The following is a 66,307-nucleotide window of genomic DNA, read 5'->3' as shown; positions in this document are numbered from 1 at the left end:
ATCCTTCATCGAAACCGCTTGTCAACACCTTCTGCTCCTCGTTGGGATCGACATTCTTACTTATCGAAAATACTACGATACACCCCCTATACTTGTGGGTCATCACTCCTCGATGGTGACGTTGATGTTCGCCAGCGTGAGGTCGTCAAAGAAGTCCTCCGCGTCGACGGGCTCCTCCTCTGCTGCGGGATCCGCCTCCTCCTCCGCGGCCTCATACCAGCCGTCCGCGACCACCTCCACCAGCTATGCGTCCTCTTCCTTCTTCGCCACCCCCTCGGCAGCGATGCGGAGCACCTCGTCGTCAGCGACCCAACTCGCGTCCGCCCGCTCCTCCTCCTCCGTCCGCGGGAACCTGGCCCGGGCGGCGACGGAGAGCTTGGCCCACGTGGCCTGCAGGGTGCGCGGCATGGCGATGGAGGTGTAGAGAGCGCCGGAGAAGGAAGAGGGGAAGAGGACGGCAGAGCGGCGGTGAGGTCTGCGAGGCCGGCGACGTCTATTATAGCCGGCGGCCTTGGCGGGGAACTTGGGCGCGAGCGTGCGCCCACGGCCATTTCACGCGCGGGGGAACCCTGCTACGTGCGGGAACTTTCCTGCGCATTCTCCCGCCCGCCATTGTTGTCCCGTCGAGGCCTGCCATGGCGCAGCGCCGTCCAGGGAAGACGAACCACGTGGCGGCTTTTTAGGTCGCCGCATTGGGCGCAGTGTGTGACCCAAACGGACACGCGGATGTGGACCGCTGTCCAGGTGTCCGCACGGCCACCCAAACGGCACAAAACGAACGGCCCAGCCCGTCCGTTTGGGTCGCAGCGTTGGAGATGCCCTTAAAACACAAAAGGCAGCATCTACTGTAATCGCGCGTGAATGGAGACAGAGAGGGAGACCGAGATAGGAGGTGGATGAGGCAGGGGAGCGATCGACGCGGAAGTTCAATGGTGACTGCGAACTCGAGGGTAGCATGGCGACCACACAATGGCCGTCCTTCCTCTTCATGTGATGCAGCGACTGAGTGAACGAACCCTTTCTGCTTGTGCCGCTGTGTTGTCGATGTGTGATGCAGCGATCGATCCTGTCTGGAATTCTTTGACTTGCAGGTCGGCACAGTACCATAGTTTCTAGTTTGGTAGGCAGCAATGGTGCGGCTCGGCTCTTCAGCTCCGCGCGGTGCGGGTGGTGGCAGCGGAACTCGCGGTCTCCTTGGTCTGGTTGTGGTGGCGGTGGTGGATTGTGTGCGGCGGTGGCGCCGCTTCTGCGCATGAGGTGTGTCTGCGGAGTGCGGGCTGGCAGCGGTTTCGGTCTTCGTCTTGCTGTCCGCCACGTGAGGGCGTGGTGGCTCGTCTGCTCCGGGCGAAAGCCTGACCGCACGGCGTCTGCGGATGTCGCCGTCGTGGAGCTTTACGACCTTCGCTGCCCCGGGTTCACATCTTCGGGCGAAAGCCTAGATCCCGCGTGATCGGACGACGGCGTCGATTCTTCGGCGTGTCCCCTCTTGAGGGCGTCGTCCCGAAGTTGATGATCCCCTTCGCGCCCTCCTGCGGCCTCGACACACAGGGCATCTGGGTTGGCAGGAGGTCAATTGGAGATGCGGGTGTTCCGGGTGGATACTTGAGAGGCAACGACGATGGTGGTGACCAAGGTCTGGTTGCGGCAAGGTCATGTTAGTCGGCTCCATTCCGGCGTGTTCGAATGTCTTTGCGGTGGTCTCTTCTTGCTGTGAAGTCGAAGCCACCCTCGGGCGGTGTACGATGACCTTCGAGGGGTGGTCCGGTGAAGGTCATATTCGATGCTTGTCTTGCGCATCTCCTCTCCGAGGCTCGTCGCCAGAAGCGGAGCTGCCGGTCTCTCTTCGAAGAGTCATCTGTTTGGCATAGGCTGGCTTGAGCTTCTTAGTTTTTGTGGGTAGCCAGGGTGGCTGGGTGTGCCCTTGTGGCGGGGTGTGTGGTCTTGGTGTGCTCTGGCACTGTTGTTGTTGATTTTGCCCCGATTTTCTCCTAAAAATCGGGCACCCTCTGCTTAATGAATAAATGAGGCAAAACTTTTGCCGTTTCAAAAAAAAAAAAGTTCCTAGTTTGCCATGAGTGTTGTATTCAAGTCTGTCATTCATGTACAGTTTCCGGTTCAGTGATGTTGTTCAACTTGTGTTTTGTGCTACTACGGATTCGTGGATATTGAGAAGACACTCGTCGATTCCAGGTCGAGCGTTCTCCCCGTTACTAGTTAGACGGGCTCGAACCATAGGCCAAGTTGGCATGGTGCGGTCAGCGTGGTGTCATCTCTGACACGGGCACGAAACAAAGCCACGACCCGGATGAACTGACCATGCATCTCTTCGTGGACACCCAGCCTGTGCTGGGGATCAGCAAGTAGCTAGCGACAGTAGTTCAAGGCAGTCAAAAGCGATCGAGCCGACCGACGGGGATGCGCCAGAGCGCAACCGCACAACGTCGCCGTCGCGCCGCGCGTACGTGTCCGTCCGGGCAACCGCCCACGGCCGCCCCGGCGAGCGCGCCGTGATCAGCGAAGCGGTCGTCGCGCAGTGTCGCCGTTGATTGCGTCGCGGTCGGGCCAGCAGCGGCGCCGGACAGAGCCAAAAGATAGCTTTTCCCAAACAAGCCACGATCCTCGACCAGCAGCCCACATGGGCTCCCCTTGGATCGCATTTACAGCCTCATTTCCCGATCGAGACGATGACGAGACGGACGAGACGAGGCGGCGAAGGCACCACCGGCCGGCGGCACCGCAACAGCTGTCAGGTGCTCGCCCATCCTACCGCTGAGGTCCGTCAAAACCGAAGAAAACCATGGCGCTGATGGAGGCCGATGCCCGTCGATAGTAGTCAGGGCGTGCCACGTGGTCGTGACACTGGCTCGATCGGCCGTCCCGCCGATCATCTAAGTAAGTCGGAGTAGAAGTTTTTCGGGATGGTCGGGGTCGATTAATTTGCTTCCTTTTTGCAAGAGCAAATTTTCATGGAACAAAATATTCCCTCCAGTCACCACCCTCAAATCGTACGAAAAGAGAATTTCCTCCAGTCACCCCCCCTGCGCGCTCCAAAAGTTGCTTCGGTCCAGACGTGCCCTAAATATGTCCCATCCCCTATGTATTGAGGCTCTATCAGGAACGCCAAACATGACTTTTACACTTGGTTTTTGTTTGGTGGTCACGTTTGGAGGACGCGGCTAGAAACAAGAGCCCCCCAAACGTGGCACCACACCGTGGTGTCCCCCGCCGCGGCGTCCCCAAACGACCAATCCAGCGCTTTCGTCGGACATCGTTTGGGGGATGCCACTGGAGATGCTCTTATATTAGAGAACCACATCTTTTAGCTAGGCTTTTTTCATAAAACCATGATGTTTGTGTTGATGATCACACAAGACCAACTCTCACCTTCTGCTCCAAATAAGCTGAAACTTTTAGGATAAGTAATTTTATTTCCAAAGACCTAGTATTCAATGAAATTTGACTTGAGATTATTTTTTCCCAAAAGAAATAAGTTAATATAATCTTAAAAACTATAAAATTATATATGACAGTTCGAGAAAATGTAGATGAGAAAAGTATTTGTTCCAACGTTCAGTGAATCTGATATAAATAAAATACAAATAAATAATAAAATGTGAAAAAAACTAAAAAAGGAACATAAAATCAAGGAGTGATTGCTTCAAAACATTTAGCAAATTTGGTTGAAATTTCTGACAAAACTAGTTGATTCCCCGCGCGTTGCTGCGGGCATTAGAGAAAGTTCCCATGTATGAAAAAGTTGAACTATCTACGGAAATAATGCACATTCGTGAATTAAATTACGAATTCCAAGCATATTGATATTTGCTTGTCTTTGGTTGCTATGTTTATCAAGTGTTCATTGTCAACCGGGCGGGGTAACTCATTTTTATCACATTATTGGATGAGATTTTTAAAAAAATAACTACATAGGGTTTATTTTTAGCTGATAGTTTTAAAATACTTAGATTTCTTGGTATGGAGATTCTATGCAGTCTAAATTTGTGCAGCAACATCGTATCTTCATCTTATACTTTGTTCCCAGTTCGCTCTTAGTGCCGAAAAACAACAAACAGAAAAATAAAACTAATTTGACCAAGGAATGCTGCTATATACTACGACAAAAGCAGGGAGATGGTAGCTTTATCATGACTATGTTTCCATGGCTAGATTGGCAAATCATGTAGTGTGAACAAATAACAGGAAGAGATAGTATTGCCGCTGGTATGATTGCTACGATCTAGAACAGAAAAACTAACGAAGTAGTTCAACCTAATAGATTCAAGTGGTAGACTAAATAGAGCACCTTTGAAGCCGAGCATTATGTCTGATAAATGGTTGTCATGGTCTCGTCCTACTCCAGTCTTAGTTGTTCTCACTGGGAATAATATCCGAGCAATTCAAGATAAAATAATCAACAACACCTGATATACAACCAAAGTATTGTTTCAGTGATCATATATGGTGGACAGAGATCGACCAATAGTACAGCAATGTTTAGTAGAGGAAATGTAACCCACTGAAATCCTGCAAAGAAATAAGGGAATCCCATAATAAATTATCACCAAATTAAAATATATCCAAGGTACAAAATGCATTCCGTGGAGGAGGACATGGTTCAGCTTGCAAAGTTCTCTCATGTACTGCATGTTGAGGGTGAGACCTCGGCAGAACCGGCGTGTGATTCTCATGGCGGATGATATGGTTCAACTTGTGTAGCGTAGGATAAAAAAAGATACTGTCAAAGCTGATGCAACCCTGCAAAAAATTTCTCCAGAAACTTCCTGTGATTAGTAAGTCGCTGAAATCCTGCAGATAAATGAGGGAATTGCATAATAAATTATCACTAAATTAAAATATATTAAAGGTACAAAATGCATTCCTTGGAGGTGGACATGGTTCAGCTTGCAAACTTCTCTCATGTACTGCATGTTGAGGGTGGGACCTCCGCAGAACCTGGCGTGTGATTCTTATGGAGGAGGATATAGTTCAAGCTGTGTACTATAGGATAAGAAGACATTGACAAAGTTGATGCAACCCTGTAAAAATTTTCTTCAAAAACTTCCCGTAGTGAGTGTCATGAATATATTATCAAACCTGGGGTGGATCACAGTAGTGTCCATGGCTGCCGAGATGCTTGCAGACGGGCTGTCATCACATGTATAGTTCATTGCTATCGAGCTGGCCGTTGATTCAGAAGGCGTGAACATAGTTCGTGTGAGAGTCAATGGCTCATGAGCTTCCAGTGGCAAGATCTACTCCATGTTGTGTTATATAGAAGTTAGAACGTGGAACTCAATGGGTAAACATAATTCTGAGCTGAGACTTGTCATTCGTGTTTCTCTATGAAAGCTATTTACAAATTCAATACTGAATTCTGTTGTCATTTGTAGTTCCTGTGGCAGCCAAACAAGTGTCCATTTCTGGAATTACAATGTAAATAAAATGAATACATATATTTATTTCAAAATGCTACAAATAAAAGGAAAGTCTGGCTTCCAAACGATTTATGTGAGAATTCAGTTTGTTGGGTTGCTTTTATTTAGATATTGAAGAAAGTCCACTTTTAGTCCCCCAACTTTGCTGAAAGTTCACATTTAGTCCTAAAAGTTTTATCTGGTTCAAATTAGACCTTGAACTTTCATGTTTGTTCAATAGGATGGTTTTTCGAGTATTTTTATCTAAAAACCGAAGATTGATCCAATTGGACTGAACCGGGCTAAATCCGTCTGGACAGATCTAAAACCCGCAAATTTGAAGTCAAAATAACCCTCTCCATCTCGAGCAGCTTTGGCGCTCAACTGCAATGGATCCTTGGTGTTCTCTTGTGCTATTTACCGCCCTGCTCGTGTGCGTAACTCTTGTGCTCCTCCAGTCCAACGGCGCGGCGGTCCTCCTTGTCGACTTGGCGTCGTTCCCCTCAACCTGACCGTGGGTATGTGGCTCGTCCCATTATCCGTTACCAGCCAGACGACGCGACAGCCCTCCTCTTCAATGCCGCCATCACGATGGCAACCAACTTAGCATCCCATCTTCTTGACCATTAAGCTTGTCATCCACCAAACTGATGGCGACGGCCATGCCATTCGCGTATCGTTGGCCACCATCTGTCCATCCCGCCATCCAAGCGGCAGTCCTCCTCGCGGGCCATCCCGTGGCCAGTAGCTAGAGTGTAGAAACAGGACAGAAACTGCTCTTCTTCTCTTTTGCTGCGTGGCATGGAGTTCGGCGGCGTGCGGCGCTGCAAGGGGCGTGGGAGGGAGACGAGAGGAGACCACGACTTCATGTCGAGATCGATCAGATGTGGATCCTTCTTTTTTTCGTGTGGACCGTTTAACACTTGAACCGGTTCGTTGGTTTTTAGCAACCGAGGTCATGTTGACACAATATCACCAAACTTCTTGAACTGATCAATTTAACAAGTTTAAGGTCTATTTTAGACCAAAAAATAGTTTTAGGACTAAAAGTGAACTCTTAGTAAAGTTGAAGGACGAAAAGTGGACTTTCTTTCAATAGTCCAAAATACACACGGTTAATTTTAGGCAAATAAGGGGAAACCACATACTAGAAGAAGTCCTTTTGTATACTAGACTAGAATTGGAGCAGACATGCATCACACTAGACGAGTGGCGTATCTAGTACTATAAACTGTGATGAGCAGAAGTCTACGCCTAGTCGAACGACAGCGAGCCGCCGTCACCATTGATGTCGTTGTAGGTGATCGTCCTGCCCGCCTGCAGCAGGCTCCCTAGCACGGACCCGCCATTGGAGGGCAATATGGTGAAGCACGTCTGCCCGCCATCGACGGGGAGGAAGTAGTTTTTGGTGTACAGATTCATGGTCGCGTCCGCGCCGTCGAACACAAGCGCGAGCCTTGGAACCTTGATGTTCTTGTAGGACCTCGTCATGTAGCACAGGGGGTCATCGTCGACGCTCACCGGAGCCACGCCCTGCGACTGGATCCTTGTTACGAGCTCCTGCCGCAGGACGCTGTACGCCGCCTCCTCTAGATAGGTGACCGGCACGGTGGTGCTCAGGTATACCCCGCCTGAGCCGTCCTTCACCCGGACGTCGAAGGTTCCCGCTGGGATGGCCGTCAGGAGCTGGCCATCTACCTTCACGCCGATGAGGTTGACGTAGTATAGGTAAGGGTTCTGGTTGGCTGTGGGCTGGAGCAGTGGAGTGTAGCGGGTGTGCTTTCCCGGCTGCTGGTGCACGGATACGGCGCAGGCGGGATCGGCCCAAAAACTGAAGAAGCTCTTGCTGCTGTCCTTATGGGAAATGAAGTAGGAAAAACCGGAGATGTTGAGCTGCGATGTGAGGGAAAATGGGCCCCTGTTGAAGCCGAGGAAACCAGTTGCTCCGGCGGCGAGGCCAAGTACCGTGATGTTGGCGCTGCAGCCGAACACAACACCGGCGGTGGTCGTGGCCCCGAAAGTGAAGCTCTCCGTGGCGAGGAAGCCAGAGGTGTACTGGTCGCCGCCGAAGAATAGCTCCTGATACATGCAGGCGGACTTGGGTCTGGCATCGCAATTGGGCTGGTGGCCGTTGACCACACGCTCACAGAGCTTATGTTGAATAAGTTTCAGTTAGTAGCTGTTAGGATTCAGTTTCGACAGTTTCGTCAGGGTTTCTGTTAGAGATAAGTTAGGAGGACTGCGTCGTGTTTAGTACGAGCACCTCCATGTTTGTAGGATCGTCGTGGAGCTCGTTCCGAGTCGTGGGATGGCACGATTCAGTCGGGAACGTGGCGGAAGTCACGGCTTTGCTTTGTAATCGCTCAATAAGAGGATGAAGTAAACAGAAACGCGGCAAGTTGTACGCTGCACCAAAAACCACCAAGTGTTCATCGTCTACCTCCAGCTCCCTCTCTCTCTCTGCCTCGATTCGATCCGATCGTGAGTGAGGGTTAGAGCTGACAAGTGGTATCAGAGCCTAGGCTCGTGTCGCGGAGAGAAGGATGACGAAGGGCGGCGATGACGCGTCCAAGAAGGCCGCCGCAGACGCGGACAAGGACGGGAAGAACTCGGGCGCCGCTTCATCACCACACTCCTCGGCACAAAAGGCGCTGGCCGTCCCGCGCTCCACGCGCGACATGGGCGGCAGCTCCAGCATGGCGTGGCCCGTGCTGACGAGGACGAACTACAACACCTGGTCGTTGCTCATGAAGGTGATCCTGCAGGTTCGTCACCTGTGGGAAGTCATCGACACGGGCGTGGGCGAGTACGACGACGATCGTGCGGCGTTGGAGGCCATCCTCCGCGCCGTACCTCCGGAGATGATTCCGATGCTCGCCGTCAAGGACACGGCGAAGGAGGCGTGGGATGCGATCAAGACGATCCGCGTCGGGGCAGATCGAGTCAGGGACTCGAAAGCCCAAAACTTCCGCAAGCAGTACGAGGATCTTCGGTTCAAACCCGGTGAGTCTGTCGATGATTTTGGGTTGAGGCTGCAGGAGCTGGTCCACCAGTTGGACATCCATGGAGACCCCGTCGACGACAAGAAAGTGATCCTCAAGTACCTGCGGGTCGTGCCAAGGAAGTACAAGCAGATGGCACGGTCGATCGAGGGCCTCCTCGATCTGAAAACCATGTCCATCGAAGAGTTGATGGGGCGTCTCAAGGTCTGCGAAGAAGACGACGACGACGAGCCCACAGGCACGGCCGGCGGCGGCCAACTGCTGCTCACAGAGGAGCAGTGGCGCGCCCGCATGAAGCACCGCGATGGCGATGGCTCGTCAGGTAGCGGTGGCAGCGGTGGAAACCACCGCGGCAAGGGGCGCGGGAACGACGCCGCGCGCGACAAGCCGCAAGGGGCAAACGGCGGCGGCGCCGCACGCGACGACAAATGCCGCTACTGCGGCAAGTTCGGGCACTGGGCCCGTGACTGTCGCAAGAAGAAAAGGGAGGAGGCTCACCTGGTCAAGGACGGCGACGACGACGAGCCGGTCGCGCTCCTCATGGCGCAGCTGTGCCCAGTCGCCGACGAACCCGAACGCGTGGGAGGACACGTGTTCCTCAACGAGGAGCGAGCCAAGGTGCGGCTTGGCGACGAGCATGAGCCGGTCGACATACCCTGGTACCTCGACAGCGGCGCGTCCAACCACATGACCGGCAGTCGAGCCGTCTTCGCCGAGCTGGACACCAAGGTGACTGGCACGGTGCGATTCGGCGACAACTCCATCGTCGACATCGTCGGGCGTGGGACCGTGGTCATCGCGGTGCGTGGCGACGAGCACCGCGCCTTAACGGACGTCTACCTCATCCCCAAGGTCAAGACGAGCATAGTAAGCCTCGGCCAGCTCGACGAGAACGGCTGCCCTTCGGCGATCCGCAACGGCTTCATGTCTCTTTGGGATCGCAGCAATCGCCTGCTCGCCAAGGTACCTCGCTCCCCGAATCGTCTCTACAAGGTGAACCTGCAGGTGGTGCAGCCTGTGTGCCTGTCGCTGCGTTCTGGCGACAGCAGCTGGACCTGGCACGAGAGGCTCGGCCACCGAGAACTTCGGGCGCTCCGCGCCATGTCTCGCAACGACATGGTTCGCGGGCTACCGAGAGATCGGCCACACGGACCAGCTCGCGACGCCCGCTTGGCGGGGAAGCGAGGCGGGCCCCGTTCCCGCAGGTGGCAAAGTTCCGCGCCACGGAACGCCTCGAGCTGATCCACGCCGACCTCTGCGGACCGATCACGCCGGTGACGCCAGGAGGGAAGCGCTACTTCCTCCTGATGGTGGACGACTTGAGCCGCTACATGTGGCTGGTGCTGCTCTCCACCAAGGATGAAGCTGAAGCTGCGATCCGTCGCATCAAGGCGGCCGCCGAAGTGCAGAGCGGTTGTACTCTGCGCACCCTTCGCACCGATCGAGGGGGAGAGTTCACCTCCCGCTCCTTCGAGGAGTTCTGCGCCGACAGTGGCGTCCAACGCCACCTTTCCGCGCCCTACACACCGCAGCACAATGGCGTGGTGGAACGCCGCAATCAGACGGTAGTGGCCACCGCACGCAGCATGCTCAAAGGGCGAGGTGTGCCCAACACGTTTTGGGGGGAGGCAGTGACGACGGCGGTGTTTCTTCTGAACCGCTCCTTCACGCGCGCCGTGGATGGCAAGATGCCGTACGAGCTTTGGCACGGCAAGACGCCAAATCTGCACTTCCTGCGGGTCTTTGGCTGCGTCGTTCATGTCAAAACGGCTCGGCCACACCTCAAGAAGCTCGAGGACCGCAGCAGGAAGATGGTCCTGCTGGGCTACGAGCCAGGCTCCAAGGCGTACAAGGTCTTCGACCCCCTGACACAGACGGTGCACGTCACACGCGACGCTGTCTTCGACGAGGCTGCGTCATGGAGCTGGGAAAACGGCGGCCTGGAGGCGGTGAACAGCGACTTCGACGTGGAGTACACGCTTCCCCAAGCTGCTGCTCCGCGTGGGTGTGCCGCCGACCCTCCCACGCCAGAGCGCGCACCGGACGCGCACGGCGCGACACCTCCAGCGCCAGAGCGCGCACAGAGCGCGCACGGCACGGCGTCACCACAGACACCGGCGACCCCTCAATTCCACGATGCAGGGGACCTCCAGGAGCCCTCCGTGGAGTTCGCGACGCCCTCCAGCGCTAACACTCCGTCTGTGGAGGACCGAGACACTCCTGTGCGCAGGTACAGGACCGTCGCCAACATTGATGCCGAACTTGAACGAGGGCTCCTCCTTGCCGAAGGAGAAGAGCCTGCGTCATTCACTGAGGCTCAAGCAGAAGCTGGATGGCGCACTGCCATGGCTGAGGAGATGGCCGCGATCGAGGAGAACGACACTTGGGAGCTCACCAACCTGCCTGCTGGGCACCGTCCCATCGGGTTGAAATGGGTGTTCAAGCTGAAGAAAAATCCTGCAGGCGAAGTGGTGCGGCACAAGGCGAGGCTGGTGGCAAAGGGATATGCGCAGCGAGCTGGCATAGACTTTGAGGAAGTCTTTGCGCCAGTTGCACGCCTGGACTCGGTGCGCGTCCTCCTCGTCATAGCTGCACACCACAACTGGGAGGTGCATCACCTCGACGTCAAGAGCGCATTCCTGAATGGCGACCTTGAGGAGGAAGTGTATGTCTCCCAGCCCCCTGGCTTCATCGTCGACGGCATGGAGGGAAAGGTGCTGCGCCTGAAGAAGGCGCTCTACGGGCTGCGTCAAGCACCGCGAGCTTGGAACGCCAAGCTTGACAGCACGCTCCTCTCTCTGGGCTTCACCAGGAGCCCATCGGAGCACGCCGTGTACACACGCGGCAAGGAAGATTCACGCTTGCTGCTGGGCGTCTACGTCGACGATCTGATCGTCACTGGCGGCGGCAAGCAGGAGATCGCCAGGTTCAAGCGCGAGATGATGACCAGGTTCAAGATGAGTGACCTGGGTCTTCTTGCCTACTACCTTGGCATGGAAGTGTCCCAGGGCGGCGGCGAGATCACGCTCTGCCAGTCCGCTTACGCCGGCAAGCTCCTAGAGAAGGCTGGCATGGCGAACTGCACTCCGACCCAGATGCCAATGGAGCCACGCCTGAAGATGAGCAAGATCAGCTCAAATCCACCGGTGGATGGCACGATGTATCGTTCCATCGTCGGTGGCCTCCGGTACCTGGTGCATAGCAGGCCTGACATTGCATTTGCAGTGGGATTCGTCAGTCGCTTCATGGAGATGCCAACGACGGAACACCTGAGCGCGGTCAAGCATCTTCTTCGGTACATCGCAGGTACTAAGAGCTACGGGTGCACACTCCGTGGCGGCAGCGAGCAGCTCGAGCTCGTGGGCTACAGTGATGCGGACCTGGCCGGCGACCTGGATGATCGCAAGAGCACGACGGGCAGCATCTTCTTCATCAACGGCTGCCCAGTGTCTTGGCAGTCTGTCAGCGGAAGACGGTGGCACTTTCGTCGTGTGAGTCTGAGTACATGGCTGCCACAGCGACGGCGTGCCAGGCAGCCTGGCTCCGACGTCTCCTCGGCGAACTGCTCAACGAGGAGGAGAAGACGGTGAAGCTCTTCATCGACAATCAAAGCACCATACAGCTGATCAAGAACCCAGTGTTCCATGATCGCAGCAAGCACATCGACACTCGCCACCACTTCATCAGGGAATACGTCGCCGACGGCAAGGTCTCCGTCGAACACATCGGCACCACCAACCAGCTCGCCGATATTCTCACCAAGTCCCTTGGACGTGTTCGGTTCCAAGACTTGCGCTCGAGGATCGGCGTCACCAACATCATCCGCGACTAAAACTTAGGGGGAGATTTGTTGAATAAGTTTCAGTTAGTAGCTGTTAGGATTCAGTTTCGACAGTTTCGTCAGGGTTTCTGTTAGAGATAAGTTAGGAGGACTGCGTCGTGTTTAGTACGAGCACCTCCATGTTTGTAGGATCGTCGTGGAGCTCGTTCCGAGTCGTGGGATGGCACGATTCAGTCGGGAACGTGGCGGAAGTCACGGCTTTGCTTTGTAATCGCTCAATAAGAGGATGAAGTAAACAGAAACGCGGCAAGTTGTACGCTGCACCAAAAACCACCAAGTGTTCATCGTCTACCTCCAGCTCCCTCTCTCTCTCTGCCTCGATTCGATCCGATCGTGAGTGAGGGTTAGAGCTGACAGCTTACTACCGCAGCCAACCCTCGCGAAGGAGGGGGAGACATCGGGCAGGAAGGTGTGTGTCCCTCGAGGAGTGAGCCTCAAGCATGTGCGGCAGTGGCCGCACTGCACCCATACCAGCTCGCTGGTGATATCCAGGACGCCCCGAAGAATCCCACCCCCACTCCCGACGGTGATTTGGAGTACGAGGGCGCCCTGCTGTGGGCTGCCCTTCATGTAATGGGTGGCGGACTTCCTGATGATTGTATGGGCCGATCGGACAATGGGATTTGTGCACACGTATGGACTCGGAGTCGGAGGGGCATAGCGATTTGGTGGAGCTGGGTTATCACCACTCGGAGGCATACCCGCAGAGGGGTTAGAATTTGGAGGTGGGTTGCTGTGATTCGGAGCAGGGTTAGACTTTGGAGCTGGGTTATTGGGACTCGGAGTCGGAGGTGTGGTGTCGTGTTTCGATGGGATGTCATGGTCCCCACTTTTTGGAGGCTTGTTGGAGTTCGGACGATTCGGAGGGGTATTTGGTCTCAATGGGATGTCATGGTCCCCACTTTTCGGAGGCTTGTTGGAATTCGGGCGATTCGGAGGGGTATTTGGTCTCAATGGGATGTCATGGTCCCCACTTTTCGGAGGCTTGTTGGAGTTCGGACGATTCGGAGGGGTATTTGGTCTCAATGGGATGTCATGGTCCCCACTTTTCGGAGGCTTGTTCGAATTCGGGCGATTCGGAGGGGTATTTGGTCTAGACCCATCATGGTCCGTGCTTTTTGGAGGCTTGTTGGAATTCGGGTGATTCGGAGCAGCATTTGGTCTAGACCGGGCATCATGGTCCGTGCTTTTCGGTGGCTTGTTGAAATTCGGACGATTCGAAGCAGTATTTGGTGTTGACGAGGCATAATGATTCATTGGGGTATGGTGAACTGGCGGGAAAAGAGAGGGGATTTGGGATCTAGGCGGATAAATTGAAGGATTGGGACGTGTATAGGGAATTCCGGGGACAAATGGTCTTGTTGGGATATGGTAATTAGGGGGATTAAGGGAAGGAATGGGGTGGGTGGGAGTGGGACTCGGCCGCCTGTTGGGAAATGGTCGCAAAACCAGCGCCGCGGAGACAGATGTGGCGAGAGGGAATAGAATGAGGAGGAGGCGGAGGGATGCAGCCATGCCTACCGAAAGGTAGGAGACACAAATATTATCTGTTTCTGTATCTGTTTTTATCAACGCGTGCAAAGTACATGTGTTTATCTAGGCGTGCAACCAGAGCTCTTGTGTTAGGGAATGCCGCACTTCCTGCGCCTATAAATAGCAGTAGCATACGCCTAGCGTTCGCGACATATATTTTCTAAAGATAAGTTTTACGTGGATGCATGTTGTTCCCGCCTTCATAGGATGCTTGCGCGGTGAGTGAACTCAAGGGTTGGTTGACCTCAAGTCAAACACCGTGCCAGCACCGCCAGCGATCGGGTCGAACATCCAGTTTACCTATGGACTATGGTATACGGAAGAGGACTTTCGTATCGATGTTGAGGCTACGCGACTTTGTTAATGCTGAGGCCACGCGCATGGGGCGGAGCGATATACTTGAGTATAGGAGCCGTGAAAAACCTCGACTCCGTGAGGGCATAGGAGATGTAAAATAGCACTGCTCTCTCCGATCTTTGTGAAGTGTAGGTGACTTCGCATAAACGTTTTACTCCATCAACAATATTTTTTTTTTATGAATTGGAGGGAGTACGTACGTTGAAAAATGGTGCGGTGTTTTTAATCTATTATTATACTATAATTTATAGTTGCATCCATAAGTTTGATCAACAACTTCCAGATTTTATTCAACTGAGATGGAAGCTATTACATCGATTAGGTTGCTACATCGCATCGGTCGTAATTTCACATTCGCATTACATTTGTAGAGTTTAAGGTTGAAGCAGCTACCCTTGTGCAATTCAAATAAAAATAAATTTACTAACTATCTACTAATATTATTATTGATCTAATAGAAAATGTTCAAATATATAAATTGTAATTAATCTGACAGTACCAACTAGTAATTTGTATAAACTTACTTGTCTCCGTTTTATTTCCTAGCGGCACTGGATGGCGAGCGGCGGCAGCTACTGTAGCGGTGGCACATCCTTGCGGCCCTAGGTCAAAGTAGCGAGGCGCCGCAAGGATGTGCCATCTATGTGGTACAGGGAAGAGAAACGTTTAACTCCAGCCCACCATGGCCTTGAGAGATAAGTCTATTGGGAAGCCAATATTCCACAACTAGTTGCGGGTACATCCTATTTTTCTTGTGACACTTTCAAATTTCTGAAAAATGTAAATTAAAGTTATAATTGTTAGTTATGCTATATTTTGTTTCAAAATATGATCATATGTGAACTGTGCAAAAAGGAAAAGACATAGGTGAATAGTGTCATGTACTATTTACACATCATTTGTTCTTTTTGTATAGATCACATATGGTCATATTTTTGGATGAAACTTCACAGATACTCAAAATACAACATAATGTAGATTCATAATTTTAGTTTGTATTTTTTAGAAACTTGGAAGTATCAAAAAAAAAAATAGGTTGCACCTGTAACTAGTTGCGGATTTGAGTTTCCCGTCTATTGGGCTTCTAGTTTGCTGCATATTGGTCTAGTAACTATGTGTGGGCTAATTAATCATGTATTTATATTGGCCATAGGCGCATATATACCTACTTTTACCGGTAGCTGCTACTCCATCCACAAATAAGTGGAGGTGTGGGTTTTTTCAAGAGAGAATATCAAGTAGAGAAATAATTAATTGCATTGGGAAGATGCAAGCCAATATCTCTCTCATCTTTAATTCTTTCAAGCTAAGCGCATGTAGAAAATAAATATAACATATGCTAAATATTATTGGATTTAATTTCCGTGCAATGAGAGAAATGGAATTTTTCTTATTACAAATATAAAAATATACTATTTTATGGACAAAATTTGAGGCTAAAAATCCACTTATTTAAGAGCATCTCCAGTCGCGTCCCCCAAAGCATCCCCCAAACCGCACCGGATTGAGCGTTTGGGGGACGTGTTTCGTTCGTACCGCGCTTGGGGGACGTCGCTTCCCAGTCGCGTCCCCAAAACAAAATTTCGGAAATTTTAAACTTAAGCGAGATTCGATTAGATTCGTCCAAACTTACATAGATTCGGACAAAATTTGGCTAAATTTAAACTAAACCTAATCTAGAAGTACTTGCGGCGGCCGGAGGCATCGTAGTACTGCTGGAAGTTGTACATGCGTTTGGGGAATGCGCTCGTGGACGGGCTCGTCGACGGGCTCGTCCTTCACCAAGCCACTTGGTCCTGCCTCGCCGTCATCGGTGTGGTCCACGAGCGGCTTGCCGGAGTCGCGGATGGACATGGCGATCACCGTCTCGACGTCGCCCCTCCAGGCGTCCTTGTCGTTGAGCGACGCCAAGAACGCCACCCGCAGCCCTGGGCAGTCCTCGGGGTCGTCGCTGCTGGCGATGAGCCGCTGCTGCCGCTCGTACTCCGCCAGCAGCGCCGCCTACGTTGCTTCCTCCGGCTCCTCTTTCACCTCCGGCTTCGGGATGAGTAGGGCGCCGCCGCGCCTCTCTTGTTGCCGCCGGCTGCCGCTGCCGCCACACCTCATGTTGACGGGCGTCGCCGGCTCCTCCTTCACCTCGCCTTTGGGGACGCTGTAGGGCGCCTAGCGGTACGACGAGGACGGCGTCGATCGGGCCGGTCCTGAGGAAGAAGAGTTCGAGGAGGACAAGTACGTCGTCCTCCTCGACTTCCATTGCGGTGGTCCTCCTCGAGGAGACGGTGGCGGTGACGACGGCGTCTCCAACCTTGGAGCGCCGTTGCGGATGCCGCGGATGACGTTCTCGAGGGTGCGCCCCGGAACGCCCCAGAACAGGGCGTGGCCGTCCTTGTTCCAGCTGTTGGGCCCGCCGACGAGCCCGTCGTTGCTGTGCATCTCGACGTCGTACTTCGCCTTGAAGTACGCCTTCCACCAGTCGTCGTTGTTGTTGGCCAGCCACGTCGGATCCAACCGCTCCTCGGCGCTGAGTTGAGCCCGCCGGGCCTTGATGCCGTCCCTCCATTGGTCCGTGCCTGGCTTCGGCAGCGGCGGCACGCCAATGCCGTTCACGGCCATCTTCCAGCAGCCGCTGCTTGGCAGCCGCATGTCCGGCGGGACTGGATATCGGGCGTGGTACAACGCCCACGCCTCCGCCACGGTTAGGCTGCCGCGGCCAAAGCCGTTCGCCGCGGCGATCTTGCGGGAGGACGAGCCCGACATTTTTGGAGCGGCGAGGAGAAGATCTGGGAGGGAGGAGGCGGCGACGAGGAGAAGGTTTGGGAGCGGTGAGAAACTGGGGGACGAACTGCAGGGCGTCTTATGTACAGCGGCAGCAGCGGGTAGTTGCACGCAATAACGCCAGCGCGGATGGCCACGCGGCCATGCACGACGAGACGCGTCCCTGCCTCGCCTGGGAAAACAGGGACGCCATTAACGTCCCTTGACCAAAGGTAGACGACGGGGTTTTTCGTTGTGTCCGGCGTGCCCGGAGCGTCCTCTATGGGACGGGGACGGGCTCGGGGCCGGACACCGTATCGGGGCGCGCCGGACAAAAATGGGCTTTGGGGGACGCGGCTGGAACCGTTTTTTGATCCGGCGCGCCCCAAATTGCTTTGGGGGACGCGACTGGAGATGCTCTGAGGACGGAGAGAGTACAAAACGTTCAGCCAGGGCGAAGGGTGTCTAACCCCTTGCTCGTCCGTTCTAGGTCCGTCCGCCTGAGGTTGCTCGTCCGTTCTAGGTCCGTCCGCCTGAGGTTACTAAGTGACTCCCCCGTGACTCCCCCCTCCCCCCCCCCCCTCAACAAATCAATGTGTAAGGAACACAATCCGCATGTATTGGTTATGATCATCGACCACAAGCATGAAGTACTTATTGCCAGACGAGGTTGCTGTAATATATGGGGTTTCGGATAAGTTTCGTGAACTCAGTCTCTCAAAGATGCTCGTAGAGTCAGAGTGTACGTGTGCGTTCATATGGGTTAGTATATGTATGTTTAGGTTGCATTTTGCAACAAAAAAGAAAAAGATGGATGAGTTGCCTTTTCAGCAGACAACTTATTAGTTTGTCTTTTTTGGATGATAGAATTATCAAATTATTTTCAAGATATCTAACTGCACTTCATGAATTATTTGGTCACCCAATATTTAAGAACATCAAATTATTATTCAATATTTTTTATGGGCCAAACCTATAACCTAATGGTAACAAAACTTAGATGCGGGACGCAGGGCCAACGGGCCGACCCGTACAAGTTGCAACTTGAGCGGGACGAACCTGTAGCAACTTTTTTGCTCTAATTTATGGTTTTGCGCAGGGCATATCGGCGGGCAGCCCGCACCAGCTGCACATATTCATCTTCATCCTCGCGGTCTTCCATGCATGTCTTCTACAGCGTCGTTACCATGGCTAGCTCTCAGCCGTCTCAAAGTGAGTTATTTCTGCTCTAATCAAACGCATGACAGCCGTAGCAATGGGGAACTGTTCTAATTACAACGACTAGAGAACTTGGAAGGCATCAGTACTTCTATCAACATGAAAGCTAATCAACAAGTAGCCAAGTAGGTAATTTTTTTAGAAGATGACTGTACAGTATAATCTGGACAAAGAAGGCCATTCATCATCCAAATAGGCTAGTCAGCTTTGGCACGAACTCTTCTCTTCTGAGCAACTATCAGGATCAGCGACACTACCATGCCAATCAAATGCCCAGCAATTGCACCATAAGTGGCACATATTGGCCATTCCTAGGGAAGACCAGAGAAAAAAAATAACGAGTTGCAAAAGTGAGGTCAAAACAACAAGATCAGAGTGTAAATTACAAGACTGAGAAAAGGAAGCTTCATCCATGTGCTACTGAATACTTCATCAAAAACAAAGATGCATGATACAAAAAATAATTAGTCCAAACAAATGCCATTGGGATGTGGTCTAATTCAGAAGTTCCAACAGCCGCAACACAGAACAACAGAACATTTTGTGTGACAGGCCTGAAAATTTAGTGCACGAGCTAGTCTTTAAGTTGCAATGTACTAATGTATGGTATCTACTGAACATGCATAAAAAAAATTCCATATTTTAAACATTAAAAAAGAAATTCCATATGACCCTGTTATATCACAATACTTGTAAGTTTGCATAAGTAGTAGTTCACAACATAGTCCCTGAGAGTCAAAATCAGTATCCTTACCTGCCAAGGTCTCCCCAGTCAAGCGGCATAGGCCAAGCACCAAGCCATGCTCCTATCACGGCTCCATGAGATGGCATAGAGATCATGTACTCCACAACATCAGATGATGTGAAATAACTGGCACGCGAAAAAACAAATCAACTATGGTATCAGGTAAGCTTGGACAGTACAAATGAACTCCTCACACCATGAACTTATTTAGTAGTCAGGAATATACATGGAATAAGAAAGCGCATTCTGCCAATCGACTTTGGATGCTCCGAAGACACATGCTGCCGGAACAAACTGCAATGTCACAGTGTCATGCATTTACTTAGTCACGCGGTCACGCACTCACGCCTCAGTTGTACAGGTATCACATGGTAAATCATGAATCATCTGGAAGTACCAGTACAGGACCAGCACATGTGCCGGTTTTGCAGTTGGTAATCTTGTTGTGAACAAGTGGTAGCTGTTGAATTAGTATACCAGAGCAAAAGCAACGTACTGTGAACAGCGACATAAGAAGCGACCTGTATATCGTTGCTGTCCAGAACCTGCAAATGTGAAATACTATCAGGCAATGCGTTACTGGTATGTGTTGTTTACGTTTGAATTAAAATATCCCTGTGAAACCGATGAAATCAGATACATAACATAAACAGTTATTCTAGTCGTGACTCGTAATCGCTAATAATAGCGTGTACCATGGGGACTACTAACAATCATAAACATCCTTGTCAGTCGACACTTACTTGATTCCAACAGGCGCGCCAAGAGCAACCGCACCAAATGCATTTAGGAACGCTCCTGGCGGAGTGAAGTGTGTAAAATAAGAATAAATACACGAAACACATAAAGATGGGGAGATCCTCAATACCGCAGCTTGACTTATTGTTATTCCGAAGAGCAAATCAACACATATATTACTAAGTAGTAGTGAGTATCGGCTAATTACTCAGATATCCAGCATTGAGGTTTTCGTTTCGTATAAGCATTCGACATGTACTAGTAATGGAGCATTTTATCCTATAGTTACTCATATTCTTCAAACTAGACAGAAGACTGATGCAAATGCGATGGATCAAAGTAAAACTGCAGCACAGAGCCACAGAGAGCTAACCTATGGGCAAGCCAAGCAATCCACGTGCAGCCGCCTTGAGGAACTGCAGTTGAAGAAACAAAATTTCCGTGTCACTGAACAGACGATGAACTTGGGTATGAAAATACTAGGGAGAAACAATTCACACGCACCGAACAGTGTTTGGGATCTCGCCGGAGCAAGCTGAACACCACGATGATGAGTGGCACTTCACAGACCTAGAGAAAAGAATCAGCCCGTTGGGTGAGAAGATACGTGGGAAGCAGTGGTAATGTGAGGAGGGGAACGAATCTTACCACGACGAGACGGAGGGCAAGGGCAGGGTCGGAGACAAGCGCGCCGCGGCCAGCGAGGGAGTGGGCGACAGCGAGGCATGCAAAGCAGAGCGTGTGGGCAGCCGCGGTGGTGAAGGCGCTGATCTGGGTCACCTCAGCGCCCATGGCCGGGTCGCACGGGGAGAGGGAGTCCTACGGGTGGTAAGGCCTGTCTTCTCAACCAGTGCGCGCGGTGGAGCTGGGAGAGCTTGGAACCCCCGCCGGCCGGAGTTGGGAGCAGGGATCGGAGCTGCGACTGGTAAACGGGTTGAGTCAGACCGTCACCAGCGGTCCAAGAGCGAACACGTCCAGATGCAAAAAAACGCTCGGTCGCAACACACATAGACGACACGTCCAACCGAGAATTCCTCCGGTCCACCTCACGCTGAGAATGGGGCAAAGCCCGCAACAAAGAAGCCCGCCGCCGTGGCTCTGCGGAGTGCGTCGCCAAAGAGGAACAGAGGCATCTGCAGCGGCACGAGCTTCAGTTGCTATTGCTCCCGTCACTCCGTCAGGTCATCGCTGAAGAAGCACATTCAGCAATCAGAAAATTCAGGTTAGAAAATTCAGACAATCAGAAAACAAATCAGTGCAGATATGATATGTTAGCCATGGATGGTCAAATAAAAAAACTGAAAGATTTATATGACGACAGTGCATTCCGTTGCACCAACATTCGCTCAGACGTTACTCAAACAGGAGCACATAATATAGTTTGTCAATGTACTGTTATTCCCATTGTTAGATGATGAAACACGATCTGTGGGAAATATTCAGGAAAATTTTAATAGTGACTTTGTTGCTTACAACTTGTCATCTGAAAACTGGACGGAATCCATCCCAGGTTACTTCTCAAACTTGACAGTTTACCAATGCCTTTCGGATTTCATGAATAAGATGACCTCTCAATTAATGGCTAACTGGCCAGCCCACCATTTCAAACAATTAGTGTTACTTCTCAAACTAGACAGTTTACATTGGTTACTTCTCCAACGACTAGTTTATCATAGGCGGCGGTCAGTGGACTTCCTAAAAACAACATTCGCTAAACAGCGTTATTACTTGTTCCTGAAAGGCTTAATGTTGAAATTGATGCTCTAGTGGGAACTACGAAACTAAGAAAGTAGTATAATCCTAGCAATTTTTCAAATACAGTATAGATCAGTCAAATTTTCCAGGGTGATAGTCATCTCTGGTTCAATACAGTTTGCACTTCAAACCACTTAAGAGTAGCATTGCCTATATCGGTCAAATTTCTTGTTGTTCTTACTGACCTCAACTAGCAGACTGACAGTGATAGTATAAAATCAACACCTTTTTATATGATAAATGTATCATTCTTGCAATACTAATTCGAAGTATGTCAGGATTCCATTTTACATGGTTATTTTCTTCAATTTCAACTTATTAGTTTTCAACCTTTCATTACATATCCAGTAATTTAGCACTAGAACTGCAGCTAACCACTAACATGCCCTAAATGCAGATGTTCAGAACAAAAGCTTGTTCAATTTACAGGGAATGCATATGCTTACAAAGGTGAGACCCTTTGTCCGTAAACTTTTAGAAGAAACAAGAAATATGTTTGAGATGTATATATAAACCATGGGTAAAATTTTAGAAGCAAACAATATGTTTGAGATGTATATATACACCATGGGTAAAAAAAATTAGAAGCAAACAATACGTTTGGATGTAAACTTGTAGAACCAAGCAAGCCGCGGAACTGGAAATGCACCCACACGAGTTTTCAAGACGAGCCTAAACATGGTTAGCAGAAAACCAATTTAAACTTACTGCAAGGAGAAGTAGCCCCATTGATCATCATTTATCAGGTATAATTCTTACTGAATGTCAAGGTTTACAATAGAAGCTTCAACAGGGTGACAACTCCCATGCCTATCTTCGGTTGACCATGTTAGCAACTAAGGTAAATCATTCGTAAAATAGGATGTAGCAAGACTAATAAAATAGTTTTGCTGGATCACTCAGCGGAGTAATCGACTAGCTTTGCTGAATGCCAATGGCGTAGTTTTGTGATTCGGAAATCACTAGCTCAGGTGTACCATGAGATGAACGGGAAAATGAAGAAGCAATGCGTGGCCATGAGTTGCTGCTCACGCCTCACCTTGGTGAGAAGGGTAGGCACGACGATGCGGTGAGATTTCCTCCGTGCTGCAGAAGGTCGGGCGGGCGGGAGGGTGGCGGCGACGGAGGTGGTGCAGGCTGGCGGCGATGCAAGAAAACCTAGAGTGAAGGGCGTCGGGGATGGAGAGACCGAGGGCGCGGGGCGCTGGCCGGTATTGCAGGGCAACGGCGGCGGTAGGCCGGTAGTGGTTCAGGGCGGCGGCGGTGGAGGAAGGGGAATCCTAGGCTAGCTGGGCGGCGTCGCATCGGCCATGGCAAAACTCGAGAAAGGAAGCCAGGTTCTCGTCGCCCCCGAATAGCTCGTGCGGGTTGAACCCGTGGGTTTCAGCCCGTTTCAGATTCTGCGGTTTGAGTCCAAACCGCACGGGCGGTATGGGCCGGTCCAGTGTGTCCTTGCCTGTTTAGTTTTCCGTTTTTTCTTTGATTTTTATTTCTGTTTTATATTTTTATATTTTTATATTTTCTTCTTTGTTTATTTTTCAATGATAAGATGTAAAAATGTTAGGACTCGATTTTTTTGATGTTTTTAAAAAATTATGTTTTTAAAATTTACTCAAATTTAAATTTTGAAAATTTTCACTCTCAAAAATTGTTCAGATTTTTAAAAATTCAAATTTCCAAAATATCCATTTTAAAAATTTCTTCAACTTCCAAAAATCATCAAATTTGAACATTTTCGAATTTTTTAAAATTGTTCACTCTCAGAAAAGTTCAATCTTTGAAAATGTTTTTTTTTAAGATGTTTAAATTTCGGATTTTTGATAAAATGTCCATATTCTTCAAAAGTCTGCTTTCTAGGAAATGTTCAGATTAAAAAAACAAAACAAAAGCAACAGAAATGAAAAATAAATAAATCAACAGAAACTACACCGGCCCAACATGCCGACCTGATCCAGTCCATTTTCTTTTAGCCCCCACTTCAGCCCGTCGCAACTAACACCGAAGCAAAACCCGCACAAAAGGGCCCAATTACACATGCACCATTCCCAGCTTGAATTGCAACTATCTGTAACAATTTTAGTATACCAGACTAGCTTTTTTTTTTGAAAGCTAAATATATATTAAGGCAAGCAAGCCGCCTCATTAAAAATCTTCCAGCCCCCTTAGGTACCCTGGAAGGAAAAGAGTGCGTCTGGAACTTGCTGCCACCACACAGAGATATAATTACAACGCAGTGAGCAAAGTCATGTCTCTAAGAACAAAAGGTAAAATAAAATCTGGGGGACTGATCCCTCCAGTGGATACTACTCCTAGTCTCATAAGCTCTCTTTGCCAAATGATGTGCCACCATATTTGCTTCTCTTCTACAGTGGATAAATTTCACCATTCTCATCGAACTTGCCTTTTGGAAACAATCAGCTAAGATAGCCGAATACGGCCCCATAATATCTATCGTTACACTGCATGCTTCAGTAACTTCAGTCGAATCAGATTCAATATAAGCAGCATCGCAGCCAATATTCTCTAAAAAATCGAGCCCCTTAAGAATCGCCATAGCTTCCGCCGATGTGGCTGATTGCATATTTCCCAATGGACACGCTATGCCGGCAATCGCTTCCCCCTTATCATTGCGTAACACTGTAGCCGCCGCACCCGAACCATCTGGAAAATAAGAAGCATCCACATTTAACTTTAAACTCCCTCTAGGCGGTTTATCCCAATCATAATCTTTTTGTACTGATATCCCGCAAGCCACTCCATAATTTGCTGTCAAGGCTTTGATTGAGAATGTAGTACTCGTAACCGGCCTAATCTTCTCACCCTTCACGAATTCCCTTCTTTGCCACCAAATATACCAAGAGCCAACAGCCACAACTTCTTGTAGACCCACTTGATCCAAAACAGCGAGTTTCCTCTTCTCCGAACATAGAATCTGCTCCAAAATAACCGAACCCGAGAGCTCATTTTTTGAGTAGTGTTTTATTTCAGCAAGAAGCCCCAGCTCACGCCACACTTCCCTTGCCCTCTCACAGCTGAACAAAAGATGCTTAATGTCTTCTGGACCTTTTTTGCAAACCGGACACTGTGGATGTACCTTTATGTGACGATCAGCCAGAATGGACATTCCTGGCACCACTCCATGCAAAGCCTTCCAAAGGAAGATTTTAATCTTACTAGGCACATCCAAATCCCACATAACCTCCCAGACCGGATTTACTCTAGATGAACCTTGCCCATCTCCTCTCCGATTTTTTTTACCATACTGATATTCATATTCCATGTGATAAGCTGAGCGGACCAAGAATACAAAATTCTTTGAAGAGTGCCAGGCAACAAAATCCTCAGTCATTTCAGAGCTTAATGGAATCTTCAAAATGCGTTCTGCGTCTATGTTGACGAACAGTAAGCGAATCAAATCTTCATCCCACTGATCCGTAGTTGGGTTAATAAGTTCATCAACAGTTCGAAGCACAATCTGTCCCCTCCGTGTCATTACCTTCCTCGTCGGACTTGAGGGAAGCCAATGGTCCTCCCATATATTCACCTGAGTACCTGAGCCGATTCTCCATATATGACCCCTCTTGAAGACTTGCAGTCCCGCAACAATGCTTTGCCAAGTATATGACGACCCCTGTTTAGGACCTGCTCTCAATAGACTAGTGTTAGGGAAATATTTAGCTTTAAGAACTCTAGAACACAAGGTATCCGGACTTGTCAATAATCTCCAGCTCTGTTTAGCTAACATGGCCATATTGAAAGTATGCAAATCTCTAAAGCCCATACCACCCTGCTTCTTCGGAACACACATCTTCCACCATGCAAACCAATGCATTCTCTTCTGAATTTCAGTATCACCCCACCAGAAACTCGCCATAGCATCATTAATATCCTTACATAGCTGCTTAGGGATTTTGAAGACCGCCATTGCAAAAACTGGAATAGCTTGAATAATTGCTTTGAGTAAAATCTCCTTTCCTCCCATCGATAGAAATTTCTCTTTCCAACCTTGTATTCTTTCAATAATTCTCTCCAATAGATAAATGAAAGATTCAGTCTTGTCTAGCCCCACCATAGACGGTAACCCAAGGTACTTGTCCGAAATTGCTTCAGTAAATATATTCAGTTCCTCACAAATTTCGGCTTTTACCTGCACATCCACATTAGGACTAAAGAAAATGCTACACTTAGCTTCACTAACCATTTGTCCCGAACTTGCACAGTATTGTTCCAGTACTTGATTCAATGAGGCTGCATTAGTCAAATTCGCTTTCATCAGTATTAGAGAATCATCGGCAAATAAAAGATGAGAAACCGATGGTGCATTTCTGCACACCCGAACACCGTCAATGCCACCAACCTCCTCTCTATGAGCCAAAGCACTAGAAAGACCCTCCGCACAAATAAGAAATAAATAGGGTGAAAGCGGATCTCCTTGTCGGAGACCCCTACTAGGCAAGAAATCCTCAGTCTCTTGACCATTAAACCGAATTTTATACTTAACCGAGCGCACACAAGCCATCAGAATATTAACAAACTCCATGTCAAAACCGAGCCGTATCATCATCCGCTCCAAAAACACCCACTCCACTCTGTCATATGCTTTGTGCATGTCCAATTTCACGGCACATAATCCCTCTTTTCCCACCTTCTTGTTCTTTATTTTATGTAAACACTCATACGCCAATAAAATGTTGTCAGTAATTAACCGCCCTGGAACAAAAGCACTCTGAACTTGTGCAATAATCTCATCCAAAATTACCTTCAGACGAGCTGCTATCACTTTACTTATCACCTTATAAAGGACATTACATAGGTTGATCGGCCTATATTGAGTAATATATTCCGGGTTTTCCACCTTTGGGATTAACACAATCACCGTATCGTTCCAGCCCTCAGGTATCTGTTTAGAATTAATAGCTTGAAGAACTTCAGCAGTCAGGGAGTCCCCAAAAATGTGCCAACACTTCTTAAAGAAAATTGCATGAAGCCCATCAGATCCCGGGGCTTTCATGTCTCCAATTGAGAAGAGTGCTTTCTTTACTTCCTCTGCAGTATAAGGCTTTAGTAACTCTTCATTCATCGCTGTTGACACCCGAGGTGTCACTTTTTCTATAAGGTCAGGGTCTGGTTCATCCACCTCTGTTGTGAACAGTCCCGCAAAATAGTCTGAAATCATAGGATTTAGTTGGGCCAAATCCTCCACATCATCACCATTTTCCGACTTAAGTCTCTTTATTTTGTTCCTAGCTCTGCGACTAGATGCAAAATGATGAAAAAACCCCGTATTTTGATCACCAAATTTGAGCCAATTTATTCTACTCCTCTGTGCCCAGTACACTTCCTCTTGTTCCAGGAGTTTTTCTAATTCCGCCGCGAGCTCCTTTTCTCTCCTCAGATTCTCTTCATTTAACTCAGCCCGGGTGATCTCTTCAAATTCCCTCTTAACTTGTTTAATCTTGTTCTGTGGTTTCTTCAGTACAGACCTGTCCCACTTGTGCAAACTATCGTGCACAAAAGCTAATCTTCCGGCCAAACCCTCTTGAGCTTGATAGCCTGAAGTAGCCCAGGCATTCTCCACTATTTCATGAAAGCTTTTTTCCCTCAACCACCGAGCCTCAAAACGTAGCACAGAGGTACTTCTTACTTCATTTGTCGTAGTCAAACCAAAACTAAGAAGAATGGGTCTGTGATCTGACCTTTCATAATCCAGATTCTGTACAACAGCATTACTGAATTTCGATCTCCAGTTATCACATGCAACTACTCTATCTAGCCGTTCCCGGATCCCCGCTCTGTGCCATGTATATTTGTCTCCGATAAAGCCTAGATCAGACAGGCCGCACTCTGTCAAAGTATCCTGGAAAGCTTGCAGGTACTGGCTAGGCCGAGCTCTTCCCCCTTCCTTCTCAAACGGATAAAGTATCTCATTCATGTCTCCCATTACTACCCAGGGCATAGATGAGACTGTCCTCAACTCACGCAGACGATCCCAAGATTTATATTTGTCTGACCATTTTGATTCTCCATAAAAACCCGTGAACCTCCAAATGTGATCCTGACCTGTTCCAATAAAAACATCTATAAAGTTGTCAGTTTTAAATCTTAGGGATATAATCACTTCTTTCTTCCACATCAAAAGAAGCCCCCCCTTCCGGCCATCACTCCTCACTACCTCCTTATGATCCGTGTGCAACCTCTTGCGCAGACATTCCGCTGGCCAATCATCTAGATGTGTCTCCATTAAGAAAATAACATCCGCATCCTGACGCTTTTGAATTTTCACAAGCGCCGTCACAGCCGTGGTTTTTTGGAAACCACGACCGTTATAACTTAAGATTTTCATTGCTCCCGGACAACCCCCTGCCCGGAGGTCGCCGATATATTTGGGTTTGTCAGATCATCGTCCTTCCTAGAGCGTTTTGGTGGCTGATTCTTGCCGGGACTAGTCATGGCTAGTTCCTTCCCAGTATTCCCTGGCTCTAATTGATTCACAATGTTTGCTACCGTAGAAGCTGCTCCCGGCGCAACCTCAGATAAAATAGTCGCCAAAGTTGATCGCTTCCGCCCATTTGTCCTGCCAGGCAGATCTTCATCCATATCTGAATACATAGAGCCATGAGGGTCATGAGTAAAACCCCCCGCCGGCTGGTACTCACGCTCAACTCCTCTACCCCTCCCCATCTGTGGCCCTCTCCCACCAAAGCTACCACGACCACTGCTCCATCCTCGGCCACTTCCTCTTCCTCCATCCGCGAGAAGAAAACTTCCCCATTCAAGCTTTGACTCGTCATGCTCTCCCGTGCCGCACTCCTGGTACCAATGGCCCAAGAGCCCGCACGCCCCACAGAACACAGGCAGCTTCTCATACTTGAGTTGATACCAATCCTTTTTCTTATCCCTCGTAACTGACACAAAGCGATTCAGTTTCTTCTCCACATCTATTTTGATTCTTACCCTAACAAACTCACCAATGTATCCCGCCGGTAGAGTAATCTGCACTTCCCTGACCTCCCCCACCTTCCTACACATGCCCCTGATCACTGGTTCTTTCAAGTAATTGTCAGGAAGCTGCATCACCCGAGTCCACACCGCCACTTTATTCAGAGCAATCGATCTAGGGTTCTGAAAACCATCATATTTCTCCATCATTAGTGCATAATTATTCCTAAACAGCCATGGCCCCATATACATAGCTTTCTCCCAATCTCCCAGACAACCAAATTGAACTGTGAATAGATTATCATCAATCTTCCTCCATACAACCTCTTTTGCTGGATTCCAAGCCGATCTCATATCTGCATACAAAGCACTGGAACTAAAGCCCCTGGATGTGTGTACCTTAGCCACAGCTAGCCACTTTGCCTTTGCCGTCGGATCCGGTGCTTCGTCTTCCCAAACGAAGCCATCATCTTCATCCTCATGCAGGTTCAATCTACCAAGGAGCTTTTCCACGTCCTCCTTCTCGCGAATTGCTGGTCCACTCGACTCTCCCTTCTCAGCCATCTCCGCTTTGCCCCGATCTGGAGGTACTCCCGGGAGGGAGGCTCGTCTGGATGCAGGAAACGGAACTCTCAGCGGACGTGCCGTCGGAGGACAGGAACCCTAGTTTTGACGCTAGGGGAACTCTTCTTGCAAACAGCCAACTAATTAGCCTAGTATACCAGACTAGCTAGTTTATCCTCCCTTGCTTATTTAGTCTTGTTGATAATTATGATCCAAGGTATTTATATTAGCTCCCATTTGTATGTCTCATTGCAAGTGAGACTAGCTGCCTAGTTTGATATGAACAAATCAACATGTCCTGTCTAATTTGAGTGCACATGAATTCTGAATTTCACGACAATTTCAGAAGCAAATTTAAGGAGTCATCTTTTCTTTTAATATATTTCTACCACTTTAGTCGCTTCCGAATGTGGGCATCTCTGTTATCATGTTCGTTGTAACAATGAACATGTTGCTAGCTTTTTTTTTCTGAAATGGGGTTCACCCCGGCCTCTGCATCGGTTGATGCACACAGCCTTTTATTAAAAAACTGAATATTCAAAGTTTAGAAATCATGGATCAACGAGGGTCGATACAAAAATCACACTGGTAGGAAAAGGGGCTTTAGTCCCGGTTGGTAACGGGCTTTAGTCCCGGTTGATTATGCGAGACTAAAAGTCCCCCCCCCCCCCCTTTAGTCGCGGTTGCTTACGAACTGCGACTAAAGGCCCATCCACGTGGGCGGCAGGCGCTCGTCGGGGCGGAGGACCTTTAGTCGCGGTTGGCCAGATCAACCGGGACTAAAGGTCTCCGCAGGTTTAGGGATTTTACCCCCCCCCCCCCTAAATCTGTTTTCTTTTTGTTGTGTTTCATTTCTTTTATATTTTATTTTGTGTTTTATTTTAATTTCAAAGAAGTTTCAGTATACATATTCTGCGCTACTATATACACGTTACAAGTTGATGCATATGAATATACAATTTCAAACAAGTTTGAAATTTCAAACAAGAACAATTCAAGATGAATATATAATATTCAGTCTCGGGTGACCATATACAAGAACAACTTCAAAGAAGTTTCCATATACAATTTATCAAATTAGAAGTTCTTTGTCCTCGTAATAGTTTTCTCCTTTAGAACTGAGGACTTCCCTCATCAAAAATCCTGCCAATTCCTCTTGAATTGGTCAGAAGCGAGCTTCTGGATTAAGCTTCTTCGGCAAGTCATTCCTCCACAAGTTGATATCCTGAGCCCTCCGCTCAGAGGTGTATCGCCGGATGAACTCACACACATAGTATCCACCGAAAAAAGAGAAGACTGCTAAGCAATCTAGATATCATGTAATCTCTTAATAGGCCGCCAAATAGTCCGGTAGAAAATATCATGTATACATGAGGCCGCCAAATAGCCTGGTAGAAAATATCATGTATACATGATACTTCTTTTTGCTGTAGATGCACCTTCTGCAACACCACATGTTATCCAACTACTGAAGTGTAACAATCCTTCGCTGATTATTTACGCCATATTGTTTCAATTACCATTTTCCTTTTTTTGGGGGTTGCCGAAACCTCTCTCGTCCCCCTCCAGCCCTCCTCTCCTCGTTTCCCCAAGTTCAAGGGCCAGCTGGCCCCTCCCCTCTCCTCTCCGGCGGTCGCCGGCGGCGAGTAGGGCGAGGGTCCCCTTCCCCGTACAATTGTAGGATAGGCCTAGTCTTGGCGTTATGCCGGTAGTTTCCCAGATGGAGTTGTGGAGTTGTGCACTGGATCTTGGCCAGATCTGGTGCGGGATAGGGTTCTTCTTCCTCAGTTTGATGCTCTGGAGGTAGAAGTGATGAGGATGAGCATAGATGTCTCCTTCAATAAGACCATGGTATGTGAGATCCCGATTCCTGCTGGTCCCCTTCTTACCGGCTGTTGTGGTGGCGGGTGGATCAGTGGATCGGTAGAAGATGGAGTCTCAAGGGAAGATTGGAAGGCTGCGTTGTGGAGTTTATGCACATCAGCTAGGGTTTGCTGCTGTGATCCTGGGCCGGTGGGGCGGCCGCTTCACATCCTTCTTGGGAGAGATTTCTCGGCGGCAAGGCTGTCATCGACCTTGATGGCCGATTGGTGGCTACTCCCTCCCTGGTCGCCAGCAAAAGGTGCGCACGATCTGATGTTTCTGTGCTGGCGAAAGGTGTTCTTCAAGCTCTAGGCAATTGAGCCATTTCGGAGGCCATTCAGCTCTGATGCGGTGCGCTCCCGACGCTGCACCCCAAGTGGTCTAGTCCCCGGTGGTGCTGCGATCGATCGTGATTGGATGCGTAGACGAGAGATCGTTGGAGAAGGAGCTAGAAGAAGACCTAGACTGGATTGCTTTTTTCATCTTCGTTCAAGGGTCTTTATTGCAAAAGTCAAGGGTCTAGTTATATTTTTACTTACTTCAAAGGTCCTTTATGTAATTTGTAACCCACCGTCTATGGAATGAATGCAGCTAGGGGTCTTCGAGACCTCTTCCTGTTAAAAAAAAATTTATTTTTTTGAAACTTTTAAATTTTCATTATTTTGGCCAAGTCTCACAAAAAGTGGTAAATTTCAAACGGCATGTAAATTCCTTTACGACCTTCCTGGATTTGTCATTCCGTATTAGTTTAGTTACTCGAATTTTTCCATATTGTGTTGAAATTTTTGAAAGATGAAAATTTTGTCAACGAGTCGTTTCAAACTATTCCAGACTGGTTATTCGTATTAGTTGAATTTTTTGATTTTTTTTCATATTTTTGAAAAGTTTGAACTATAATGAAACATAGAGATTATCAAAACATTGTGAGGCCCTGTTGTCAGATTTGTAGTTAAACAGATTAATCCCAAATTCTAAGCTCTAGTTGAACAGCGTAATTCTAAATTCTAAGTTCTACGTGACAGGATTACACCAACTATTTGTGGTATGTGAAAAAGGGTGCGTCTATGTCTAAGTTGACTGAGATTTGCTTAAGTCTCAGTCAACTCAGAAAAGTGCAACTGCAGTTTAAAAAAAGTGCAACTCGGTTCAGTTGCACATTTCTGACAGAAAAGTGCAATTGCACTTTTTTAACAGAAAAGTGCAACTCAAATACTTTTTTAATTAATTTAGACTTAAAAAAATCTCAGTTTACTAAGACATAGCAAAACCGTGTGAAAAAAAGGATAAAATAAGAATGTTGCGCAGTGCCGACATCTGTAATTTCCTCTGCTACAACGGTAGCAGTCTGCATCTTCTCTGAATGTCCATGTTACCCTCTGCGGCAGCTTGAATCACCCCTCCTACATTCTTGTATAAACTTATTTAGCTGAAAAAGAAGAAATATTAGCTCGCCCAATGTCAGAAGAACATCGGACAACCTTGTTTACACTCACCCATCGACTCATCGTCGTCATCATCGATCGATCCATCTCGGAGTTGAAGCCGTAATGGTGATGCCCGGAGATCTTTTCCCGGCTCCTCACCAGTCACGAGGCCCGAATCAATGTCGCCGTTAATGTACATACTAGCTACCGCGCGCGCGCGCGCCTACATCTAAAAACTAGCTAAAGCTACAACTTAATCTCGCTTCCGGCGGGCGCAGAGGCACGCCGGCTCCCCGCTCTGCTCCTGAGCCGCCTGAGCTCGACGACGACGACGCTGATGTTGTCCTTGCTGCCGCGGGAGATGGCGAGCTCGGTGAGGAGCGCGGCGGCGTCGGTGGCACTGCGCCCGGACACGGACTCCGGGAACGCGGCGGCGAGGTGGCCGTTGAGGCAGCTCCTGGCCACCCGGCAGGCCATCTCGTTGGACACCACGTCCCAGAGCCCGTCGCTGGCGAGGACCAGGAACTCGTCCTTCTCCGTCCGCTCCACCGCCGTCACCTCCGGCTCCGCGCTCACGTACGGCTTCAGGTAGTAGTCCCCTGAAATGAAGGAGTAACTTATCAGTGTTGCTAGTGTTAGAGATGGATTGGAAAGGGAAGAAGTACCTATGGATCTAGAGGTGGATAGAACTCCAAGGACACGGGATCCGTTCCAGTTGATCACCCTGCCTCCCGCGGCTTCCACCCTTTGCAGCTCGTCCGGCCGATCTGGCTGTATGTCAAGAGTAAATTTCAGTTAGAAGAGAAGCCTTTGCTGAACATTGCACGTCGGTTGCAAAGGAAGAAAATGTTATGCTACCAATGGACCATTGCTGTGCTGGTAGTACCAGTTACGAGAACAATGGCAGTAGCACAACAAATCAATCAGCGCAGCATTTGCAAAGAATTGAATCACTGATCCAAACATCTACTAGTAGTACGTAACATTTGGCACATTCAGTGGCAAATATTTCTTCAGTGAAAACAAAACAATGCTGCATCGAGGCACCGCCATTTATTTGAAGGAATGAGATGGCACTGACCGACATAAGCAGCTTCTAATTGCATCCAGACAAGATACCAGATCTGGGACTCACTGCCAGATCCGAGCCGGGAAGAACACGTGGAGCATAGCATCGGACACGAGTCACAGGGGTAGGTATTGATGTTCTTGTTTAGCATTGGGCGGCTACGCTAGTTGGCGTCCGAGGTAGAGTAAAGATTCCGTACGTGTGTGTGTGTCTGTACCTTGTGGTCAGTGGAGAGCGGCACGGCGACGCCGGCGCGGGAGAGCACGGCGCGCGAGTCGCCGCAGTTGGCGACGACGATGCGGCGGCGGCCCACGACGGCGACCACGGCGGTGGAGCCCACGGTCCGGGAGCGCGCCTCGGCGACGTCGGCGTCCGCGCCGGCCGCGGCGCCCCCGACCACCTCGCCGTCCACCCTGGCGAAGCTGGCCGTGAGGGCGTCCTTCATGCCCCGCGCGTCGGCGCAAGCCCCCGCCGCGGTGGGAGAAGGACGCAGGCGCAGAAGCTCCTCCGCGAGCACGACGTGCATCCGGTCCCTGCACGCCTCCGCCACCCGCGAGCCGCCGTGGCCGTCGTACACCGCGAAGAAGTCCTCGTCGCCGCCGCCGCACCCGTCCACGGCCGCGTCTGCAGTTGGTGGAGAGGACAGGAAGGTGCGCTTGATGGCGACGGCGTCCTCCATCTCCCGGCGGCGGCCGATGACCGAGACTGCGCCATGCGACAGGCAGGGCGGGAGGAGGATCCCGCGGCCCGCTTCCGCCGACGACGTATCGGAGGACGCCCCGTCGTCACCCGTTCCGGGCCGGACCTTACTCGCCGCCAGGTCGTCCACCTCCCGCGGTGTTTTGCGGCCGTGCCGCCGGTGCTCTAGGCGGCGCCGACGCCGCGCGGCCCTGACGCCGTCGCTTTCGTGGCCGGCCGCGACGAGTCTCCGCGCGAGGCCTTGGTCACCGTCGCCCGCCGCCTGCCTCATAGCATCACCCTGGGTGGGTCTCTCCGGAGATGGGACGAAAGCAGAGTAGTAGGACGGACGGAGAAGGGCCCGGCCAGGCATGGAGGGTGGCGAGGGCGGGTTTAATACGGCGAGAGGAAAAGGTGGGAGACGGAACGGGAGCCGGTGGATTTGGAACGGACGGTCAGATGCGCGACAGCGGTGGGGGCGTCGTACCGGGACGTGGAGGCGGGCGACTCGTCGGTGGCGCGTGGCGTGGAGCTCCGGATGCGGAGCTTCAGATACCGTGGACACCCCGTGCACTTGGTCCACAGGGTTCACGGCTCCGGCGAGACTAGAGCTACGAGGCCGGTGTTGGTGAGGAGTGTGCAGGGATGGAGTTCGAGTCCCTGGACCATCTGGTAGGGCGTGGGACCCGGGGTAGGGGGTTACGTGGAGGGTGGGCGGGCCGTGCGATTTGACCGCTCCGAGGACAAATGTTAGGGGCACAGGTCTTACGTGTAGGTGCAAGGAAGCACGAGAGAGAGAGAGAGAGAGATTCTAGCCAAACACAACTGTTAGAATTTGGTTATTATTGTTAGGTAGGCGACACGATGCCTATGCGTGGCTGATTTTTCTCGGCAGATGTCTCGCTAAAGGTTACCACGGCGACGCCGCAACTCCGTGGAAAAGATAAATGAAATCGACATGCCACGTTTTGCATTAGGCCTTTCATCATGAGTGGGTTTCACGCAAGATGCTCACAACAGAGGTGTATCTAAGTTTTTTTTTTTAAATAAGGGTGTATCTAAATTTAGGGTGGCATTCCAGGCCAGCCAGGTTCGACCCCGCGGGTGCGAATATCAGCTGAATTTCTCCACTCTTCTATAAAGATATGCCGTCAAGGGCTAGTTTTGGCTGGTCTCGTTTTCCCCTCCTAAATTTAGGGCCTGATTAATCTTAGTTGACTGAGAAATAATTTCGTTCTCAGTCAGACGATGTCATTAAAATCTCAGTTGCAATATAACTGAGCAGAAACTTGGGCTACTAGTGTTTTTTGTTGGTGCCTATGACCATATTTGAAGATAGAAGACTAGTCTATTTACCTGTGTTATTGCACTAAGAAACTTCTATTGTGGAAGACCTCAATATTTAATTTACACTGAGCTACAGATAAAAGTATATTAAGTTTAATTACATGCAAGCATGTTTAACAAATCATTAAATGCAGATACAATTTTGAAAAAAAAACAATGCAATAAAGTGAACGTTTCTTAAAATATACCACATATGATAACATGATAAGAGCAAATCTACCGGATCATGTAAATTGTAAACTGAAAACATGTTCGAAAAACATTGTTCGCGGCAGAACTCAAAAGTGATCATTCAACATTGTACATGCCATTGAAAACATGTTTGTAGGCTCAATTTATCATACTCGAAATTGAATATTTAGAAAACATTGTTCGCAAGAGAACTGAGCAGTTCATCGATAAATTATCACAAGCGCAAAATAAACTATTAAAACCACTAATTCAAGCCTACAACAAGCCTATATTTCCAAATTCGGACCCGAGATACCTCATCGGGGCATGTGGGCACGGCGGACAGGGAGCCCCGCTTGACTCTGAGTCATCGAGGTCGACGATACGCTGCTTCACGCGTCGGGAAGTGGGATCTTGCTTGGCTTCCTTGCCCCCACCTGGATGACAAGGAAGGCGTGCATCCTCCTTCTCGCGCTTCTGCGTCGCCGTTGCATCTCTCTCTCGGCTTCGTAGCAGTCGACGTACCAAAACCTCTAGAAATTATAAGGGCATGTGTAATATTTGGTAAGACCGTCTCATCTTAGCATCGCCAGGTAATTTAGATACAACGATAAAACATGGTGTATAATGGCTTGTTTTTTTGGTTTTATCTTCAGTAACCGGATATTCCAAATATGTGGTGAGAGAGATTATGCTCAGAGATCATCTCTTAGTTAAGAAAAAGCAAACCCGCTTTTAAAAATTCTCTTTCTTCCAACTCAACATCTATTCTACGTTGCACTACCATGATATCACATTATCACCATTGTATATGCGCTAAACCCACTAATTTTGTACGGGTTAAACATATTTATAGGATGTGTTAGGGTTTCTCTTGTTGTCTGGCAAAAGATAACCACTGAGAGACGCCGCAACTTCCATGGAAAATAAATCAAGATTACGACCACGCGGCAACGCCTACGCGTGCAGAGACCGGAAGTGAGCGGCCACTTCGCTGTCAAAAAATATCTCGGCGGAAGAAGAGGTGGCAGAGTTGCTGTTGTTTGGGAGTTAACTTTTGGCTGCGCTGAGCAGGGGCGCGTGCCGAGCTGCCTGCCCCGGGCATGGGAAGTAGCGGGCGGAGCGAACGCGTGGCGCGGCCGGGGCGCGGTCTTCACCGCCACGGATGCCAACGCCGGCGCCGCTCGCGCGCGCGCGTCTCCCGTTCGAACGCAAGGGCCGCGCTCGCCAGCTCCAACGGCCTCGGGACACCCAGCTTCATCACTGACTGAACAGTGTAGTGCGCGCGTGTGCTACGGACGGGGGCGACGTGGAGCGCTGCTCCGGCTTACCGGAGGCATGTCCCTAGCAGACCTAGTACCACCATAGCCCATAGGCACGCCCAAAGCTAGACGATCTCTCTCTCTCTCCTTGGATGGAGCCGTGCTTCTCTCTCTGTCGACGTGGTCTCTGCGCCGCTGCTCGCACGCCGCTCCAAGCAGGGCCACCGATGGTACCTTGTACGCCCGCTTCTGCAGGCGAAACACCGGCCGCCGCGTGTGCCGGAGCCGCGCGCCGGCTATGATTTTTCCAACGGCCGGGGAACCGGCCTGCGTCGACGTGCGCTTGCTCGGCACTGGACACTCATACTCATGCCTCCGCAAAATTAAAACTGAAACTACTCCCTCAGCTCTCTTCACAGATATAATGTTGTAGATACTTTAGACTAAGCTAGAAGCACAACATAATACTAAATCTACATATTAAAAGTACACTACACATACATCAAAATAGATGAATTCACTAAAAGCTAAATCATCTTATACTAATGAAAAGAGGGAGTATTTTCTAAATAAGAAGAATAAAACCTGAAACCGGGACTCTCGTGGACAATACGGCCCAACCTATGAAATCGATCTCTTCCCTAATCTCTCTTCCGTAATCAATCTCAGAGCATCTCTGATTAAAGGGTTTGCATGAGAAATTTGTAATTCATAGATACTAGTTGAATGCCCGTGCGTTGCTACGGTCTTTTTTTTCTCATTCCACTTGTTAACACCTTGCTTGCGAATCGGTTGAAATGTATTTCGAGATAAGCCATGATTATATTCTTATGACCCATGTAGTTGCACTAAACCCTAGAAATTTCATACTCCCATCTTCCTCGGGCACACCCTATGATATCCTCATATCTAGTGTGCCATCCAAATTTCCAGGGTTTTGATTCCCATTCGTAAGTTTGTATGTAGGTGGGGGGTTTGTGATCATGATTCGATAGGGTAACAACCTCAGACACACAAGAGATATGCAGGTTCAGGTCCAACGAATAGATCACCGGTAACATCCCTACTTCCTGGTGATGTCGATGGGATTAATATGTGTGAGGTGCCAATGAGTTGCTAGGGGGTGCAGGCTTACGATGGGGAGTCGATGATGAAGATCTAGCCCAAGGAATAAGATTTAGCATCCCCCCGTTCGCTTAGACCGCGGGAGTTAGCCTGTCCAAAAAAATGCTCCTTTGTTCGAGTAAATAGGTTTAATTCCCGATATGCCGGGCAACATAACAGGAAAAATATCCTTGCGATGGTCAGGATTTGTTTAATTCCGGCCTTCCTCTTCTATTGCTGGGTTTTCTTTCCTCGGGGCCTAAATGTGTTAATCAGGCTATGTTTGCTTAACGATTAACACAGGTCGGGCTAAAGGTACAACGCACCTCCCTTTAAGTGTGGAGGAGAAGCGAGCCATGGAGTCTGCTCGCGCCTTCCCAGATGATTTTTCTCTGTTTTTGTATGAAGCACGCCTTAGATTTAAGCATTCCTACTGACCCGTTATAGCGTAGACAGACAACCAAGGTCAGGGTTGCGTGGGCCAAATTTTTGAGCATACTACTTGGTTTAATAATCCTACTCTTTCAGTAGATGATGTGTCCCCTTCTCATTCTGCCGGAAGCTATAGCTTAATAGGCAGAAACTCTAGTAACACTATGCCTTCTTACTGATACATTTATATACAATAGTGGCTAATGCCCAACTAAACATTAGTCTACTGGTAAAAGTAATGGAAATCTTGCGGGGTCATGATTATACATGGATGATGGGAGGTGAATTGCCACACAAACCCAATTGAGGTCATGATTCAGGGGACCAGGAGATAGTCTCCCTATTTTGCGAGAGCTAACGAAAGTGAGGGGTTCGTGACAAAATTTATTTTCGTTATCGGCGTTAACGGAAGGCAAAGATTTTGTGATGATAATTTTTTTGTCAAGCGGGGATTGGGTTGGACGGCTAGGAACGAAAACAAGGCGAGAAACAATCTTGTTTCGAGCTAACAGATCATTCATTAATTTGACTGATCAACAAGAAGGCATCGAACGGTTGCAGATGTTGAGAAAGGAAATGCTATTAAGGCTAATTGATGGCTAACGATGGAACTATTTTGTCAAGTAAAGAGGAGGGATGCGCCTTTGTATCCAAGAGCCGTGGATTGATGATGTCCAGTAGATCGAACGAGTCTAAATGGTTCCAATCTTTTTCATCAAACATGTTTAATGACTGACAACCAACTCCAATATAAATATAAGAATATAGATCGTGCCATGAAATATTAAGTGTTGCCAAAACGCTCTGTTGTGGGAAAAAAACCTAGTCAGTGCAGAAATCACCTGAGCAACTCATCAACGCGTTTGATGACCAGCAATCAACTCCAATATAATACTACCTCCATCCTAAAGCTTAAGGCTTATAAAGTCAAACTATATCAAGTTTGACTAAGTTTTTACCTAAAATCATTAACATGAAAAATACAAAATTAATATCATAAATAGATAATGAAACATATTTTCGTATGGTATCTACAAAATATTATATTTATTGATAGATTATTCTAAAAGCTTGGTCAAACTTTACTTGGTTTGACTTTTCAAAAAAAATAAGCCTTAAGCTTTGGGATGGAGGTAGTACTGTAAATTGTACCATGGAAAATTTTGTGCTGTCAGAACCTAGTCAGTGAAGAAATCACCTGAGCAGCAACTCAGTAGCAACATAAAAACAAGTGGCACATATAGTGTTAGACAGCAAGGTCACAAACTTGGAATTTTAGTGCAAAAACCATTAACACTCATGAATACGCTAATTTATGGAATAACTAAATAGTTATTTGCTTTTCTAAACAGAAAACTGAACCGTTGTTGTAAAAGGCTATCAAATATATATATATCAAGGAGAAATGTCAGGATTGCTAACATTTCACCATAAACTACGGATTCTGAGTTACCTCACATTTGTGGAAACCTCTTAAAGTAGATATATTATTGGATTGACCTCTAGCAGCTCCCACGTGTCAAAATTAACCTCATGTATGTTTCACATACAACAAAAATAGATAAAGTAAACATTCTTCTGAAAATTTCGTCCATCATAAATATCATTACCAGTCCACAAAATCATAGTGGTATGTTGGTAGTGTTAATTCCTGTCAGAAAAGAGATTAAACCAGTCAAAAACAAGGTTTAGGGTTTGGTGCTTGGGTAAACAACCCAGCCCGTTCCACATGTATTTATATGACCAATACACATACACGTCCATATACAACACGTATAGGCGTGTGTTACAAGAAAGACAGAGTTAGATGATATTTACAATTCTAACACTCCCCCTCAATCTAAACCGCTATGAACAAAGGTTAAGATTGAAACGAAATCTATCTAACATCTGTCTAGTGGCTGGCTTAGTGAACACATCAGCCAATTGGTCATGAGTGGATATAAACCTGACATCCAAGTCACCAGCAGCTACTCGTTCTCGCACAAAATGATAATCAATCTCTATGTGTTTCATCCGAGCATGAAAGACTGGATTTGCCGTCAGATATGTAGCCCCTAGATTGTCACACCACAATATGGGAGGACGCTGCCGAACAACACCAAGTTCCTTCAGTAGAGAATCTACCCAAATAGCTTCGGCAGCTCCATTAGCCAATGCTTTATATTCTGCCTCGGTACTAGATCTCGAGACAGTAGGTTGCTTCTTTGCACTCCAAGAGACAAGATTTGGACCAACAAATACTGCAAACCCACTGGTAGACCGCCTATCATCGACACAACCAGCCCAATCAGCATCAAAATACTGATGACTGTAGACGTGGACCTGTGGAAACGCAAGCCTGTTTCTAGTGTCCCTTTGACATAACGCAGAATTCGCTTGACAGATTCCCAATGAACATCCGTAGGCTGTGACAGAAATTGACATACTTTGTTGACAGCAAACGAGATATCTGGCCTGGTGTGTGTCAAATACTGCAATCCACCTACCACACTGCGGTACCGATGAGCATCATCTGAACTGAGCGGTGTACCGGTGTCTCTCGCCAAAGTCTCTGAGACAGAAAGTGGAGTGGTGGCCGGGTTACAATTCTCCATGTTGACTCGATGAAGAAGATCAAGAGCATATTTTCGTTGAGTCAAGGTTAGCCCCCCGGAATTGTAAGTGGCCTCCAATCCAAGAAAATATTCCAACTGACCCAAATCCTTGATAGGAAAATGGCTGGAGAGACCTCGAACTAGAACATCAACAACCTCTGGAGTAGAGCCGGCAATGACAATGTCATCGACATAGACCAACATAAAAATCTGCACTCCAGCACGCGAATAGAAGAACAAGGATGTATCCGCCTTAGAGGAGGAGAAACCAAGTCGATAAAGGAGCTGACTCAGACGAGCATACCATGCACGCGGCGACTGTTTCAGACCATAGATGGAGCGCTGAAGCTTGCAAACATGAGAAGGATACCGGGTGTCCTCGAAACCAGGCGGCTGCTGCATATAGACATCCTCAGCCAAAAATCCATGTAGAAACGCATTGCTGACGTCCACCTGCCGAAGACTCCATCCACGAGAAACTGCGAGAGACAGTATAATGCGAACTGTGGCAGCTTTCACGACCGGGCTGAAAGTATCGCCATAGTCAATTCCATGCTGCTGTGTAAACCCTCGCGCAACTAACCGCGCTTTATGCTTGTCAATGGATCCATCCGGACGATGCTTCGTTTTAAAGATCCACTTGCTGCCCACAACATTGACACCAGGCGGCCGTGGAACAAGAATCCACGTGCCATTCTGTTGAAGGGCATCAAACTCGGCAGACATTGCCGATTGCCATGCAGGTTCACGAAGAGCATCGCGATGAGAGGTAGGTGCCGCAAAGAACGCCCGACGAGGCGGATCATACCGCACGGTACCATCGGTATACCTTTTCCCACGACGAGTCTGGTCACGGTGACGTGTTATCATGGCATGTTGATTCTCGGCAGGATCAGTCAGAGCAGCAGAAGTCGATGTGGGCTGCCTGGGAGCAGCAGATGCGGGCGATGCAGGAGGCCGGCTCGGCTCGCCAGTACCGCTAAGCGGCTCGATGGTGCTGCGAGGCTCCTGCGCGTGCATGGGCTCGCCATGCACGTCGATCACAGGATGCAAGGGGGCGCTGGCGTCAATCGCCACACCGTCGGCGGACTCAAGTGGCGATCCATCTGGCACCTGTAGAGAGACAACACTTGGAACAGAGGGGTCAGTAGACAAATAGGACAGATCATAATTCCGCACTGGTTCACTAGTAACTGGTTCATCAGACGGAAAACGAATGGCTTGTTCAAGAGTGGATACATCAACCGACACACCGGGAGTGGCAAACGGAAAAACAGACTCATCAAACACCACGTCACGGGAGATGTAGATTCTTCCTGTGGTTCGATCTAAGCATTTGTACCCCTTATGTATGGGACTATACCCCAGAAACACACACATCTTAGAACGGAATTCTAGTTTATGAGAGTTGTATTTGCGAAGACTAGGCCAACAAGCACACCCAAAGATACGGAGAAAGGAATAGTTGGGCTGAACATGCATTAGGCGATATAGTGGTGTTTCTTTGTTGATGACGGGAGTAGGCATGCGGTTAATGAGATAACAGGCTGTGAGAAGGGCTTCGTCCCAATAGCGAAGAGGAAGTTGTGAATGAGCAAGAAGTGCTAGACCTGTTTCAACTAGGTGTCGGTGTTTGCGCTCGGCAACTCCATTTTGTTGGGAAGTGTGAGGACACGAGACACGGTGAACAACCCCTGTGCGCTCAAAGTATCGGTGAAGACGGTGGTATTCACCACCCCAATCAGACTGAACCGCTTTAATCTTAGCATTGAGAAGACGCTCGACATGAGTCTGAAAAGCATAGAATATGTGTTCCACATCAGACTTATGTTTAAGAAGATATATCCAAGTGAACCGGGAGTAGTCATCGACAAAGCTGACATAGTATTTGTATCCCCCTGAAGAAACGCTGGCTGGACCCCAGACATCAGTATGAATTAATTCAAGAGGTACAGTGGAAACACGAGAGGACAGTGAGTAGGGTAACTGATGACTTTTAGCACGTTGACAAGCATCACATACTAAATAATTGTTGTTTGATGGAGAACACGACAGCTCATTGGAACTAACAATATTTCGAACTATATTATTGGATGGATGACCTAGACGTTGGTGCCACTGTTGAGAAGTTGCACCAGCCGACACACGACGAGACGACTCCTTGCCGAATGGGATGGGGTAGAGGCCGCCTTCACTCCTACCGAGAAGCAGAACCCTCCTCGTGGTTATGTCCTTGACACAGAAAAAGTCACGATGAAACTCAACAAACACATGATTATCACAAACGAGACGATAAACGGAGAGAAGACTAAGACGGGCATCAGGCACATGGAGTATATTTTTAAGATGAAGAGATGAACCAGCTAAAAGTGATTGACCAATGTGCGAAATTGACAGACCTGCACCATTTGCTACTTGGACTTGATCCTTGCCACCGTAGCGCTCGTATGCCTGAAGACGTGCTAGCTCGTTGGTGAGTTGGTCAGTCGTCCCGGAGTCCATGATCCAAGGATTGCTGTTGTAGTTTGTTGTTGCAGCGTTGCCACTTGATGACCCACAAGTATAGGGGATCGCAACAGTCTTCGAGGGAAGTATAACCCAAATTTATTGATTCGACACAAGGGGAGACAAAGAACACTTGGAAGCCTTAACAACGGAGTTGTCAATTCAGATTGCACTGGAAACAGACTTGCTCGCAAGAGTTTATCGAGTAGTAACAGCTTTATAGCAAGATAGCAGTAGTGAAATAACAGCAGCAGAGTAACAGAGACAGCGAGTAGTGATTATAGTAAACAGCAAGATTAAAATATCGTAGGCACGGGGACGGATGACGGGCGTTGCATGGATGAGAGAAACTCATGTAACAATCATAGCAGGGCATTTGCAGATAATAATAAAACGGTGTCCAAGTACAAAACAATCAATAGGCATGTGTTCCATATATAGTCGTGCGTGCTCGCAATGAGAAACTTGCACAACATCTTTTGTCCTACCAGCCGGTGGCAGCCGGGCCTCAAGGGAAACTACTGGATATTAAGGTACTCCTTTTAATAAAGTACCGGAGCAAAGCATTAACACTCTGTTAACACATGTGATCCTCACATCGCTACCATCCCCTCCGGTTGTCACAATTCTTGTCACTTCGGGGCCATTGGTTCCGGACAGCGACATGTGTATACAACTTATAGGTAAGACCATAAACAATGATTATCTTCATGAAACAATAACATGTTCAGATCTGAGATCATGGCACTCGGGCCCTAGTGACAAGCATTAAGCATAACAAGTTGCAACAATATCATCAAAGTACCAATAACGGACACTAGGCACTATGCCCTAACAATCTTATGCTATTACATGATCAATCTCATCCAATCCCTACCATCCCCTTCGGCCTACAGCGGGGGAATTACTCACACATGGATGGGGGAAACATGGCTGGTTGATGTAGAGGCGTCGGCGGTGATGGTGGCGATGATCTCCTCCAATTCCCCGTCCCGGCGGAGTGCCAGAACGGAGACTTCTGGCTCCCGTGACGGAGTTTCGCGATGTGGCGGCGTTCTAGAGGGTTTCTGGCGACTTCGACTTCTCTTCTGGTGTTTTTAGGTCGAGGCGAATAAGTAGTCCGAAGGAGGGCGTCGGAGGCCGGCCGAGGGGGCCACACCACAGGGCCGCGCGGGCCCCCCCTGGGCCGCGCCGCCCCATGGTGTGGGGCCCTCGGGCCTCCACTTCAATTGCCCTTCTGGCTCCGTTAGTTTCCTGGGAAAATAGGGCCTTCGCATAAATTCCGAGGTTTTTCCCGAAAGTTGGATTTCTGCACAAAAACGAGACACCGGAGCGGTTCTGCTGAAAACAGCGTTAGTCCGTGTTAGTTGTATCCAAAATACACAAATTAGAGGCAAAACAATAGCAAAAGTGTTCGGGAAAGTAGATACGTTTTGGACGTATCAACTCCCCCAAGCTTAGCTTATTGCTTGTCCTCAAGCAATTCGATTAACAACTGAGCGATAAAAGAACTTTCACGAACACATTTGCTCATATGATGTATATATTCTCATGCAATAGCTAATACTTAAGCAGTTCATAATGAGATACATGCAAATAAGATCATCTAACAGCTATGTCAATCATGGAGAGGTACCAACAATTAATAATAAGCATCATGAATCATGTATATAAGCAAGATTGCAATGTTCATAAGAGAGTATGATAAAGTGGTATCTCGCTTGCTTGTATTTGATTGGCAAAACATAAATGCCCGGGCACCTCCGGAGTTCATAGAAAGACTAGAAGTAGTGATTGTCAAAAGATAAATGCATCAAAGTTATACCACAATCAATCATATTTTGAGACAAGCATATTGTACTAAGAATGACAAGTTGTGCTCTCAAGATAGTGCTCAAAGAAATAATGGAGACACAACATAAAAGTAAAAGATTGACCCTTCGCAGAGGGAAGCAGGGATTAACATGCGCTAGAGCTTTTCATTTTTATAAAGACAGGAGTAAAATTATTTTGAGAGGTGTTTGTTGTTGTCAACGAATGGTAATGGGTACACTAACTACCTTACCAACCGGACTTTCAAGAGCGGCTCCCATGAATTATTGCATATTTATTTGGCACTCCTTCCAACCTTTCCTGCACAAACCATGGCTAACCGAATCCTCGGGTGCCTGCCAACAATCTCATACCATGAAGGAGTGCCCTTTTATTTTAGTTTTATTATGATGATGACACTCCCCCCAACCTTTGCTTACACAAGCCATGGCTAACCGAATCCTTCGGGTGCCGTCCAACAATCACAAACCATGGAGGAGTGTCTATTTAAGTTAATTAATTTGGGACTCGGGAATCCCATTGCCGGCTCTTTTTGCAAAATTATTGGATAAGCGGATGTGCCACTAGTCCATATGAGAGTCCGTCAAAAGTAAATGACAAGGTTGAAAGCTAAACACCACATACTTCCTCATGAGCTATGAAACATAAACACAAATTGAGAAGCATTTTGAAGGTTTTAAAGGTAGCGCATGAGAATTTACTTGGAATGGTTTGAAATGCCATGCATAGGTATTTATGGTGGACACTCGGAATAACTTGGTTTTCATGTGTTTGGAAGCACGAGCAGCGTTCCCGCTCAGTACAAGTGAAGGCTAGCAATAGACTTGGGAGCGACAAATCAAGAGAGCAGTAACTGTCATAATCATGCTTGCGGCAAAATAAATTAACGGAGGCATAAAAGTGATACAAGAACTCTGAAGCAATATAAATCATCGAGGATTAATTGACTTTTTATTCAGTCATATGCATGCGTGAGCATGTGCCGAGTCGATATAAATGAATTATTCAGAGGAGGATACCACAATGCCATACTTACTTATGAATAAAACAATGCAAACAAACATACATGACATGCTACTCATATTAATAAATTGGAGCTAAACATGAGAGGTCATGAACTACTAGACTTTCCCAAATAACATATACCTCACATGAACCAACTAAGCATGCTCACATGGATGAGTATATGTACAAAAATGAAAACAAATAGAGTTCATACCAGCCTCTCACCACAATCAGGTTGTCGTAGATCGTCATTATTGCCTTTTCACTTGTGCAGCTTGGATAATATGAAATGAAAACCACGCTCCAGCCACCGAAGACCATTGAACTCATAAAGAACTTTACAAAACAGAGAAGAACAGCAAATATTTTTGGCGTTTTCGAATTTAGAAACAAGAACAAAAAGAAACAAACAAACAAAGCAAAATCTTTTTGGGTTTTCTTATAGCAAACTAGCAATAGCAAATAAAGTGAAACAAATGCAAGAAACCAAAGCAAACAAATGGTGAAGAGAAACAACAGAAATATTTTTGGTCTTTTTGTGTTTTGGGAAGGAAAACAAAGCAAAACAAGAAATAGCAAACTAAAAGAAACACAGAAAAGCGAGATGGCAGAAATCTGCCAAAACCTGACAGCAGTACAGAAATCGATTTTAACAAAAATCTTACGTTGCTCAGATCGAAAAGTGTTCAACTAATGAAAGTTAGATAACAACCTGGGGAACCTGCACAAAAATTTGCAGCTTAAAATGACGCTCTGGCTATTTTTGACGATTTTTACAGTAACGTTCCAGAATCTGTTTTCAGGCAGCATTTCCCCAAATATCATCCTCCTCTCATTAGAAAACCACTCAAACGAACAAAACAAGTATGTACAAGTATCCAGCAACCATAATATGCAAAGAATTAGTGATGCCGGTATACCTCCCCCCAAGCTTAGGCTTTTGGCCTAAGTGGAGTTTAATCCCATCGATCCCATGAGGTAGTGTCTCCGTAATATGAAGATGGGTCGTATTCCGGGTATGTGCTAGAAGAAGCACCCGGATATGTGACGGTGTGGTCGTAGGAGGTCCCGACGTCCTCGGAGTCATGTTGCTGGTGGAAGTCTTTTATCTTCAAATGTTCATCCACCTCCTCCTTAGTGCACGACCATGACTGGCTTGTCAATACTCAACAAACCAGGTTGGGGAAGAGGGATTTCCTTCTCCTCCCCGTCGAGAAAACAACATTCTATACACCATACTATCTAAAGTAGAGTCGGTAGTAACAAAATGATGACTCTTCATAGCAGTAATATCGAGTCTCCTAGGGGCCAATGGCACATCATTAGGATCAATAGGAAGATTAAGAAAAGTTAAAACACGCAGCGCAATAGTTCCTCCAAAAATAGGCCCCCTGGTAGTCAGGCGGCGAGCAATAGTGAGAGGAACTTGGTGTCGATTTTTTCGGGAGAGAGAAGAGTCTGGGAGGAAGAGATGGCAAAGTGGGGCAGAGGGGGACCCACACCACATGGTGGCGCGGCCACCTCCTTGGCCGCGCCGGCCTGTGGTCTGGCGCCCTCTGGTGCCCCACAGGTCATCCTCTGGTGCTCCCAGGTGCCTCGTGGAAAAATAGGACCAACGGTATAATTTTTGTGAATTTTTGAAAACTTTGAAAAACGCACATTTCTGGGTATTTAGTTTATTATTACTGGCCAGGAAATTTTTTTGAAATCTTCGAATAACTCAAGAACTTTGCAAATTAAAAGTGCTACAGCAACTAGGGCAAGTGGAGGAAGAAAGATATGTTGTTTACCTCCCCTATGCATATAAAAGGTATTCGTTAACAAGGTTGATCAAGTCTTGTCACCAAATAAATTTTACATAGCATAAGAAGAAATAAACCTCAAATCAATCATGTTACCTTGAATTGTATTGATATGGATCCAATCACGAGAGTTTGATATTCTTCCTTAGGCTCATATATAGGACAATCAATAGTTCCCACTTTGATAGTTCTCACATTAGAAATAGTATTAACTCCACACGCTTTCTCAATCCTCTTGGGGAAATAAACGGTATGCTCCCTATCATCAACATTGAAAGTAACCTTTCCTTTATTGCAATCAATAACAGCCCTCTGCGGTGTTAAGAAAAGGTCTCCCAAGAATAATAGACATATTATCATCTTCAGGCATTTCCAACACAACAAAATCAGTTAATATTAAGCAGTTAGTAGTAACTTGAACAGGAACATTCTCACATATACCAACAGGAATAGCAGTAGATTTATCAGCCATTTGCAAAGATATATCAGTAGGTATCAACTTATCTAAGTAAAGTCTCTTATAAAGAGAAAAAGGCATAACACTAACACCGGCTCCCAAGTCACATAGAGCAGTTTTAACATAATTATTCTTGATAGAACAAGGAATAGTAGGTATACCTGGGTCGCCCAACTTCTTTGGAATTTTGCCATTGAAAGAGTAATTAGCAAGCATAGTGGAAATTTCCTCATTGGGGATTTTCCTTTTGTTAGTAACAATATCTTTCATATACTTTGAATAAGGAGGCAATTTAATCGCATCAGTCAAAGGGATTTGCAAGAATAAAGGTTTCATCCAATCGCAAAATTTATTATAGTGTTCTTCTTCCTTTGATTTTAGTTTCTTAGCAGGAAAAGGCATTTGCTTTTGCACCCAAGGTTCTCTTTCATTACCATGTTTCTCAGCAATAAAGTCTTCTTTAGTGTACTTTTTATTTTTAGCATGCTTTTCAGGTTCTTCTTCAACCTCTTCTTTATCAGGAGTATCATTCTTAACATTATCATTATCATTATCATGTTCATTACCACTTTCAGCTTCAGACATCGAAATAGAAATACTATTAGGATCATTAACAGGTTCGAGAGGATTCTACAACATTTTTATGTTTCTTCTTCTTTTTCTTCCTAGAATGAGCACTAGGTTCAATGCGTTGAGAATCTTGTTCAACTCTTTTGGGATGCCCTTCAGGATATAGAGGATCCTGGGTAGAGACACCACCTCTAGTTGTTACTTCATAAGCATGTTTCTCTTTAGAATTATTCCCTAACAAGTCATTTTGCACTTTAGTGAGTTGATCAATTTGAGTTTGAATCATTTGAAAATGTTTAACAAGCATCTTAACATCATTGGAGGTTCTCTCCACAATATCATGCAATTCACTAATAGCTTGAGAATTTTCCATTAAATGATTCTCTACTCTCATATTAAAATTTTCTTGCTTAACAATATAATTATCAAACTCATCTAAGCATTGTGCAGGAGGTTTCGAATACGGAATATCTTCCCTAGTAAAGCGTTGAAGGGAGTTTACCTCAATCATGGATGAAGGGGGAATTATCTCACATATATCTTCAATAGGAGGTAGATTCTTCACATCTTCGGATTTAATACCTTTCTCCTTGAGAGACTTCTTGGCTTCCCTCATATCTTCATCATTCAATTTAATTAAACCCCGCTTCTTCAATATTGGAGTTGGAGTCGGTTCAGGCGTAGTCCAATCATCATGATTCCGGCTTATTTTAGCCAATAATTCTTCAGCGTCGTCCGGAGTTCTTTTCCTGAAAACACAACCAGCACAACTATCCAGGTATGCCCTAGACTCAATGGTTAGTCCACTATAAAATATATTAAGTAAATCATGCTTTTCCAGATCATGCTCAGGCCGAGCTCTAATAAGAGAGCAGAATCTCGACCAAGCCTCAGGCAATTTCTCTTCATCTTCCTGATTAAAATTATAAATTCTCTGCAAAGCAATATGTTGAGCACTAGCAGGAAAGTATTTGCGGAAGAAAACATCAAGCAATTCTTTCGGACTTTTAATAGAATTTGGTGGCAAATTATTATACCAAGTTTTAGCGTCATCCTTTAATGAGAATGGAAATATTTTAGCAACAAAGTAAGTACGCATCTTAACATCATCAGAAAACAAGCTACTAAGAGTAGATAACTCAGTCATGTGTTCAACAGCACTTTCTTTTTCAGTACCACAAAAGGGTGTTTTCTCAACAATAGCTATATGAGATAGATCAAGAGAAAAATCATAATCTTTATCCCTAATGTTTATAGGAGATGTGGCAAACTTAGGATCGGGAGACGAGTTTATATCTAACGAAGCATGTTCTGCAAGCAACTTTTTAATTTTTCTTGCATCAGTAGTAGCATTGCATTTTTCAATAAAATCATCATTAAGCTCCACATAATCTTCCTCGGGATCATCACTAAAATAACCAAGTTCGGGTGAACTAACGGTGTAGTAGCATTAGGAGTTTCAGTATTTTCAATTTGTCTAGACCTAGCAATTGTAGCATCTAGAAAAGATCCCAATGAACCACTATCATCAAGCACAGCAGAAGCATTATCAATATTATGAGAGTGTTCAGATTCAGCAGATGTACCCACATGCGAAGCATGTGACGGTGAAACAAGTTTATCAATCACAGATGGTGAATCAAGTGCAGCGGAGGTATTCAGAATTGTACCTTTTCTTGTAGTGGATGGTAATATGGCGATCTTAGTATCGCGAGGTTTACCCATGATGGAGAATTTGCAGCGAACAATATTAATCCAAGTGAACTTCCAAATAAAGCTATGCTCCCCGGCAACGGCGCCAGAAAATAGTCTTGATGACCCACAAGTATAGGGGATCGCAACAGTCTTCGAGGGAAGTATAACCCAAATTTATTGATTCGACACAAGGGGAGACAAAGAACACTTGGAAGCCTTAACAACGGAGTTGTCAATTCAGTTGCACCTGGAAACAGACTTGCTCGCAAGAGTTTATCAGTAGTAACAGTTTTATAGCGATAGCAGTAGTGAAATAACAAGCAGCAGAGTAACAGAGACAGCAGTAGTGATTATAGTAAACATCAAGATTAAAATATCGTAGGCACGGGGACGGATGACGGGCGTTGCATGGATGAGAGAAACTCATGTAACAATCATAGCAGGGCATTTGCGGATAATAATAAAACGGTGTCCAAGTACAAAGCAATCAATAGGCATGTGTTCCATATATAGTCGTGCGTGCTCGCAATGAGAAACTTGCACAACATCTTTTGTCCTACCAGCCGGTGGCAGCCGGGCCTCAAGGGAAACTACTGGATATTAAGGTACTCCTTTTAATAAAGTACCGGAGCAAAGCATTAACACTCCGTGAACACATTTGATCCTCACATCGCTACCATCCCCTCCGGTTGTCCCAATTCTTGTCACTTCGGGGCCATTGGTTCCGGACAGCGACATGTGTATACAACTTATAGGTAAGACCATAAACAATGATTATCTTCATGAAACAATAACATGTTCAGATCTGAGATCATGGCACTCGGGCCCTAGTGACAAGCATTAAGCATAACAAGTTGCAACAATATCATCAAAGTACCAATAACGGACACTAGGCACTATGCCCTAACAATCTTATGCTATTACATGATCAATCTCATCCAATCCCTACCATCCCCTTCGGCCTACAGCGGGGGAATTACTCACACATGGATGGGGGAAACATGGCTGGTTGATGTAGAGGCGTCGGCGGTGATGGTGGCGATGATCTCCTCCAATTCCCCGTCCCGGCGGAGTGCCGTAACGGAGACTTCGGCTCCCGCGACGGAGTTTCGCGATGTGGCGGCGTTCGGAGGGTTTCCGGCGACTTCGACTTCTCTTCGGTGTTTTTAGGTCGAGGCGAATAAGTAGTCCGAAGGAGGGCGTCGGAGGCCGGCCGAGGGGCCACACCACGAGGCCGCGCGGGCCCCCCCGGGCCGCGCCGCCCTATGGTGTGGGGCCCTCGGGCCTCCAATTCAATTGCCCTTCTGGCTCCGTTAGTTTCATGGGAAAATAGGGCCTTCGCATAAATTCCGAGGTTTTTCCCGAAAGTTGGATTTCTGCACAAAAACGAGACACCAGAGCAGTTCTGCTGAAAACAGCGTTAGTCCGTGTTAGTTGTATCCAAAATACACAAATTAGAGGCAAAACAATAGCAAAAGTGTTCGGGAAAGTAGATACGTTTTGGACGTATCACCACTCTTCTGCTGTGGTGGCTGAAAGTTGGCGTCGAAGCGGTTGCGACAGTCCTTGGTGACGTGTCCCCAATTACCACAAATCTGGCATTTAGGCCTCCAACGACGCTGCTGCTGGCCGCCATTGCGGCCGTTGTTGTTCCAGCCTCCACCGTTGCCGCCATTGCGGCTGCCATCATTGCGGCCGTAGCCACCTCCATCGTTGCGGTCGTACCCGCCGCCATCGTTGCGGCCGTAGCCGCCGCCATCGTTGCGGCCGTAGCCGCCGCCCTCGTTGCGGCCGTAGCCGCCAGTGTTGCCTCCAGGACGAGGCTGCCCTTGCTGGCCGTCACCACCATTGGGGCGAGGGAATCCTCCACTTGGAAAGGTGGGGTTAGGGCGCACCGCTACGTTCACCGACGACGACCATCCCTCGTTTTGCGCCTGCTGTGCTTGGAGGGACTCGAAGGAGAGAATGTCGGCGTAGAAGGTGGCATAGGGAACCGACGCGTCGGAGCCACGCGAGTGCGAGGCGGTGACAGGGTTGTACGCAGAGCCCAGACCGATGACAATGTAGTCAACGAGTTCATCGTCGGTGATGGGAGCACCGGCGGCGGCCATTGCATCTGCATAGCCTTTCATCTTCTGCATGTATGCTGCAGCGGAAAGATCCTCCTTCCTCGTCGTTACGAGCTGTCGACGGATGTGGCGCACATTGGCGCGGCTCTGAGCGCCATACAAGTCGTGGACGCCGGCCCAGACTGCAGCGGCGGTTTGACAACCGATAAGCTGGTTGGCAATGTTGGGCTCCATGGAGCCGAGGAGCAGCCCGATGAGGCGCTGATCCTGAGTCCACCAGTGTTCATACTGGGGGCTAGGGATTGTCACGGCTTTGTCGCCGTCTCCCTCGGTGATCGTCTTCACAGGCACGACAGCATCTGCGTCGAGGTGACGATGCAGTCCAGCGCCGGCAAGGTTGGGAAGGACTATGCCCTTCCAGAGACTGAAGTTGCCGGCCTCCAACCGGAACGGGGGAACCGGGACGGTTCCTGCGGAGGCGCTCGCCATCGGGGAAGAGGAAGTCGACCCGACGAAGGTGGAGAGTTGAAGAGGAGAAGTCATCGCGGCGCGCCGAGGAGAGGACTCTCGGCGGCGGCGTCAGATGAGATCGCAGCGGCGGCTGCGTTTGCTCTGATACCAAGTCAAAAACAAGGTTTAGGGTTTGGTGCTTGGGTAAACAACCCAGCCCGTTCCACATGTATTTATATGACCAATACAACATACACGTCCATATACAACACGTATAGGCGTGTGTTACAAGAAAGACAGAGTTAGATGATATTTACAATTCTAACAAAACCAACATAAGTTTAGTGCAATATAAAGGGAAACACATAATATGACTAATCAGTTGAACATATAGGCAAACTTCTCAAAATGCTAAGGAAATTCTGAGACAAACCTACATGTAAAAAGGAGGCCGCAGCTAGTCCTTTGCATTTGCAATGCATTGATTGTATATCACGCCTCATCTTCTGTGATCGTCTATGCCAAATAGGAGGTCCAGGGTCACCGTTCAACAGTACTCTAGTGCTAGCTAGCAGGGCTAATATGATGAAAATTAATCCACAGAACATCTCAGTAAGTCCAAGCCGACATGCCGACACAAAAACCTTGAAGATACAAGCCCATGTCAAGCTTCACAAGGACGCGTGTGGCTCCTGCAATTGTTGCAAAACTGCTGCAATTATGTAAGAACACACTGATTCATACAAAATGCTTAACGGCGAGCAGACTGATTCATCAAGATAAGAAAAATACCCCATAAACCAGTAGCTATGTTGAATCATTTGTGCCTTTGGCTGCAGAGTAATAAAACTATAGCAGGGTCAACACGGTAAACGTTTCATAGCCAAACGAACATGAACATAACATGTATGTAGTCTTCAGTGATATTGTAGTGTGTTGCAGGGATCAGTTCAAATTCAGAGCATTAAGGCTATAGCAGGGGAGAGTACAGTGGAGGTAGCGGCTTACCTGGACGGAGGATCTCGGTGGCCTTGGGTAGACGAACCTGTTTTCTTCTGGGCTCCACGGGGACACTGGTCGGCCGAGAGGGAGGAAGACGCCGGTGCCGTTGGGCTCACGCTTGGCTCCGGGCAGGGTGAGGGCGGCGCGCATGCTGGCGGCGGCGGAGTGAGCGGGAGGTGGCGGCGCGTGCTGCAGCTGCGTCTTCAGCAGCGGTGGTAACGCCGCCGGGCTCAGGTCGACAGGCGCTCCAGTGCCGCCGCGTTGCGTCGCACGCCCCAAGCAGCGGCCCCGAAGAGCTGCCGCTCCTTCTGCTGCTTGAGGAGTTGCTGCTGATCTGCAAAACAAATGAACAAAACGTAAATATTCAGGAACAAAAAATTCTCAAGACTGAAAGAACGAGACACAATGGAAAGGCACTCTGGCCGCCTCAGCTGGTAGAAGGAAGGAAAGATCCTACCATGAATGCTCTTTTGGGAAGTGACACACGCGGTATGGAAGGATTATATTTAATTTGTATTAATAGAGTTTAATTTGATACCGTGATTAGCGGTAATAAATGCAAACAAGTGGCGACTTACCATGAAAAGGCAATCGGACGATTGGATGTTAAGAGGAGACCGTAGGATTAGATTTGACGACCAGGATGCTTCCAATGACGACCACCAAAGTGCGTTGAGTGTCAAACGACCAACTCCCATTTAATAGTAAAGATTTTTTCCCACTATGCTTGTTTGGTTTGTAGGACCGCTTTCCATACGATTTTTTTTCCTGACAAATACATTGCACTAGATCTTACACTAAATCTAGCATCCACTCGTACCCTTTTTTGCAGAGTTCTTGTGATTGGGAAGTAAGGATGGCAATAGGTAGGATATGAGGGGAAAGAGCAATATTATACTCATACGCGTATACAATAGGTACAAAATTCTACCCATACCAATACCTGATGGATACCCGTATCCACTAGATACCCAACGGGTAGATCAAACAATACATAAGTTACTCATAATTTTGAATTTTTCGATAGCACATATGATAAAAAATTATCAATTATCTCAACAAAATAACAAGCAGTCGAGTACACGATAATTATCAAAATACAGAAATCATAATCTCATATCCTAACTCATATGTCAACACATGTAGGCATGTGGCATGAAGAATTAACGATAAACGGGCAGGATATGGGCCAGCGACGGAGTGATGTTTTGGTACATGGGAGCGTATGCTCCCTTTATTTTGAAATACATGTTAGACACATTTTAAAATATCAAAAAATTGAAACAAAAATTTCGCACGTACATTTTCATGTGCTACGCGCTCACAAAGTCGTTTCATGAAAAATCAACATGTCATGTGGCGTGTGTAAAAATGACAAAATTCGGTACTGAAACAAAGACTTGTCACAAGATAAATTTTCTCTTTTTCGCTTAGACTACAAAAAATATCATTTTTTGTGAAACTTGACGAATACACATATATTATGAAGATGTACATGTAATTTTTTTTGTCAAAATTTTTTAACACTTAGAAATATGTTTTTATGGTAGAGGATCATACGCACCCGGGAGCCGAATTGAGTTTCTAGAATATACGTACTACTTATGTGTATAAAAGTGTGCATATATCCTGACCATGTAGGTACGGTACTGGTGGGTAGTACTGTCCTTAGCTGGGAGGCTCACGCACAATAGCCGGTAGATGTTCCCATAACCGGCGGTGCGCCGGCAACTTTGCTTCCAGATCGAATCAATCGCGTGGCTGCTGCAGCGCGGCCTAGCAGGTAAGAGCATCTTCACCGCCCGGCTTTGGCAGCGGCTCAGATAGCATTTTGGGGGGCAACATTGAAAATGGGTTTGCACCGGCGCGTTTTAAATAGCGCCGGCGGTTTTTCGAGCCCAATAGAAGCGCCGGCAATCCCGTGCCAGTCCCTTCGCGCAGGGCGCGAGTCGGACACGCCGGCGCCTCGCGGCACGACGGTTTTTACGGGTGGAAACGTCTTGTCAGCGAGAGGATGCAACGATTCACATCGGAAACAACGCGGGAAGATTGGTCGTCGGTATTAATGGCCTCCCGCGTGGAAACCGAGGCGGCGACGAGGGCGGCGCCTGGCCACATGGCATCCACCCACCCTCCACACGCGCCTTCAATGCGCGTCCGCCGCCTCTCTTAAAACCCCACCGGCGCGCACTTCTCTTCTTCCCTGCCTTCCAACCCTAGCCGCCACCGTCGTAACCGCAGCGCAAACTTCCCACGCACGCACCGACGATGGCGCACAACGACGAGGCCAGCGGCGGCGGCGTGCTCCGCTCGTTGCAGCTTAGCCTCGACGAGGCCGATATACTTTACTGGCAGCGCATCCGTACAGTACAAGCTACCGCATGACTGACACGTCACCAACGCCGGCTTCGTCATGCCACCGTCGCCACCGGTAGGACCACAGACACGGGCCCTCGTCAGGGAATGGCGGAACCTAATGGCGCCGGCGGAGAGGAACCTGCCAGCAAACACGCACGATGGCCCGGCTTGGGAGTGGCGGTTCGAAGATTAGCATGTCGTTGAGCTCGCGCGGGCGGCCGGACGCGCGAGCGGCCCCTTCAACACCGTCGGCCGCTGTGCCTGGTGGCACGACCACGACGTTGATGCCACACTGCGGCAATATGGCTTCCGCCAGCACGTCTGCGGCGACCCGCCGCGCGACCCATTGTACTTCCCTCAGGCGGCGTGCATGGCGCCGACTTTGCAGAGGGCGCCGGAAAGGACCGTGGCGTCCGGGAGCTCACGCACCGGATCGTCAGCAGCCGGCGACCGCACGCGGCCACGCCCGCACCTCCTTCCGGAGTCGCCGTCATCCGCGACGGGGCGTGGCGCGCGTCCTCTGCTTCGGCCCGTCGGATGACGGTGTCGGGCCACCGCCGCCGCCTCAGGGAGGAGGACGTGGCGGCCTCGCCACCACTTCCGCCGGCGAAGAGCAAGAAATGGTGGGAGATGGAGGCGGAGGCACAGGCGGCCCTCCGTGGTGGCGATGACCCAGAGGAGTTTCCCGGCCAGAACTTCATTATCGGCCGCTCCGTCGACGAGGATTACCGGCAGATCAAGATAGACCCGCGGCAGGCGGCGGTGTGGTCCGCCAGGGACCACGGCGCCAACTTCATCGACCTCGCCGGGCCTTCCGAGCTGTCGGCGCCAAAGGAGGAGAAGGCCGCCGCCGATGACGACTGGTCCTTCGGGCCATCCAGCGATGACGACGACCACGACAACAACCTGAACTTCAGCGCCTTCGACTCACGGCGCCGCTAGACTTTTTTTAATTTTTTAGTTTAAGTTTGAGTTACTTTTGTATAAATTTTGTTCGAAATTCATATAAATATCGTTTTAAAATTTCATTTTAAGTTTCAAATTCTATCAGGGCTGGCGTATGGAAGGCGCCGGTGTGGGAGCAGCATCCTCAAATAGAGGATAGTCTGCCGACACCCCTTCCATACAGCAGTGTCGGCGTTCCTATCGACGCCTATTTAGAGGCCACACCGGTGGAGATGCTCTAAGGCTGCTCATAGTGGGAAGTAACTTAGACTAGTAACATATGCCATGTTACTAGTTTAGGTTACTACCTTCATAGTGGGTAGTAACTTATATGTGGTGTAATGCATTGTGTCATTTATTATGTTGTAGACTCATTTTGCCTGGGGGTGTGTGATGTTATGGTAACATAGCTAGTTACCACCTCACTCTCTTTCTTCATTTATTCGCATGCCATGTCACTAAAATGACTTGAGATGTGTGATGTTACTAGCTATGTTACTCCCACTATGAGCAGTCTAAGCCCGCTCCCGAACCAGGTAACGCGTGCTCGCAAGGGTCGGACACGTACAAGTCGCATGCATGCTCTGTCTTCATGTACGTGGGCTACTTGAGATTTGTTGTGAATGAATAGAGGACGAATTGGAGAAGTTGAATATGGCATGTGGATCCCCGTGTCAGTAAGAGTAATCTTTAATCCTGATCGGAATTGTTGCTTTCCTTTTTTTTTTTTGCGAAAGGATTAGATTGCATTAAGCCACTGTTCTTACAGAAAGACCCAGAGAAAAAAGGAAATTACAACGAACTCCTCCTTCAACTAGATCCCGACTTCGACGAAGACAACGAGCCGTCGGCGGCGCGCCGCTGCCGCTGCTCCGCAACACGCCTTGGAAAAGAGCCAGCCCCATGGTAGACGGGAAGTCGCCAATCGCCGGGTCCGCAAACCCTACTCGCAGAAACGCCGTCGTCGTCGTCGCAGAGAGCTTGAACGCCATCTTCACCTTCTTCTTCACACACGGGAATCGCCGCCTAGTCGATCCCGAACGGGGCACGACGAACTCGCCAGATCCTCGGACCGCCGAGCTCGAGGAAGTCAACTGCTTGACGAAGAAGCTCCGGGGAGCGCCGTCGCCGGAAGGGAAGCACGCAGACACCAAACACCACCTCGACCGCATCCCCGCCTCCAAGACGCCGTCGGCCGGACCCGAACCTACCCCTACACTATGAACAGGCCTCGATCCGTGGATTCCCCAGCCTCCCGCCGCCGGAGCGGCCGGCGGAGGCGGAGAAATCCACGGATCGGAGGCGAGCGAGGTGGGGGAAACTCGGAGGTTCACAAATTCACCTCTCAGCACTGTAGACGGGAGAGAGGGGAACGTCCAAGTCGTTAGTTTGAATTGTTGCTTTCCAGATGCACCAAACATTTCCGAGGTTGATTTAGAACATGTTTCCAAAGTTTATGATATAAATGACAGGGATTTGTTTAAAATAGACCTTTTCCTTGATGCACTGAGTGACATATTTTAATCACCGAATGCTCTAGTACGTATTTCTCATGTACTTCCTTCGTTTCTAAAAAATGCTTCCTAACTTTACCTAGATACGAAGGTATATAAACATATTTTAACTATAAATTTATTCAGTGTCTAGAAAAAGTTACCAAGCTTATTCAGCAAGAGAGGGAGTTGATACGTACGGTGGAGTACGGTAGGGAGACGCCACGCGTGTGCACGCCAACAACAGCAGCTATCACCAACAGGACGTATAATATGCTTGCTAACATTACATAAGCAACGACGGTCACCGGAGATGATGGCTTCATATGGAGGCTCACGGGCATCTATGGTGAGCCGCAGTCGGGAGCAAAGGAGAAGACTTGGAAGCTCATGCGCATCCTTCATGGGCAGTACAACCTGCCATGGATGTGCTTCGGAGATTTCAATGAGGTTCTGTTCGCTAGTGAGAAGCAAGGTGGGCAGGCAAAGAAACAAGCATGCATGGACAAATTCAGAATGGCCCTTGAATTCTGCGAGCTTGAAGACCTGGGTTTTGTTGGTGACCCATATACTTGGCGCAATCACAGCCACTGCGCTGCAAATTACGTCAAGGAAAGGCTTGATAGGTCTGTCGCGAATTTGGAGTGGCGGACCCATTTCCCCGCTTACAAGGCGATCAATGGTGATCCCAGGCACTCTGATCATAGGCCTGTGATTGTGATCCTGGATCCGGACCCTCACCTTGGCAGCTCCCATGGGGTGAGAGAACAACCAAAATTTGAGGCATCTTGGCTCGAGGAGGACCAATGCGAGGAGGTGGTGCACAATGCCTGGCATTTGGCACTCCTGTCCGGTGACGTGTCTATCAGGGACGCCATCAAAAAGGTGAATTCTGAGCTGCACTCTTGGAGCAAGGAGGTGTTGGGAGATCTCCAGAATCGCATCAAGAAAGCCAAGAAAGATCTGAACCGCTGCAGGAAGCGTGCTATTTCCCAGGAGCAGGTCTCGCTGGAACATATGCTCAGATACAAGCTTGAGAGACTCCAGGACCAAAAAAATACTTTCTGGAAACAAAGGGCAAAGGCCCACTGGCTGAAGGATGGGGACAGAAATACTAGCTTTTTCCATGCTTGTGCCTCGGAAAGGAAGAAGGTAAATTTGCTGAAGAAGCTGAAATCTGATGACGGAGTTTGGGTTGAGGGGGATGAAAATCTGCGGTCCTTTATTGCGAACTACTACCAAAACCTGTTCACTTCTAGTGCGGGTACCCGGGAGTCCGAGCTCCTTGCTGATGTTCCCTCTGTAGTCACTTCTGAAATGAACTCTTTCTTGAGAAGGCCTTTCACCGCCGAAGAAGTTAAGACCGCTCTTGTTTCCATGGGTGATCTCAAAGCTCCTGGCCCTGACGGGATGCCTGCTATCTTCTATAAGCGGTTTTGGGAGCTGATTGGTGCGAAGGTCCAGCTTGAGGTTCTTGGAGTCCTAAATGGTGGCCCTATCCCGGTTGGGTGGAATGAAACTGTGATTGTGCTCATTCCAAAAATCAATAACCCTGAGCGTGTTAAGGACTTGAGGCCCATTAGCCTTTGCAACCTGGTCTTCAAGGTTGTCTCCAAATCTATTGCTTGTCGGTTGAAGGAGGTTCTGGAGGACATCATCTCCCAGAATCAAAGCGCCTTCGTGGCGGGGAGGCTTATCACCGACAATATTCTGCTCGCTTATGAAACAACTCACTTCATGCACTTGAGGAAAGGTGGCAGAGATGGTTTGGCTGCTGTCAAACTTGATATGAGCAAGGCTTTTGACCGCATTGAGTGGGGTTTCCTGAATAATATGATGTTGAAGCTGGGTTTCAATCCCCAATGGGTGCAATTGGTGATGAGCTGTATCACCTCTGTCACTTACAGAGTCAAGGTGAACAAGAATCTGACTGATGTCATCATCCCGCAACGTGGCCTGCGCCAGGGCTGCCCCCTCTCCCCTTACCTCTTCATCATGTGTGCCGAGGGACTTTCTCGCCCTTTTCAAACAGGCCGAGGAGGATGGCTCGCTGCATGGAGTGCAAGTTTGCCCTGCTGCACCACGCATCAACCACCTGTTCTTCGCGGATGACTCCCTCATTTTCCTAAAGGTAAATGAATCAAGTGCAAAAAAGCTCAGGGACATTCTGGCTCTGTACGAGGACGCCTCGGGCCAGATGGTGAACAAGGAGAAGTCAGCCATTATGTTCAGCAAGGGCACCACCGCTGCTGCAAAAAGAAAGTTCAAAGGGATTCTTCACATTGTGGATGAAGCTTTCTCGGATCGTTATCTTGGCCTGCCGGTCCATTTGGGCAGGTCTATCACTCTGGCTTTTGATTATCTCAAGGAAAGAATCTGGAAGAAAATCCAAGGTTGGAAGGAGAAATTCCTTTCGAGAGTGGGGAAAGAAATCCTTATCAAAGCCGTGGCCCAGGCTATCCCCACTTATACTATGTCTTGTTTCGACATCACCAAGACTTTCTGCGACAACATCAGTTCGATGGTCTGCCGTTACTGGTGGAATAACCAGGAGGAGGAGAGACACCATTGGCTCGGATGGACTTGTCTCTCAAAGGCCAAATGTGAGGGTGGTTTGGGGCTGCGTGACTTGCATCTCTTCAACATGGCAATGCTTGCGAAGCAAGGGTGGCGTCTGCTCCAGGAACCCGAGTCCCTCTGTGCAAGGGTTCTCCGTGCAAAGTACTTCCCTGATGGCTCCATTCTCAATGCTGTGGCCTCTCCTGGAATCTCTTACACTTGGCGCAGTATACTGAAAGGGGTTTCCCTGCTCAAGGATGGCCTGATCTGGCGGGTGGGCGATGGCAACAACATTAAGGTGTGGAGTGATCCCTGGATTCCTACCGGCGATACTCGTAGACCTCGTTCCTTCAGAGGTTGTACTCCTGTCTCTCTCGTAGCTGATCTGATCAATCCCTGCACCGGAGACTGGGATGTGGACATTATTCGAAGCCTTTTCCAGCCTGAAGATGTTAAAGCTATTCTCTCCATCAACCTTGTGGATGGCACGGAGGATCATCTTGCCTGGCACTTCGACCCGAGAGGTGTCTTCTCAGTAAAATCTGCTTATAAAGTGGCGGTCATGGTGAGGGATCGGCTTTCTGGCAGAGAGGCTGCGCACTCTGGCTCTTCTGCAAATTCGGGGCCTCATTTTGATTGGAATCATATTTGGAAGCTCAATGTTCCGGGAAAGATCAAGATGTTTATTTGGCGCCTTGCTCATAACAGCCTTGCCAACCGCATGAAGATTCACAAGCTGGGTATCGATCTTGACACCAAATGTCCGGTGTGCAACAGGTTAAATGAGGATGGTGGGCACGTTTTTCTGAAGTGCAAGAAGGTCAGTACTTGCTGGAGCATCCTTGGGTTGGCTGAGCTCCGTGCGAAGCTTCTCTCCTGCTCCTCCTCACGCGAACTTCTTCAGGAGCTCTGGAATTGCGATGAGGCTACTCAGGTCCGTGCAGTCACCCTCATGTGGGAGTGGTGGAACCAACGCAATAAGGCCAACGCCGGCGAGGGCAGCCCGGATCCTGCTGTTGTCTGCTCTAGGGTGGAGCGCCTTCTGATTGACTTCATGTCTCTTCGGAAGCCAGAGAAGCCAGCAAAACCACCTGACAATCACAAGTGGTCAAAGCCTCCTGATGATTATGTCAAGATCAACTTCGATGGCTCCTTTAACGCTATTTCTGGAGACGGGGGATGGGGCTTTGTCATCCGTGATCAAGAGGGCTTTTTCGTTGCTGCTGGTGCGGGCAAGACGAAGAACCTGGGGAGTGCTTTGCAGTCGGAGGCTGTGGCCTGTTTGGCCGCAATCAACGGTGCGTGCAGAGTTGGTGCCAGCCGGGTTGTCTTCGAATCTGATGCCTCAAATCTGGTCCAGGGTCTGAAGAGCAAAGACTATGACAAATCAAGTATCGGAGTGTTAGTTGTAGAAGCTAGAAGCCTCTGTATCCTGAACTTCGACTCTTTTAGTTTCTCTTTTAGTCGCCGGAACTGTAACAATGCTGCCCATGAGCTTGCAAAGCTGGGAGCAACCTCTGAGTCTGCTGACTCCTTTTGGGATGCTTCTGCTCCCGTTTGTATTGCTACTATTTTGGACAGCGATTTAGCTGTGCCAGTTTAATGGAAGTCCGCTTTTAAATTCAAAAAAAAAACAACATGCTAAGAAATAAGGAGTGCAAAAGAAGCGTATGGGCAGCTAGCTAGCTGCGCTTACGTGGTCGAGTTATGGAATAGAAAAGGAGGATAATATATAAGCTCGCAATCGACATATAGAGGCCCATGCCTGAACAATCTGGCCGTGCAATTTCCTATGCTCCTCATAGTGCGTGGTACCTTCTTTTATTTATAGACATAGTGCGTGCTAACTTCGTATAGAAGAAAGGTGCTCGCTCATGTATGGGCGTGTCCTCCTGATCACATCATTCTCCTCTGGTTCCGACCATCCATCTCAGCTAGCTAGCACCAGCATACATACCTAGCATGCATGCATTGCACGTTCCGATCGATCACAGACTTTTTTTCACTACTCCCTCCGTCACGAATTACCTGTCGGACGGCCAGTGTAAAACCATTTTTACATTTTAACCCTTTGTATTTCAAAGTGTCACTATCGCAGAGGATTTTTCTAGTCGAGAGAAATTCCTCCACCAACAAAATCGATTGCAGCTCCGCCGTGCCTCCACCACCGCCACCGAGACATATCCGGAGCAAAATCCCCATTTTGAGCTCAACCTCGACTGCAGCTCCGTCGTGCCTCAACCTCAACCACCGCCACCGACTGGAGCTCAATCTCCATCGTGATTCGATCTCGTCTAGCCACCGCAACCACTTGAGCTCCGCCATGCCGCCACCACCACCATCAAAGAGAGATCAGGAGGAAAATCGCAATATTTAGCACCACCTCGGTGGGCACGAGAGGATGTGGGCTCGGGGACGCGATAGAGGTGGAAACCGCTCGAGACACGATAGAGGTGGAAACCGCGCGAGACAAGAGAGACAAGAGGGCGGCGACAACGCACGCGCGTGGGACGGAGGGGGAGGCGTAGGGTGGTGGGCGCCGTCGACGGTAACGATGAGGTCGTCGGGGCGTCGCCAGGAAGAAGATGAGGGCGCAGTGCGGAGGGGTGCGGAGTTTTGTCGGGAAAAGGAAGGGGTGGTTTTCGCAAAAACAACCTTCTGACACCTAATCTATGACGGAGGGAGTACCAAATTTGTCTCGTCTGGGGGTCATCGTATTCTCGTAGCGCAAGAAGGTGCTCGCCCACTATTAAAAAGATCATGCAACAAAGTAATTAAGACATCATGTTTCGTTTTAATTTGGAAGCAAACTCGAGACATATTCGACGTAGAATTATTAAAGCCACCATGCGCCGCTATGCATACAAATCTACTCGGGGTAATTGATATGGGGACCTTTCGTTTTCGTGAGAGATCTCGCAAGGCCTATTGTCTCTTGTAATAGTAGAATTTTGAAAAGTTGGACAACCAAGCTTTCAGGGCCTGTTTCAGCGAATGTTGGCCAAACCAGATGTTGCCGTGATATCCTCCTTATGGAGCTAGTGGGCCTCCCTTGTCGGTGCTCAACGTTATGTGCCCAACAGTCTCCGTTAAGTATCTCTGTCATATGTGTCAAGCCCAATTGTTATTCGTAAAGTCGAGATCCCCTTCTTTGTCCATCCAAACCCTAGACCCCTAGGCCCGCGACGAATTTCTGCGGCGGGCGCATGAATAGCAAGTTCAAGGGAGTAGCCTACCCGACCTCGTTGACACGAGGAGCAGCGTGGACGAAAGAGGTAGGAGTTAGGAGACAGGAGAGCAGCCAGAAGTCTTGTAACAAACCAAGATTGGGCAACAACAAGAGAAGAGCTAGCCCGACATGCCAACACCGCAGAGCTAGCCCAGACGGTGAATCCGGCGCGGGTGGCACCTGATGCCTGCAGCAGCACTAAAGATTCCTAAGGCTGAAGGGGTAGGAGCTTCAACTATCATCGAGAGAAACAAGAGGTGAATTTTCTTAGCTTTGCTGGATTGTTACCTGTTTATTTTTTTTATCCAGCATAAAGCATCAACTGAATTTTCTCAAATTATTACATAAATGTTTACTAGGATTGATCCCATGTTCATATACAAACTATTAGTACGAGTTCATCAGTACTCGCAAAACTAGATTATGGCCCGGAGAGGAATGTGGCTTCACATGTTGTGGAATTAGTTATTAATAGCAGTGAGATTGTGTCAGTTTCGCAGCTGGTTGATATTCTTCATACTAGGATTTCTTGGGGCTCCAAACAAAAGGATAAATTAGTTTGGATTAACAAGAATTAGGTTTACAAACAAATTGAGCAATCCCACCGGCTCTTACAGATTTGGGAAAAGTATAAAGTTAATCCTAAGTTGGATCTCTTTGCTATGGTTGAGGATGTGGATGCGCTATAGGTCAGTGGTGTTGATCTAGAGGGTGGTGCCAGCGGTGTTGATCCAAAGAGTGGCGCCAGTGGTGTTGATGTTTGTGAAATAGTTGATGTTGGTTGCTGGGCGCGGAGTTGATGAAGGAGAATTCATGTGCAACGTTGAGTGGAACCCCAAGAGGAAGGTATGATGAGCACAGCAGGAAGTTTTCCCTCGGTAAGAAACCAAGGTTGAGGAGCTCCGACGGCTATGGAGGAGAGAGAGGGCACGTGGGGGAGACTGGTGGCTGTTGCAACCGTCCACCCCGTGGCCTCTCTCAAATCCCCTCGCAACCAGCCCAGGCCGGATATTCCGGCCCTATGTAAGGGCGGATAATCCGGCCGGGCCGGATTTTCCGGGGTGCCAACAGGCCGGATTATCCGGTTTTCTGGAGAATTTCAGAACACCGAAAATCATGCCTATCTTTTGTTGGTTATTTGCATAAGCCCATATGTGATGCAATGAAGTATCACGTCACATATAAGATGCATATTGACCAATAAGATGGGGCAACCTAGATCATCCGACCGAAATTCCTCAAACTCCAAGTTTTTACCAAAACATGACTTAAGAGCAAGATGGAAATGGCTTATAGATGAGTGTAGGCTTGGGTTTAGAAAGCTCAAACTGTTAATGGTACATGATCACTCAAGTTTGCAAGATACGAGAAAATAAGGCCAAACTAGAGTGATTTCCCATAAGAACAAGTAGGTGTCAAATAAAACATTTAAGATCCAAATAACCTCAACTCTTCACAAAGAAGAGTGTGGTGGCCTAGGCCACCATATATGCGAAGATATATCTTGGGCCCAAAACCACTACTCATC

At 48.3% G+C, this 66,307-nt stretch overlaps 2 protein-coding genes and 1 pseudogene across 2 annotated transcripts; all 3 read right to left on the bottom strand.

Annotated features, from left to right (window-relative positions):
* Nucleotides 1–6,510: 6,510 nt before the first annotated feature.
* LOC124649438 (aspartic proteinase nepenthesin-1-like) lies at nt 6,511–7,562 on the bottom strand. The gene has a single exon (XM_047189078.1). The coding sequence runs from the start codon at nt 7,500–7,502 to the stop codon at nt 6,669–6,671; it is 834 nt and encodes a 277-aa protein (XP_047045034.1). The 5' UTR covers nt 7,503–7,562; the 3' UTR covers nt 6,511–6,668.
* Nucleotides 7,563–18,222: 10,660 nt separating this feature from the next.
* On the bottom strand, nt 18,223–20,394 carry LOC124705402 (annotated as a pseudogene).
* Nucleotides 20,395–32,393: 11,999 nt separating this feature from the next.
* Nucleotides 32,394–34,267, bottom strand: LOC124648257 (protein phosphatase 2C 51-like). Its single transcript, XM_047188049.1, has 3 exons — nt 33,434–34,267; nt 32,813–32,918; nt 32,394–32,746 (listed from the first exon to the last, which is right to left on the bottom strand). The coding sequence occupies exons 1-3, from the start codon at nt 34,265–34,267 to the stop codon at nt 32,394–32,396; spliced, it is 1,293 nt and encodes a 430-aa protein (XP_047044005.1).
* Between the last annotated feature and the right edge of the window lie 32,040 nt (nt 34,268–66,307).

Source organism: Lolium rigidum, chromosome 4, assembly GCF_022539505.1.
Source record: "Lolium rigidum isolate FL_2022 chromosome 4, APGP_CSIRO_Lrig_0.1, whole genome shotgun sequence".
NCBI classification, from domain to species: Eukaryota; Viridiplantae; Streptophyta; class Magnoliopsida; order Poales; family Poaceae; genus Lolium; species Lolium rigidum.
This window is presented reverse-complemented; position numbering and strand designations above follow the sequence as displayed.

Coding starts and splice junctions, on each gene's coding strand:
- LOC124649438 (XM_047189078.1), bottom strand. CDS start 7,502: ATGTATCAGGAGCTATTCTTCGGCGGCGACCAGTACACCTCTGGCTTC.
- LOC124648257 (XM_047188049.1), bottom strand. CDS start 34,267: ATGCCTGGCCGGGCCCTTCTCCGTCCGTCCTACTACTCTGCTTTCGTC. Junction 32,919..33,433: donor CGCTCTCCACTGACCACAAG/GTACAGACACAC, acceptor CTTGACATACAG/CCAGATCGGCCGGACGAGCT. Junction 32,747..32,812: donor ATCCACCTCTAGATCCATAG/GTACTTCTTCCC, acceptor CCTTCATTTCAG/GGGACTACTACCTGAAGCCG.